The sequence below is a fragment of the Urtica dioica genome, chromosome 11 (genome assembly GCF_054948205.1).
Source record: "Urtica dioica subsp. dioica isolate 48M chromosome 11, U.dioica_male_clone48M_v1_H2, whole genome shotgun sequence".
Lineage (NCBI taxonomy): Eukaryota > Viridiplantae > Streptophyta > Magnoliopsida > Rosales > Urticaceae > Urtica > Urtica dioica.
Genome location: NC_142766.1, coordinates 5,669,111 through 5,741,199, shown reverse-complemented (window position 1 = coordinate 5,741,199; position 72,089 = coordinate 5,669,111). Strand labels below are relative to the sequence as shown.

General features: G+C 38.8%; 3 protein-coding genes and 1 pseudogene across 3 annotated transcripts; 1 reads left to right on the top strand and 3 right to left on the bottom strand.

Annotated features, from left to right (window-relative positions):
* Nucleotides 1-24,427: 24,427 nt before the first annotated feature.
* Nucleotides 24,428-25,048, bottom strand: LOC149380848 (protein phosphatase 2C and cyclic nucleotide-binding/kinase domain-containing protein pseudogene; annotated as a pseudogene).
* Nucleotides 25,049-36,802: 11,754 nt separating this feature from the next.
* Nucleotides 36,803-44,637, top strand: LOC149380847 (uncharacterized). Its single transcript, XM_089601224.1, has 4 exons — nucleotides 36,803-36,946; nucleotides 39,087-39,167; nucleotides 44,023-44,050; nucleotides 44,147-44,637. Exons 1-4 carry the CDS (start codon nucleotides 36,803-36,805, stop codon nucleotides 44,635-44,637), a joined length of 744 nt encoding a protein of 247 aa, XP_089457350.1.
* A 5,401-nt stretch (nucleotides 44,638-50,038) lies between these two features.
* On the bottom strand, nucleotides 50,039-51,510 carry LOC149380846 (secreted RxLR effector protein 161-like). The gene is made up of 2 exons (XM_089601223.1): nucleotides 51,062-51,510; nucleotides 50,039-50,264 (listed from the first exon to the last, which is right to left on the bottom strand). Exons 1-2 carry the CDS (start codon nucleotides 51,508-51,510, stop codon nucleotides 50,039-50,041), a joined length of 675 nt encoding a protein of 224 aa, XP_089457349.1.
* Nucleotides 51,511-66,456: 14,946 nt separating this feature from the next.
* Nucleotides 66,457-68,003, bottom strand: LOC149380845 (lectin/endochitinase 1-like). Its single transcript, XM_089601520.1, has 3 exons — nucleotides 67,292-68,003; nucleotides 67,076-67,223; nucleotides 66,457-66,996 (listed from the first exon to the last, which is right to left on the bottom strand). The coding sequence occupies exons 1-3, from the start codon at nucleotides 67,860-67,862 to the stop codon at nucleotides 66,642-66,644; spliced, it is 1,074 nt and encodes a 357-aa protein (XP_089457646.1). The 5' UTR covers nucleotides 67,863-68,003; the 3' UTR covers nucleotides 66,457-66,641.
* Between the last annotated feature and the right edge of the window lie 4,086 nt (nucleotides 68,004-72,089).

Genomic DNA, 72,089 nt, shown 5'->3' with positions numbered 1-72,089 from the left:
GCAGAATATGTGGCTGCTTGTGAAGCATCCAAAGAGGCTGTATGGCTTAGAAAATTCCTTAAGTATTTGGAAGTTGTTCCAAACGTCGACGAGCCCATGACCCTTTATTGTGATAATGGTGGGGCTGTCGCTAACTCAAAGGAACCTAGAAGCCATAAGCGCTCTAAGCATATTGAGAGGAAATACCATTTGATTCATGAGATCGTGCAGCGCGGAGACGTGGAAGTGAAGAAGATCTCAACGGTGGACAACCTCGCAGATCCATTCACCAAGGCCCTAGCGAACAAGGTCTTCGACCAACATCGTTAGGGATTAGGCATGAAGGACTACACACATCTTCTTTGAGTCAAGTGGGAGTTTGTTGTCAATGGTGCCCACAAGAAGAGTTGTAGTCTTTATTTTGTACATTTGATGTAATAAAGTCTCATGAAGACTCTTGCTTGTAATTGCCTATTCATTTAATAATAAAGTTGAAACGTTCATTCATTCTTTCTTTGTTTGAAGCTTTATGATAAAACCTTAGTCTTTTAGTCCATAAACAAACTTAACAACTTCCGAAGAGACAAATGTAGATTTGCATGAACAAACTCTTCGTAGTTTGCTTAAAACGATATATTCGCAATCTTAGGGTCAAAGGACTATTGACTTCAGTACGATTGTTAGAAGAATCTATGATGTCTGGTTATGAGGCATTGAGAGTTGGAGACTCTATAGTTCTTCTAGGTATCTTCCGAAGGTACTGAATTGACCAGTGCACTTCTAGAGACAAGATAAGAACAAACCATTTAACCTCTTATGTCTCGAAGTCACTATGTATGAATTGCATCATGCTTACCTTAATCCTGAAATGAGACATGCCATTTCACAGCTTAGTATTCTCATTTGAAAAAGTCAGAGTTCGGACTCACTATGTGATTCCGAACAAGGCCTATTGGTGAAGTACTAAGTTGTGAGTCTGTCATGAGTAACTTTGTGAAGTTCTCATAGATATGGAATTCATGTACAAGATTGCTGAAATGCAATGTATGTCACCTCATGCTTTGTTCCTTGGAGTGTGAATAAATGAACTGGCCAGTGTCCAAATTGAGTCCTGACTCTTTTGGATGAAACAATGTGACTTGTTAGCTCCTCATCAATACATTGTTTCTAACTTATTCACAAGCGACAAAGGAGTTGAGGAAATAACAGCTAGAAGGGTAAAATGGTAATTTAGTAAATCCCAACTAGCTGATGACATTCATGAAGGGTAAACATAGATAATATTCGTGGATCCGCTCATCATAATTAGGTTGAATTCTTGAGTAGAAAATAAATTCATTTGAACCGAGAGATTTTCAGTGTCAACTCTTTAGTGGAGTCAGTTGGCATTAAGCTAAACTTGGAAAAGGTTTGTGAACTTTTGAGTCCAAGTGTTTAGCTCAAGCTTTGTTCATTTGGGTCCATGAGGTCACTGTCACGAATCACATCGAGTAGGAATAGTTAAACTGGAAGCTAAGTCAAAACAAGAACGAAAATTGTCAAAAGGGTATTTTTGTCTTTTGAGACATAGGATGAAATGAATGTCAATAAATTTTTTGACATGGTCATTTGATGACAAGTAACACTCGGCCATAATAAGATTAAATGGGCCTTGTGGACTAATTTCATTTCATAAGAATTTTAATGAAAATTCTTAATGGGCCTTTTTCATGTTGTCATGAACAAATGGAAAAGCTTCTAGAAGCCCTTTCTAGAAGGCTATAGGCGCCCAACATACCCAAGGAAAGATAGAATATTTTGTGCATGAATGTATTAAGATGCTTGCCAAAAGAAAAAGAGGAAACAAATTTTCTCCAAGAGGAAAGCATATGGGCGCCCAAGTAGAGTCAAAGGGAAGCTAAATAAAAGAGGAAACAAATCCATGGCTATGCATGGAACCTCTTGGCCGCCCAAATGAAAGGAGAAATAAAGGAATATTTGCTCATGAATATGTGATATTCTATAGAAGAGGAAACTACCTTATTGAAGGTGAGACCTCTCCTATAAATAGGAGCCTCATTCTTCTCATTTCATTCATCCAAAGTTTTAGAGATTTGAGAGACTCTCTCTCTAGACTTGGCCGCCCCTTCCTCTCTCTCTCTCTAGTTTATTTTCGATTTTTTGTTTTGGCACCTAGGTCCTCATTTGACCTAGTGTTTAGCTCTGCGACTTCAAGACTCGTTCTTAAGTCGTAGTGTTTAAAAGTGCCCACTCACTAATTCCTTTTCTCTCGAGTGATTTAGTGATAGAAACTTTCGTGGTTGCTCGAGGTGCCGAGGAAAGAAAGAGGGACGTGCTACGAGGGGAGACGAGCGTTGCAACTTTCTAAGAGCTTCTCAAAGATCAAGCTTCAAGAAAGGTTAGTAAACTTCTTAGCTCATAATAGTTTTTAATTACGTGTACTTGCTCCTTTGTCTAGGTTAGTAAAAAACTGTTTTTACTTGTAAAAGAAAATTTTTAAAATTCCGCCGCTTACCGAAGCGTTAATTATTTTCTTAAACCCTAGATCGATTCCAACCCTCGCTCAGCCTGAGGTAGCTGAGACTTCACTCGAGCAAGCACCTCCTGGAAGAGTCCCATGCGACGAATGAGGTCGTGTAGAATTTTCTCGAGCCGAGCCTTGCTCCTTGAGTCGAGTCACTCTCCTTGAGTCGAACCTCGCTCCTCGAGTCAAGTAATTCTCCTCGAGCCGAGCCTTGCTCCTCGAGTCAAGTCACTCTCCTCGACTCGAGTCTTGCCCCTCGGGTCAAGTCACTCTCCTTGAGTCGAGCCTCGCTCCTCGAGTCGAGTCACCCTCCTCGAGTCGAGCCTTGCTCCTCTTGTTGAGTCATTTTCCTCAAGTCGAGCCTTGCTCTTCGAGTCAAGTCATTCTCCTCGAGTCGAGCCTTGCTCCTCGAGTCTAGTCATTCTCCTCGAGTCGAGCCTTGCTCCTAGAGTCGAGTCATATCCTCGAGTCGAGCCTTGCTCCTCGAGTCGAGTCATTCTCCTCAAGTCGAGCCTTGCTCCTCGAGTCGAGTCATTCTCCTCGACTCGAGCCTTTCTCCTCGAGTCGAGTCATTCTCCTCGAGTCGAGCCTTGCTCCTCGAGTCGAGTCATTCTCCTCGAGTCGAGCCTCGCTCCTCGGGTCGAGTCATTTTCCTCGAGTCGAGCCTACTCCTCGAGTCGAGTTATCCTCCTCGAGTCGAGCCTTACTCCTCGAGTCAAGTCAGTCTCCTCGAGTCGAGCTTTGCTCCTCGAGTCGAGTCATTCTTCTCGAGTCGAGCCTTGCTCCTCGAGTCAAGTCACTCTCCTCGTGTCGAGCCTCGCTCCTCGAGTCGAGTCACTCTCCTTGAGTCGAGCCTTTCTCCTCGAGTCGAGCCTTTCTCCTCGAGTCGAGTCATTCTCCTCGAGTCGAGTCCCGCTCCTTGAGCAAGCACCTGAAACAATTTGAAGAACGGGCTAGCCAAGGCGAAACTATTGCAAAACAAAACAAACAAACAGAGGGAAACTTACCCTCTTGGCGTCAAAAACGCCATGACAGAAGAAGTCTACATCGCTACTCATTACGATGTCCCTTCATGTCTTCAGCAGAGATTATCTGCCCCGGCATTGACAAAAAAGTCAGCCCGAATCGGAGTGACACTGCTCCAAAGGTCTCAATAGAGACTCGCACTCACGCCTGGGGAATAAGGGCCGATCTTCCGAATGCAGACAGAGAAGCGTCACCAAAATTGGAACGGCGGATGCCACGTGAGACTAACTTATGCTTGATGCGTGATCGAACTTTGAACATTGATCCCCGAGCAGTCGAAGCCCTCCGGTGCGACAGAGCCTTCCACCAGATACCACTCCACCTTCTCGAAGCATCGGCCCGCAGCATCAACCTCCGTCTTCGAGACCTCGGAATGAGCACGCGTTTGCGAAACACAAAAGTGCAGTCGCCTTCCAAGCTGGCCGAGATGGACGCCATGATCGTCCCCTAATAGGTCACGATTACATAATCGTCGCCCTGCTAGTCACCATCGAGTCCCAAGAACTCCTCTTGAAAATATCATCAAACAAAACGCCATCGAAAAAAGACTTAGGCGTGACTTCGCCAAAAGATCAACAAGCCGCAAAACGCCAGAACGCCTCTGCACACACGCATGCCCTACTTGCGCGCGTATGTCCCCGCTGCTCCAGGGCTAGAGCGATGGATGCAATCACATCCGCCTCGCCCACGTTGAGCTACGCCTCTCATCCGCTTGGATCCTCATCCACGTGTTGAATACACAATCGTGTTGAGAGAGACGGAAAAGCGAAAGAGAGCACATGCAATTATGAAAATAACCTTTATAATCACAAAGGCTTCACGACGGCGAAGCCCTGAGAAATAAATTTTCCTCAAACAGCCGGCAGAAACAACTAAAAGTTCACCGCCCGGGGCCTCCCGAGCACTGAACTTGGGGGGCTAATGTTGTCGATCGTTTTCGGAAAACCCGGAACGCCAGAAAGACGCGCCGCTCAAGGGCCAATGGTTAGGCCGGAGGTCCTGAAGAGCGGCAAGCCTTCCGTCACGAGTCGACTGGCAAGCCCTCGTGCCAAACTCTTAGCTCCTCAAGTCGAGCCTCGTTCTTTGAGTTGAGTAATTTTCCTTGAGTCGAGCCTTGAGACATTCTCCTCGAGTCAAGCCTCGAGTCGTTCTCCTCGAGTCGAGCCCTCGAATTGTTCTCCTTGATTCGAGCCTCGCTCCTTGGGTCAAGCCTCGAGTCGTTCTACTCGAGTCGATCCTCAAGTCGCTCTCCTCGAGTCGAGCCTTGCTCCTCGAGTTGAGTCACGCTCATCGGGTAGAGACCTTCATATTTCGCATGACAAGCGTGATATCCGAAGACTGCTAAGGCCCACAAGAGTCCGATGAGACGGGCCGTGCACCACGCACCCCTCAAGGAAACCGCGTGCGCAGCACACCGAGCAGCCAGCCATGCACAGCAAGCCACGCGCCGTGCGCCCCATGCGCTGCACATCCCGCGCCGCGCGCCCTTAGTCCCACATGGACAATAAAGGACCCTCTTAAGGCCCTCAAACACTTATAAAAACCCCTATCACTGAGAGGGAAGCCATCTCATTCATTCTCAAGAAACTTGAGACTTCACTCTGCTTCTCTGGATGCCATCCTTGGCCTGAAGCGGGTTATCCTCGATTTCTCGTTCTCAGAGATTCTGAAGCACTCCCGGGGACTCCCGAGTGCCGCTTCTCTCGATCAAACGATTAATCTCGAGCCCACGAGTGCTCTAACGGTTTTTGACTGAAAATCGCCTACGCGTCTAGCACACTAGACGCGTCCACCATTTCTGACAAGAAATCGCCTACGCATCTTGTATTTCCGACTGGAAATTGCCTACGCTTCCGGAATATCCGCCACGACAAAGAACTTTGAGTCGTCCACGTCTATAAAAGAGAGAAAACACACATTCTCTCTTGGGTCACTCGATCCCAGAGTTCTGAGACGTCGCCGAGGACTCCTCCGCGCTCCGTGTCCTCTGTCGAGCAAACCCCCGAGGCTCCGCGCCTCACACTGCGTTACATACGCCCTGAACTACGTTTTGACCTGATCCCACATACGGGTACGTAGGAAGCCGACACATAAGGCACGGTCACTCCTCCTTCTCACCCCCTTCTCTCCTCTGAGGGGTGGGTTGATTGGAGAAAAACTAGCTCGAGACTTTCGAGTTCACACTTTTTGCCCGGGTGCGATCACTTTGTCCGGCCTTGGATCGAACCACCCGAGGTATATAATAGTTATTCATTTTCGTGCGAAAACACCTATCAACTTCCTTCAAGCCATGAAAAGTTCTGATTCTCAAATGTGGATCGATGCCATGAATGAAGAGATGAAATCCGTGAAGGATAATGACGTTTGGGACCTTGTACCATTACCAGAAGGTGCGAAACCCATTGGTTGCAAATGGATATTTAAGACCAAAAGGGATTCGAAAGGTGATATGGAAAGGTACAAAGCTCATCTTGTTGCAAAAGGTTTCACACAGAAAGAAGGCATCGACTATAAAGAGACTTTCTCTTCGGTTTCCATGAAAGACTCTTTTAGAATTATAATGGCATTAGCGGCACATTTTGATCTTGAGTTACATCAGATGGATGTGAAGACTCTGTTCCTCAATGGTGACATCGAGGAAACGATCTATATGGTGCAACCAGAAAATTATGCGTGATTTGGTCTGTAAACTTAAGAAATCCATCTATGGACTCAAACAAGCATCTCGACAATGGTATTTCAAATTTCACCAAGTGATTATTTCGTTCGGTTTTGAGATGAACTTGGTGGATGAATGTATATATCATAGGTTCTGTGGGAGTAAGTGTATTTTTCTAGTTTTATATGTCGATGACATTTTGCTTGCCAGCAACGATATAGGCTTATTGCACGAAACCAAGAGATTTCTAGCTAAGAATTTTGAGATGAAAGATCTTGGTGACGCTTCTTTTGTGTTAGGGATCCAGGTATTCTTGGGCTATTGCAAAAGGGCTATATCGAAAAGGTTCTAAAAAGATATGGCATGCAAGATTGTAAACCAGGCTATACCCCTGTTGCCAAGGGAGACAAGTTTAGTCTCAGTTAGTGCCCTAAGAATGACTTTGAAGAAAATGAAATGCAAAAGATTCCCTATGCTTCGGCTGTAGGAAGTCTGATGTATAAACAGGTTTGCACGCGTCCAGACATCGCGTACATTACATGAATGTTAGGCAGATACTTAAGTAACCCAGGTATGGACCATTTGAAAGCAACTAAATGGGTCATTCAATACTTACAAAGAACAAAATACTACATGCTCACATATCGGAGGTCAGATAAGATCGAGATCATCGGGTATACTGACTCTGATTTTGCCAGAGGCCAAGATAGTATGAAATCTACATCGGGCTACATTTACTTGCTAGCTGGAGGCGCTATCTCCTGGAAGAGTGCTAAACAGTCACTTATAACATCTTTCACTATGGCAGCGGAATTTGTAACGTGTTATAAGGCGTTCAATCAGGGGATATGGTTGCGGAATTTCGTCACTGGGTTGCGCATAGTAGATGGTATTGAAATACCACTCCGGTTGTTTTGTGACAATAAATCTACCATACTATATTCCAACAACAACAAGAGCTCTACGAAATCAAAGCATATCGGCATCAAGTTCTTAGTTGTGAAAGAAAGAATTCAGAGTAGACAGTTGTCTATAGAGCACATCGGTACAAACTCCATGATTGCGGATCGGCTTACTAAGGGACTACCACCCAAAGTGTTTCACGAGCACACTGCTCATATGGGTGTTATTTCATCTCAGGATATTCAGTTCTAGTGGGAGTTTGTTGTTTTGCCATTTTTAGTGCTTTTATGTTATAGACATGTTTGGTTTTATTTATGATTATTGAGGTTTTCTGTAGAAATTAAGTTTTTGGTTTATTTAGACTCTGTTTTTCTAATATAAGGTTTGATCTCACTAAGGTTTAAGGAGGACCAAATGGAAATAGGCATGTTGAGGTCACATAACATGAAATTTCCATACTACACATCCATTTCATGATCCCTGTCGTTCAGTTGTATCGATATACGTGACCAATGATAGGTATAACTACGATAGATGTAGCGAATGCCGCTTTGATCCTATGTCGATATGGTTGATGGACCGGATTGGTTATGAGATACATATTGGTAATGACAGTAAAGTAGAGCTCTTTCGGTTATTTTTGCGATACATAATTATAAGGTTAAACATACAGCCCTAGTGGGAGATTGTTGGATCTTTAATCCAACATGTTGAATCATTAATCCAACGTTGGGCTTATATGTTAAATAATTATGTGTTGTGAACTGTCAATAAGATGACCCGTTAAAAGTGATCTAATTTGGTGTACGGTTATTGAGCTTTAATATATCTAACAAGTTGTGGGCCTTTAATGTGTAGACTCATCATGGGCTTCTATTTAAGTGATGGGTTGAAATAGGAAGCCCACTAGGGTAACCTAGGGTTTCTCTATAAATACGGCTGGTCCCCAGGTCACACGTAACATTCTTGTCATTTCCGATATCCCGTCGTCAGAGTGAGCCAGAGAGAACTGAAGGGACTCTCAGAGAAATACGTGTTGATCTGGAAGACCAACCGCCTATGGATTCTTCAGGTACGCTTCCGCTATTTAGTTTATGATTCTCCAATATTCAACATGATTCGATCATGAATTTGGTGATGGATTTCACCCGTGATATTCGGATCTAACACCCTGGTCAACAGTCTACGTTTTTTTGTGGACTAGTCAACGAGAAGGGGCAAAGGCATGTCCCCAAAAAAATGTAGTTGAGTGGTGGAGATCTTTTTCGATAGTGGTGACAGCTTGCTTTCCATGGGCTTTTGATGCAGCATCGGAAGTTGAATGGGAGTCTTGGGCTGGCAGAGAAGATCTGTTAGGAATTGCAGAAATAGAAAGGGAGTTGGACCTTGACATGTATGGCACAATAAAGCCAAGGCAGCCCAAACCACTCGGCCATATTAAAGAATTTGGGCCTTGAGGATTAATTTCATTTCATAGAATTTTACTTGAAAATTCTTAATGGGCTTTTCTTATGTTGTCATGAACAAATGAAGAAAAATCTAGAAGGCCCTTCTAGAAGCCTTATTTTCGTCAAACCCAAGGAAACTAGAGAGTAAACATGCATGCCATAGTGTGAAAGAGATTATTTTTTCCTTGAAGTATAAAGATACTTGCCAAAAGAAAAGAGGAAACAAATATTCCTCTATAAGGAAGGAAGGCCACACAGCCAAGAGGAAAGGAAAAAAGAGGAAATTAATCCCTTGGGGATTCGCATGAGGTGGACGCATGGAAGAAGGATTGGGTAATTAAGAATTGCTCATGAAGGCCTGAAAAAAGGACGAAACTACTTCTTTTCAAGGTCAACCCTTCTCCTATAAATAGAAGCCTCATTCCTCTCATTTTCTCATCCCACATAAGTTAGAGATTGAGAGCTTGTCTCTCTAGACCTTGTGGCCGCCCCTCTCTTTCTCTCTCTAGTTATCTTTCATTTTTGTTTTGGCGGCTAGGTCCACATTTGACCTAGTGTTTTAGCTCTTCGACTTTTAGACTTGTTCTTGAGTCGTCGTGTTTAAAAGTGCCCACACACTAATTCATTTCTTTCTCGAGTGATTTAGTGATAGAAACTTTCGTGGTTGCTCGAGTTCCCGAGGAAAGAAGAGAGACGTGTTGTGAGGGGAGACGAACGTTGCAACCTTCCAAAGGCTTCTCAACGTTCAAGCTTCTAAAAAGGTTTGTAAATTTATAATGCTCATTTATAGTTTTTATTTACATGTACTTGCTCTTTGTCTAAGTTAGTAAAATCGTTTTACTTGTTTTAAAGAAAATTTTTAAATTCCGCTACTTGCTCGAAGCGTTAAACTTTTTCTTAACCTTATATCAATTCCAACGAATGGTATCAGAGCTATGGTCAAAGATATGCATGTACATGTAATTAAAATTATGATCTTGAAAATCGTTTTCGAAAGTTTACTAATTTTGTGACAAGTTAGAATTGTTTTCTTAGATTTTTTTTTAATTTATTGCTCTTGCCTTTAAATTAAAAATCATGTTGATTTTCTATGAGTTTGGGATGTTATTAAAACACATTAGAATCAGTTCTAAAAATTTTTAATTTTTTATATTAAAAAAACGTGTTTTTAAGTTTTAGAAAATTTCGAGTAAATTTTGTGACTAGTTTTCTTGTTTTACTAGTTTCTTTTATTTGCTTGAATCGTTTTATGCTTGTTATTTCTTTTATATCATATTATTACCATGTTAATCAAACACAAATAAAAGCCTTAACAACTTCCTAAACCATTCCGTTACACTCGATTCTTTTTACGCACTGAAAGACCGAACTTTAATTATTTATGTTTTCTTCGAGCTGGAGTAAAACCCGCAGTAAAAGTGGCATAACTCTCTTCTCAGAATTTGAAATTTAATGATTCTTAAATCAAATTAAAGGTCTGTCTATCCTCTTTCCAATTCCATCAGTTTTGGGTCAAAAGGATATCGGAGCCGCCAGTTATGGCGATTTTACTCCGCGGTGCGCGGCTGTTCCGAAAGTCCAGTTTTTTAGAAATCCGGATTTTCAGCCCCACTACCATGAGTTATAGAACTCTAATGAGAAACTTTTCTTGAGCAAAATTGTTTTTTATAAGATTATAAACATAATGTGAAAGGTTGAAATGTTTTGATTTTTGAAAGTTTAATTGAAATTGAATTTTTACAAAACTAGTTTGAATTTTGAAAAACCGTTTTCGTTTTCAAACTTTAATATATTTTGTCATCCAAATCAAATAAGTTTTCAAAATGTTTTCAAAACTATATCTATATCACACATGCTCAAAATCTATATGCTCTTGAAAATTTGAGTGAGAGGTCTCTTCGTAGACAAGCCGAAAAATGTAATCTCAAACTTTCAAGTGTTCGAGTGAGTTGAAGTTCACACTTCACTCATGCACTTTTCCCGAATAGAAAATAGGAAAAGATCCGAGTATGTACCTTGTGCCTTTATGCACTAACACTACTCTGAACATGAACCTCTAGGATTCTTTTCTAGTTGTCCGCTCTATCGCTCTATAACTAGGAAATCCGTTTCCGAACTTATAAGAGTCGATGTACCAACTCCAAAAACTAAGTGGGAGGGTTATACTCGTTGTTTGTAACCCACGATCCCCAACACTAATGAAATAAGTAATTAACGTGAGACTAAGAGTCACTCTTGTGGCCCTCTCTTAAATGGGAGTACTCCAAGGCGTTTTTGCTTCGATCATTGCTCAATGAGCTACGTCCGAGAGTGAGACGATGAAGACAAGGCCTCCTCTTGGGGGATTGTTTCTTCAAAGTTGATCTTTTTGACTAAGTGGTTGATTGCACACTTAGACTCAATCCCTAGTAATCCTCCCTTGAGGCTCTGCGAAAGGATATGAGTGATCAAACCAATTTAAAAGGTGGCTAGTCAAAATTGGTGTATTGACATCTTGGCTAAGCATTAATGATGTGTCATTTACTTATAAATGGAGATTTTTTGCGGCCTTCTCTTGAGGGAGTAAATTATCGTTTGGTTTATAACACCTTTGGATTTTATCAAGTCTTAAAAGAAACTTAAACCCTAAACCAAAGACTAAATCATAAACTTGTTTCAACTTATATAGGCAATATGTCTCTCAACCATCTCTCAAACATCCTTTCCTCGAACAAACTCGAAAACAAAAATTGCGTAGATTCGAAACGTAACCTCAATATCATCCTTACCATTAACAAGCACAAATGGGTACTCACCACCCCGTGTCCTCCTCAAACGAATGGTGATTCGACTTGAGAGGACAAAGACACCCTGGTGGCCTGGCTCCGATCCGATGAGATTGTGAGGTGCTATATCTTAGCATCAATGAACAATGTGTTACAATAACAACATCGTGAAATCGAGATTGCCGCCAACATGCTCTACAGTCTCCTTGAGAGTTTTGGAGGGTAAAGGCGTCAAGCAAGGCAACAAGCAGTCCGACAGTTTATGAACTGTCGTATGAAGGCTGGGACTCTTGCCAGGGACCATATGATGTTGATCATTAGTTACCTGAATGAGATGGAAATCCTAGGATCTGAGATTGATGGGAAGAATGTCATAGATATGATCTTAGAAACTCTCCCCGCGTCTCTTGATACCTCCAAGATGATCTACTCCATAAACAAGCTAGAGTATACTATTACCAAGCTTATGAAGGAGCTTCACACTGCTGTAGGTCTCACTAAGAGAAAGAGGAATCATGAAGAGGCACGTGCTACTGAGCATAAAGCCTCCACCTCTGGATCGAAGAAGAGACCTTACAAGGCCGAGAAGAAGAACTGTCCTGCCTATCTCAAAGCAAAGGAACATAGTATTGTACTAATTACCGAAGCATGCTTAGTAGCTGCTAATGTATCAGCGTGGATTCTTGACTCCGCTGCTACTAACCATATTTGTTGTTCCTTGAATGGTTTCAAGAAAACCAAAAGCTTAGAGGAAGGCAACTTCTGTTTCAAATGGGGTTATGGGAGCCTAGTGTCTGCGAAGGTTGTGGGATCCGTGACACTGTCTTTTGAAGAACGCACTTTAAACTTGAATAATGTTTATTTTGTTCCTACCTTTGGGAAGAACTTAATATCCGTTGCTCATCTTCTTGAGCAAGATTATTGTTTAAAGTTCATTCAGAATGGAATTCGTATTTCGTTTCCTGATAATTCTTTTGTCACTGATGCATGTATGAAGAGTGCTCTTTTCTACATCTATCCCACGCAGCCTTCTCTTTTAGACACTGAAATAGATAATGATCTAGTTAGGGAGCCAAAGAGGATCAAACTTTCTGAATCCTCTGATCTAATAAAATCAACATATCTCTGGCACTTAAGACTTGGTCATATAAGTCTAGGCAGGATTAAGAGACTTGTGAGGGACGGTCCACTCCAAGCCTCTGCAATAGGTTCACTACCTACTTGTGAATCTTGCATAGAAGGAAAAATGACTAAGCAACCTTTCTCCGATAAGGGTCGAAGAGCCACTGAGTTGCTGGAACGAGTACATTCTGATGTATGTGGTCCGCTCAGTCAACAGGCACGTGGTGGATACGAATACTTCGTTACATTCACTGACGATTATTCAAGATACGATTTTGTCTATTTGCTCAAACACAAATCCGAGACCTTTAACGTATTTAAGGTCTTTAGGGCTTTATTGGAAAAGCAAACTGTCAAAGTGATCAAAACCCTTCGATCCGATCGAGGTGGTGAGTATATGTCTGGAGAGTTCGATGACTTTCTTAAAGAAGAAGGTATCGCTTCTCAGCTCACCGCACCTGGCACACCTCAACAAAACGGAGTGTCAGAGAGAAGAAACCGAACTCTTATGGAGATGGTTAGATCAATGATGAGTTACTCATCACTCCCTCTTTCCTTTTGGGGATATGCCCTCGAAACAGTCGCTTACATTCTGAACCAAGTTCCGTCCAAGACGGTTCCTGGTACTCCTTATGAACGATGGACTGGCCGTAAAGTAAATCTTGGCCGCATCAAAATTTGGGGTTGCCCCGTACTCGTGCTGAGGCAAAAGACTAGCAAGTTGGCTAGTAGGTCAGAATTGTGTCTGTTCGTTGGATATCCAAAGGAAACCAAAGGTTTCACATTCTATAGTCCTAAGGATGATAAGACTTTCGTTAGCACGAATGCTCGTTTCCTTGGGGAGGACTTTATGAAGGATGCAAAACCTAGAAGCAAAATTGTGCTCGAAGAAAAGTTGGGTGAGGAAGCTTCTACCTCATCTATAAGAACTGTTCTTACCCGAACTGAAACACAACCTAACTCTTCAGTATCTCATCAAGTAGTACTTCGACATAGTGGGAGGGCTAGTCAAAAGCCTGACAGGTACATGTCCTATGGAGACTCTGTCGTAGCCGTCTCCGACATGGATGACCCTATTTCCTATAGCCAAGCGATGGCTTGTTATGAATCAAACCTTTGGCTTGACGCCATGAAAGTTGAAATTCACTCGATGTATGTCAACAAAGTCTGAAAACTTGTGGACCTTCCCGAAGGGATTAAACCCATAGGGTGTAAGTAGATATACAAGAAGAAAAGGGGTCTGGATGGGAACGTCGAGACGTTCAAAGCACGACTTGTGGCTAAGGGTTATACCCAACAAGAAGGTTATGAAGAAACCTTCTCGCCAGTCGCGATGCTTAAATCCATCCGCATACTTCTATCCATAGTTACAGCTCTTGACTATGAGATCTGACAAATGGATGTCAAGACTGCCTTCCTGAATGGCAATCTTCACGAGCGCATTTATATGGCTCAACCAGACGGTTTCGTGGATAAAGGTCAAGAGACCAAGGTTTGTGAGTTACTTAAGTCCATTTATGGACTAAAGCAAGCATCTAGGTCATGGAATATTAGATTCGATGAAACTGTGAAAAGCTTCGGCTTTGAACAGTCAATAGATGAGCCTTGTGTTTACAATTTAATACACGAAGGCAAAGTTGTGTTTCTGGTACTATACGTTGATGATATATTCCTCATAGGTAATGATGTGGGTAAGTTATCCGAGGTTAAGGTCTGGCTGGCAAAGCAATTCGATATGAAGGATCTAGAAGAAGCCGCGTACATTTTGGGGATCCAAATCTTTCAAGATGGGAAGAACCGGACTCTATCACTCTCTCAAGCATCTTATATTGATAAGGTGATGGATCGCTTCTCGATGCAAGACTCCAAGAAGGGTCAAACACCCTTTAGACATGGAGTCTCACTCTCTAAGGACCAGTCTCCCAAGACTGCACAAGAGATTGAGGACATGAGAAAAATTCCTTACGCCTTAGCCGTAGGAAGTCTCATGTATGCTATGCTTTGCACTAGACCTGACATCTGTTTCGTAGTTGGCGTAGTTAGCCGTTTCCAATCCAACCCTGGACCCGAGCACTGGATTGCTGTTAAGCATGTTCTTAAGTATCTTCGAAGAACTAGGAACTTGATGCTTAAATACTCAGATACTGACCTGACTATGACGGGATATACCGACTCCGATTTTCAAGTGAATAAGGATTCCACGAAATCCACTTCGGGATCTGTGTTCATCCTTAATGGTGGAGCTGTTGTGTGGAGGAGTATTAAGCAATCTTGCATTGCTGACTCCACAATGGAAGCAGAATATGTGGCTGCTTGTGAAGCATCCAAAGAGTCTGTATGGCTTAGAAAATTCCTTCAGTATTATGAAGTTGTTCCAAACGTCGACGAGCCCATGACCCTTTATTGTGATAATAGTGGGGCTGTCGCTAACTCAAAGGAACCTCGAAGATATAAGCGCTCTAAACATATTGAGAGTAAATACCATTTGATTCGAGAGATCGTGCAGCGCGGAGACGCGGAAGTGAAGAAGATCTCAACGGTGGACAACCTGGCTGATCCATTCACCAAGGCCCTAGCTAACAAGGTCTTCAACCAACATCGAGAGGGATTAGGCATGAAGGACTACACACATCTTTTTTGAGTCAAATGGGAGTTTGTTGTCAATGGTGCCCACAAGAAGAGTTGTAGTCTTTATTTTGTACATTTGATGTAATAAAGTCTCACGAAGACTCCTGCTTGTAATTGCTTATTCATTAATAAAAAGTTGAAACGTTCATTCACTACCAGAAATTTGGCCTCTAACTACTGCCGAACGCCGTAGTCATTTTAAATCGACTACAGTTTACTGACTGTCATCTATTGCACTGGAGTCTTATCTCTTTGATTATGACTCCAGTTTTTGGCCGTAGTGTATCTGTTTTATAAGACTGTAGTTAAAATATATAACTACATTTATTAGATGTAGTCTTACTAGTCTCATCTATAAATACTACAGCGTTATGATGTAGTTATATATAACTCAATTACATAAAAAAAAACACTACAGTTTTAACAAGTAGTCTTAATTGATTTAATTAGACAGACTACGGCGTTTTTGTGTCATCTATTGCACTGGAGTCTTATCTCTTTGCATATGACTCCATTCTTTTCTGTTGAAGACTACATTTTTATAATGTAGTTGTTCAAGTTGAGAGTCAATAAACACTACATCTTTAAAAAGTAGTTATAATCAATTGAGTTAAACAGACTACTGTGTTTTTGTGGCATCTATTGCACTGGAGTCTTATCTCTTTGCCTATGACTCCAGTCTTTTCTCTTGAAGACTACATTTTTTAACTGTAGTTTATATCCATGAAATTCTATTTTAACAATATAGACTACATCTTATTTATGTAGAGCAATTTTTTTAATAAAAATATATATTTAAATAAATATTTATACTAAATTACATTTATAATAAACGAATATCCAAAAAATACCTAATAATAATATCAAAAAATCTCATATTTCATTAAATCAATCATAAATATCATTTACATTTACATGCATAAATTTGGCATTACAAATATTTGGAAAAGATAAATTACTTACAATTTGTTTATGACACTACAAGCAAAGTTTTTTTTTTTTTTTGAAGGAGACCCTACAAGAAAAGTTAATATAGTGAACCCATTGAACCTGCAGGCAAGGGAAAAACACACACCAAAATCACACAAAATCATAAACACCTGAGACATAAGAAAAAGCCACACCATGTACTAACACCCTGAGACATTGTTTAGCTTTGAACCTAACACTAATTAGACACTAACACTAATATTTCACACACACATGATCAAATCAGACTTACTTAACATAACACACACAGAGACTAGGACAAACACTGAGTACTTACAATTTTTCATAGACCCACCGTGGATAGAAAAATAGTTCAAAACACTACCAAGCTTGACTAAGCTCATTTGGACTTGTGATTTAAAGGAATTGGTTAAATATTTATTTTTGTAATGAAACTGAAACAATCAGACCTAATATGAAATAATATTGGCAGTGGATATATCATACAAAGATTCTGAAAAATTCATCGATCATCACAAATCAAGCATCAATTCAGCACCAATAATCAAGAACCCTTTACCCACAAAAACCCCAAATTCATGACACCTAACTCAAGAGAATCACAATCAAACCAAACAAAGGAACGCGAGAAACAAGAACGACGTGAATCATAAACATCTCCATCAAATTTATCCTCAAACCATTCAATTTCCGAAATCAAGCGGAATCAAAAGGAAGCCCTAATTCACGATTAGAAGAGGAGAAAATTACCTCATAAACTCGTGAATAACTGGCGAGAATCCACTTACAGCTCCTTTGCCGTACATCTTCTTATGAGATAAACAAACTTCGATGACTCTCTTCTAATTCTGATCCTGTTCTTTCTCTTTCTCTCAGCCTCTCTCCATCTTTTCTTTCTCAACGTGTTTCAATCTCATGCCCAATCTCTGTCTCGCTGATTCTCTCTTGATCACGCTCAGCTCTCTCTCGATTGTGTAGTTTTTTTTCTTTTCTTTTTCTTTACTTGTGTTAAGGGTCGATCAAAAGAGATGGAATTGTCAAGGAATTTCCTAAAGAAATCCTTTCATTCTCCAGCCTCCTAATTTTCACAACAATTTTTTTTTTTAGAGAATAAACACTTTTAATAAAGAGAAGATATTGATGTACATCTAGCCAGGCAGAAAACTTCCATAAAGATTTAAAAACAAACTATCATCAATATGATCGCCTAAATAAATAACCCCCTTGTCCTTTGGTAAACACTTGAAACAATAATGAAAAAGAAAAGCCAACGTAAAAAAAAAAAAAACCTCAGAAAGGTGCACCAATTTCACTCCTGGTCTCGGTAGGGCTATACAAAGCAGACCTGTTTCTGGGCCTATTCTCCTCCAACTGCTTGACAACCTTGTCCATGGCCGGCCTCACCGCCGGCACCGGAGCACAACAACCCATCGCGAGCTTCAGCGCCTGAATCAGCCATTCCTCCATCGGGCTCCAAATCCCTTTGATCACCTCCGCGTCGAAAACCTCCATCGTCGTCTCCTCCAGAACCGCTACTTGCTTCATTACGATGCAGGACACCGAAATCAGCCAGACGGAGAGGAAGTTCTACTGAGCAAAATTAAAATCAGAATAGATACATCGCATAGTACTATACAAGAGAACAGTATATGAGCGAGAATTGCCCGATGGCGTATGGCATAATCTCATGTTTAGTGGAACTAAAAAGCATCAAAAGGGCAGATATAGTATAAATAATTATTATTCAGTGCGATTAAAGTCAAATAAACAAATCCAGATATAAAACAAATGTACTTGGTAACGATTTAGATGCTGATCAAAATAACTTACAAATACATCCTTCGAAGTTCTACTACCAAAATAACTCTACTACCAAAATAACTTTCTACCAGCCATCTCATATAGATCTGTTCTTTTTTCATACCTTTCAACACTCAAAAACATAAAATACCTTGTCGAGGCCAACGGGACCGAGAGACGATTTGACGATGTTTGCAACGGATTGACAAGCCATAACTGTACGCATACATGGAATAAACTCAGTCCATTTCTTCAATATAATCACTCAAATTCATCATTAAATAACCATGTATACATATATACATATATATATATATATATATAGAGAGAGAGAGAGGTTTGTACCATTTTCGGTGTGAACGTCCTGGATGTGACAATTCTGTTATTTACTATAACTAATGAGATGCACAAAGGATTCCACATCACTTCACTTCTGCTTCTATTGTAACAAAGGATTCCCTTTTATGTGGAAAAGGCCCGTATCAAAAATTCTGATTATACGTATGGACAATTCCTCAATATCTTGTTCATTGGCAACAAAATAGTTTCTTTTCGCGGGGGTAAAAAAAATATGCTTTTTTGGATAGAGATACTGTTTCACCAATCGAGTTACAGGTGTCTAACATATTCATACTTAACGATTTTCCACAAAAAGGTGACGAAAGGTATAACTTGTACAAATCTTTCCATTTTCCAATTCGATCCGATCCATTCGTTCGTAGAGCTATTTACATTTTAATTAAAGCCTAAATTATCGATCCAAAGCAGCATAGGTTTATTATGTATATAAAGAATGAAAAAACACCTAACACAGCTATATATTTACAGATGTGCTTTAGCTTTACTAATATAATTCACAATGTCGTTTCCTATTACATGATATCTACAACATTCTGTGAGTGAAAACAATGAAACATGGCAGCATCTTTTTCTTGAAATTGGAAAGGATTACAACAAAGTACAAAACCAAATTATAAAACTGAAATATCAAAATAATGGTAGCACAAATATGCAGATCTTTTTAACTTGTACATGGATAAAATACCCTACAGAACAGAATTAAGCCGAAATACCTTAGGCAGATGATGTGCCGGTGGCTGTGGAACAAACATTGAAGTTTGCTGAGAGACTTTAGGAACAAATCTTGACTGAGAGCTCTGAGCAACTATTTTTTCTGAGTGGCCGGTGTAGCTTAAGGCATAAAAATGAAGTTGGGAATTTACCAGAGGTGATCCAATCGCAGCGTTAAGGCTGGCCAAGAATCTTCGACGCCATAGCCTGACATACTAGACCCTGAGCCTCGAGACCCTCTCAAAATGGCAAGTGGGTCCGATCCATCTCTCTTGCTCGCCGCAAAACCTAATATTCAAATTCGGATTTCTTCAAAGACTAAAGCAGAGAATGCAAAATTGGTGACAAATCAAATTGAATTTCGACGGAACAGTGAATTTGAAACGAGATTATAGAAGTGAGAGAGAAGAAGAAGTGCGAGAATGCGATAAGCTGACCTCCGTGAGTCGGGGATGGACTTATGTGAAGAAGTAGCGAGAGGAAAGAAATTAGGTTTGAATCTTTCAGAAAAAAATGTCTCGAGCGAGAGAGAGTGTAGCGACGGAAAAGAAGAAGCGCGGCGCCGGAGTTTCCTCGAAGAAGCAACGAGACTAAGAGAATCAGTCCTAAAATCTAGGGTTTATGTTGATTTGAAGATTCGATGGCAAATTTGGAAATCTTTGTATTTCTAGGTTAAGATTTAATGGAGTGAGTGGGGTATTTGAGAGGGGGGAGGTCGGATGTGATAAACTAGGGCTAGTATTATACGCTGAGAGAAGAGACAGAAAGAGAGATTGTGATATACGAAGATGAGATAGTCTATTTCGGTCAACTTTCATCTACCGCCCAAATGAAATCTTAGTGGGGTTTCACGGCGATGAAGAAGGAGAAGAACAAGTACGGAGATATAGAGACGAGGATGGTGTTTCAGACATAGAGAAAGATGAGATATACAAGATGAAAGAGAGAAGGTGTATTTTCTTATACATAGTCAATTTGCGTTTCAAAAAAAAAGAATTATACATAGTCAATTTTAATCCATTTTCATCTACTGCTCAAACAAATTTTTTGTGAGAAATTTCCCACCCACACTCAAATAGTAAAATTTTGTTAATTTTTTATATTTTAAGTATTACAACTCCTTTTTTACTTTTGACTGTAGTGTAAATGTGCCAAAATTTTGTGGGAAATTTCCCTCCATTTAAAAATGATGAAATTTTGATCATTTTTAATTTTTTGAGTATTACCACTACTTTTTTATATTAGCTGTAGAGAAAAATAGACCATTATCTACAGCTTTATATTCGACTGGAGTCTAATATAGACCTAAAAAAAGGTGACCGTAGTCTGTATTCAAAGACTCCATTATAAGGCTAAACTGGAGTTAAAAAATAAAAAAAAACTGTAGTTGTATCCCATATTTCTGGTAGTGATTCATTCTTCCTTATCTGTTTGAAGCTTTATGATAAAACATTATTCTTTAGTCCATAAACAAACTTAACAACTTACGAAGAGACAAATGTAGATTTGCATGAACTAACTCTTCGTAGTTTGCTTAAAATGATATATTCGTAATCTAAGGGTCAAAGGACTATTGACCTCAGTACGATTGTTAGGAGAATCTATGATGTCTGGTTATGGGGCATTGAGAGTTGGAGACTCTATAGTTCTTCTATGCATCTTCCGAAGGTATTGAATTGACCAGTGCACTTCTAGAGACAAAATAAGAACAAACCATTTAACCTCTTATGTCTCGAAGTCACTACGTATGAATTGCATCATGCTTACCTTAATATTGAAATGAGACATACCATTTCACAGCTTACGTATTCTCATTTCAGAAAGTCAGAGTTCGGACTCACTATGTGATTCTGAACAGGACCTATTGGTGAAGTACTAAGTTGTGAAGATGTCATGATCGTAACTTTGTGAAGTTCTCATAGATATGGAATTCGTGTACAAGATTGCTGATATGCAATGTATATCACCTCATGCTTTGTTCCTTGGAATGTGAATAAATGAACTGGCCAGTGTCCAAATTGAGTCTTGTCTCTTTTGGATGAAACAATGTGACTTGTTAGCTCCTCATCAATACATTGTTTCTAACTTATTCACAAGCGACAAAGGAGTTGAGGAAATAACAGCTAGAAGGGTAAAATAGTAATTTTGTAAATCCCGACTAGCTGATGATATTCATGAAGGGTAAACGTAGATAATATTCAGTGGATCCACTCATTACAATTAGGTTGAATTCTTGAGTAGAAAATAAATTCATTTGAACCGAGAGATTTTCAGTGTCAACTCTTTAGTGGAGTCAGTTGGCATTAAGCTAAACTTGGAAAAGGTTTGTGAACTTTTGAGTCCAAGTATTTAGCTGAAGCTTTGTTCATTTGGATCCATGAGGTCACTATCACAAATCATATCGAGTAGGAATAGTTAAACTAGAAGCTAAGTCAAAACAAGAACGAGACCAGTTTTACGAAAATTGTCGAAAGTAATTTTGTCTTTTTGGATATGGATGAAATGAATGTCAATAAATTTTTTGACATTGTCATATGATGATAAATGATTTAAAAACCACTCGGCCATATTAAAGAAGTTGGGCCTTGAGGATTAATTTCATTTCATAGAATTTTACTTGAAAATTCTTAATGGGCTTTTCTTATGTTGTCATGAACAAATGAAGAAAAATCTAGAAGCCTTATTTTCGTCCAACCCAAGGAAAATAGAGAGTAAATTTCGTGCATGCCATAGTGTGAAAGATATTATTTTGGCCTTGAAGTATAAAGATACTTGCCAAAAGAAAAGAGGAAACAAATATTCCTCTATAAGGAAGGAAGGCCACACGGCCAAGAGGAAAGGAAAAAAGAGGAAATTAATCCCTTGGGGATTCGCATGAGGTGGACGCATGGAAGAAGGATTGGGTAATTAAGAATTGCTCATGAAGGCTTGAAAAAAGGAGGAAACTACTTCTTTTCAAGGCCAACCCTTCTCATATAAATAGAAGCCTCATTCCTTTCATTTTCTCATCCCACATAAGTTAGAGATTGAGAGCTTCTCTCTCTAGACCTTGTGGCCGCCCCTCTCTTTCTCTCTCTAGTTATCTTTCGTTTTAGTTTTGGCGTCTAGGTCCACATTTGACCTAGTGTTTTAGCTCTTCGACTTTAAGACTTGTTCTTGAGTCGTCGTGTTTAAAAGTGCCCATACACTAATTCCTTTCTTTCTCGAGTGATTTAGTGATAGAAACTTTCGTGGTTGCTCGAGTTCCCGAGGATAGAAGAGAGACGTGCTGTGAGGGAAGACGAACGTTGCAACCTTCCAAAGGCTTCTCAACGTTCAAGCTTCTAAAAAGGTTAGTAAATTTTTAATGCTCATTTATAGTTTTTATTTACATGTACTTGCTCTTTGTCTAAGTTAGTAAAATCGTTTTATTTGTTTTAAAGAAAATTTTTAAATTCCGCAGCTTGCTCGAAGCGTTAAACTTTTTCTTAACCCTAGATCAATTCCAACAGAAATTTGGGGATTCAATCCTGGTGGAGACGCGAGCGTCACACGGTCCAAAGATTGACGCTGAAAATCCGGGAGGTCGCGATCGTCGTCGCTCGAGAATCTCGGCGGATTGACGCTCAAGCTGCACTGATTGCGGCGTTGAGAGTGGACTCCAGAGGCGGAGAATTTTCCAGATTCAAGAATCGACGGTGAGTAAGGTCTTGATGACAAAGAAGAGGGTTTCAGCGCCGGAAAATCATCGAAGCAAGAGATTCGAAAGTTTTCCGCTCTGAGCCAAGGACCGAGAACATGGTGAGGAAGCCGCAATGAGTCGACGATGGCAATCGCTAGAGCAGAGCACGCGGCAGAGTCATGGCCGAGAAATCCACATCAAAAGCAAAAATTAGGTAACTTTTGGCGACTGGTATGTAATGTCCAGGGCTGATTGGTTTTTAGAGATCAATTTTTAATTTAAGCCTAGCGATATCTAGCAAAACAGAGCAGAAGGAGTTGTTCTACTTGAAGTCAATGATGTTGCCGCTCGTACTGGCAAGTTTGGTGGGGTTCTTCTCGGTGCGGGCTTTGAGCGAGTTGCCGTAGACGCGAGCCCAGAGGGTGATGCACTACTACAAAAAAAAGGCGTTTAGAAGCGACAAAAGTTGCTTCTAACCTAACGTCGTTGTTTTGTGAAAAACTAAAAAAAATTGGAGGAGAAAACAATGAGCCAAAAATTTCAGGCGATTAGAAGCGACTTTAGAAGCGACAAGTCGCTTCTAATTGTTATCATACCACAAAACGTCATCGTGTTTGTTAACATCTGAAAATTTTGGAGGAGACAACAAGAAAATTAAAATTTTGAGAGATTAGAAGCGGCATGTCGCTTCTAATCGGCGGGAAAATATTAGAAGCGACAAGTCGCTTATAAAGGTCAAATGTCGCTTCTAATGCTATGTGTCCCTTCTAAAAGTCATTTTTGTAGTAGTGATGGAGAAGAAAGTACAATCTTTCCAGCACTCTGAATCAGTCCATGGTTCAAGGAGAAGAACACCGCCATTGAAGCACCACGAGCCTTTCTCAATGAGCTTAGCACATTGTCTTGTGTCAGAGAATTCGAATCAGATGAAAAACACGCCATCGGATTTGTCGAGCAGTTTCGATTTCCAGTTGATTTCACCCCACCAGCTCGAGAGGATGAAGAGGATGAATTTGAGAGTGCTGATACGTGGGCTAGGACTTTCCCTACGGCGGTAGAGGAGTGAGGAGAAGGAAGACAGCCGAGTCCACCATCACGGACATTGTCATCCAAATCTTCCTCGTTCATTGGTTTCCTGGTGAAACTGCTGCACACGACGGTGATGGCAGATCAAATGTATATATGTGTAGTTAGTATTAGCTAATTTGAATAATGTAATGCTAAAATAAATAAATAGATTGATAGATATATAATCATATAAAAACACCATTTTTGTCATATATCCAATCTTTGTTAAATATTTACGATATTATATTTACAAGGTCAAAACAATTAACTAGTCTATGTTAGTTTTCCCTCTCACATGCCTCAAATTTTATTAATTAAATTAAATTAAGTAACTATGATCATATAAGAATAATTTGTTGCAACTAGTCAATACTCTAGCTTTTTTTTAAGATTTTGGCAAAAATTTCATTTTCTAAGAAAGTAGCCCACCAGGTCCGCGGTGAATTAATTAACAAAAGAGTAAATTTAATTTACTCTTTAAGTTAATTTAATGAATTAATTCCTTTTTACCCCTGGACTCGTACATCGATTTCATTTCACCCCCTGGACTCGGGATTGTTGCAGAACTAATCTCAGAACTTAGATACGTGTTACAACTTGCCACTTCCGTCAGTATTTGGACGTTAAATTTAACTTTTTAATGGCGTGGCAATATTTTAAATACTTTTAATATTTAAATATTATTATCAGATTAAATAATTCAATATTTCTCTCTCTCTCTCTCTCTCTCTCTCTCTCTCTCTCTATCTCTCTCTCTTTTCTTCTTTTTCTTCTTTTCTTCTCTGCAATCAAAACCAACAATCAAAACATCACAAAACCAACCTAAATCCATAAAAACATCACAAAAATCCGAAAGCCCCAAATTCCAACATATATTAATTCTTTTCTCAGTTGCGTGTTCGTGGCCAGGAAAGCCGCGTGGCAAGCCTCCACGGCGTCGACCTGGAATTTTGGGTCTCGGAGCAGATTCTTGCAGAGCTTCCGCTTCACGAACTGCGACCACTCGGTCCCGAACTCGCCGTGGCCGTCGAAGACCCCGAAGAAGTGGTCGTCGGGGTTGGTCCCGAACGGTGTGTGGATACAAAAGCTATCTTGGTTGGCTTTGTCGAGCGCGTCGGGGTAATAGCCTCTCTGGGAGAGGTACGAGCACTGCAATTCGTACCTCGCAGAGGGGATTTTCACCGTCCTCGACCCGTCCGGAGGCAAGAACTGCGACGAAACCCTAGAGAGCCTCGTGATTCCCACCTCGGAGTCTCTGTTCTGCCCCAGCTTATTCAGGCGGTCCCTGCCCTCGCCGGCATCGCAATCGGGAGATTCCGGCGAGAACACGGCGATCTCCGTCGACTCCGCTGCCGTATGCCTCGGATACTGTCCATTCTTCACTCGCGAGTCTCTCGGAGTACAGACCTCGACGATGCAAACCCTAAAGAACACACAGCCCATTCTCACTGTCACTACCACTACCACTATCACTCACTGGACGTGAATCCAAGCCGAGTCGAATCTCGATTCATGAGCGAACCAAGCATGGAATTCCCTCGGAAAACAATTCAATGGAAGTTTTTTTTTTTTATTTACTCTGAAGACTGATACGAAAGAAAGAAATAGTGTGAGTGTTTTTTCTTTTTTGGGGTCAAATTTCACTGAACAAAAAAAATACTAATAAAGAAAAAAAGATAATTAATTCGAGAAAATACTGACGGAAGTGGCAAGTTGTAACACGTGTCTAAGTTCTGAGATTAGTTCTGCAACAATCCCGAGTCCAGGGGGTGAAATGAAATCGAGGTACGAGTCCAGGGGGTAAAAATTGAATTAATTCTAATTTAATTTACTTTTTAGTTAATTAGTTTACTGCGGACCTGGTGAGTTATTGGGCCACTGACCTAATTGCTTCCCAATATAAATCAAATCAATCTAGGAAATGAATGATAAACATGCAATAACTACCATTGTTTATGTTGATTATTGTTTTATTTTCTCGTTTCAAATTATTCTTGCTTTCCACGTTTTCTTCTTCTTTAATTTCATAAATATTTTGTTCATAAACGCTATTAAATACTATCATTTAATTTATCATGTTTATTAACTATAAATTCCGGCTATTTGCTAATTTGTCAAAAAAAAAAAAAAAAAAAAAATTCAAACTAAGTCTCTTGAAATATGCGAATTTTATTTTAGTCAACATTTTTCTATACTTAGTTTTTGCGCGAACATAACACACAAATCAGCAAGTCAAAAGTCAAATATTTTTTATTTTCGTAAATATTTGATTTGTTTCCATAATAGTATGAAACAGTTATCCTATTTTATTTAACCACTATTATCCTTAGCGTCATGGGTTTAACGGTTGACTTTGAGTTGTTCTCTTTTATTCTTTACTCGCGGATTCTGGACTTTAGCACAATGGCTTGTTGGTATGTAAGATAATCAAATTTTTTCCATGTTCTAAAAATTTAATTTTCTTATGTTTTTTTTCTAGTAATAAGCGTACATTGAATAATCGGTAATGATTATTTGTAGCATTCTGGGTTTCTCTAGGTTTTTAAGGTTTTTTTTATTTTTTTATTTTTATTTTTTATATTGAAGTGCTTTTGACATAATGTTTTTAGACTAAAAAGGGTTTCAAAATTTTCCATTCAACCTGAGGCTGAAAAAAAGCTTCTTTGGTTAATTTCACTACTACAAATTTGGTTTTCTGATGCGCATGACTATCAGGTGCGACTAGTCGCACCTAAAAATCGCACCTAAATGACTTTCAGGTGAGACTAGTCGCACCAGATTATCAACCCGAAGTATAAAAAATTTCGCTTAAAATTATTTTTGCTTTTGAGTATCAGGTGTGACTAGTCGCATCTGCTAGTAAAAAACACTATCCGATGCGACAAAGTCGCACCTGATAGTTTTAAATTTTAAGCGGGCCAATTCTCCCCCTTATTTTTACATTCAGCATTGACGTGGCATTCTGGGTTAATTTTTTTTTAGAAATTATCTGACGCGACTAGTCGCACCTGATAAGTTATTGGGTGCGACTAGTCGCATCGAATAGACCTTTCGGGTGCGACAATGTCGCACCTGAAAATTTAGGTTTTCTATAAAATAAAATCGTCTGCACTTCATCTTCCTCATTTCACTCTGCCATTTCAAAAAAATAAAAACCCTCTCTCCAGTTCTGCAACTCTGCCGCGCTCCACACCCTCCGCCGGGCTCCGCCGCTTCTCTCTCTCTCTTCTCCTTCTTGCTTGCGCTCGGCCAGCAGCTCCTCCACCAAGCCGCGCGCGTGCCACCTCCGCCGCACTCCACCGCGGTAGCTCCGCCGTGCTCTGCCGTCTTCTCCGCCCCTCAACCGGTATTTCTCTCTCTCACTCCATCTCTGCCTCGCTCCCTCTCTGCCTCGCTCTATCTCTCAGTGTTTGAACTCACAGCCTCGTCGTCTCGTGCCTCCGGACGTCGCCGTGCGCTCAGCCCCGGCCCCGCTGCCTCCGAGTCCCAGCCACCGAGCCATTGTCCCCGAGTCCCAGCCTCCGAGCCGCTGTCCCCAAGTCCCCGGCCGGCCGTCCTAGGTTAGTGTATATATTAGTTTTTTTTATAATCATATATTAGTTAGTTAGCTAGGTTAGTTAGGTTGATAAATATATATTAGTGTATAAATATATATTAGTGTATATATTAGTTAGTTAGGTTAGTGTATATATAATATGTTAGTTAATATTGTTAGGTTAGTTAATTAATGTGAAATATGTAAGTTAATAATAATGTGTAACTTAATTATTATTAGTTTGATAATTAATTTAACATGTTTAGTAATTTGATTAAGTTTAATAATTCTATTAGTTTAGGTTAAAAGTTTAAATTGATTGTAAATTAGTTAGTATTAATATGATAATTTCACATGTTTAATAATGTGATTAGTTTATATTAGGTTAAAATTAAGTTTTAATTGTTTTTTGACATGTTTTTTGACTTTTAATTAATTTAGATTAATTGTAAGTAAAATATTATTACCTAGAAATTGTAATTAGTTTAATAATTACATTTATGTTGCTTCGTTTATAATTAGTTAATTAATTTGTGATAAGTTTGTGTAGTTGATTTAACATGTAATTAATGAAATTGTAATTTAAATAAGAAAAATAGTTTTGTGACATGCTTTGATAGTTTGTGGCATGTTTTGTGATATTTTGTTTATTTCGGTTTTTCATTTATAAATGTTGTGATCGAACCACAGAGGTTCGGTTTAAGGCTGAGCTAATTTATAGGATAGTTCTGGCTGGTTTGTGTATGTTTTTAAATAATTTTGCAGGTTTTTGGTTTGTCAGTATAATAGGGGAAACTCTGCAGAAATTTCGGTAGAGTTTCGAATTAATTAGTCTAAAAACTCCCAACTTATTCAATCCGAGCTCAAAATAACATAGAATTCATAATCTCTCTTTCATTTTGTTCTCCGTCGTCCTTTATCAATAACTCTTCCAAACTTTCATTTCTCGCTCTCATTCAGCGAAATGTCCAATCCAAGTAGAGATTGGATCACAGAGAATAATCGGGTGACATTGCAGTACAAATTCGGTGTTAACGAGTTTATTCGCGCGGCAAGAAGATTCCCTAACGAAAAAGCCAAATATCGGTGTCCTTGCAAACCTTGCAACAACGTGAGATAGCACGACATCGGGGTTGTCAGGAATCATTTGCTGAACAAGGGATTTACCCCAGGCTACACAAAATGGTATCATCACGGCGAGCTCGAGCGTGTCGTCCTTCCTCATGAAGAAGATTCCATCGGAGGAACAGATCAGAGAGGAATATGAGGATTGCACGGTGCTGTGGAGGATATCAGGGATCACGAGGATTTCGACGATGCTACGGAGCCGACCCAGAGCGAGGTATGTGCAGAGGAGCAAGTGGAAGACGTCTTCGCCGAGTTGGAAGCAGAATTGTACCCTGGACGTCTTCTTTGTCCTTCTTGGTTTCGTTGATGCACCTCAAAGTCATGAACCATTGGACGAACAAGTCGTTCACAGAACTCTTGCAGCTCTTGAAGAAGTCTCATCCAACTGGTAATCGAATTCCGGAGAAGCATTACGAGGCAAAGGCGAAGCTGAAGCGTTTTGGTATGGGATACGAGATGATCGATGCGTGTATTAACGACTATGTCCTATTTCGAAAAGATCTCGCGGAATCCGACGTGTGCCCAGTATGCAACGAGAGCAGATGGAAGCCAATTGGGAAAATGATACCGCAAAAGATTCTGCGATATTTTCCCCTGAAAGATCGATTGAAGCGGTTGTACGCGTCTCGACACACGTCGCTTCTGATGCAGTGGCATGAAAGAGATCGCGTCAGGGAAGTTGGTGTTCTACGACATCCTGCAGATGGTACGACGTGGAAAAACCTAGACGAGAGATACCCAGGTTTTGCTGCAGAGCCTCGAAACGTGCGGCTTGGACTAACTGCGGATGGATTCAATCCGTTCGGAGAAATGAGTCTATCGTACAGCATGTGGCCTGTGGTACTAACTGCGTATAACTTGCCGCCTTGGTTGTGCATGAAGAAAGAGTACTTGATGCTGACGCTTTTGATCCTGGGGCCTCACTCACCAGGAAAGGACATGGACGTGTCTGACGAGCTCTATTCGCTCTATTCGCTTTCTAGTGGTTCTGACGTGTCTGACTAGCTCTATTCGCTTTCTATCGGTTCCCTTCAAGTCGCCTATCAATATCCGAGCTGCTTTGTAAATGGCGTGAAGTTCATCACTCGTCGTCGCGATAATCAACGAGTCACTCAAAATATCGGTGTATGTGTGCTTGTGGATGATTTCACTTACTATGGTCAAATGGAAGACGTCATCATCATGAACTATAGGCATAACTGTAGTGTTGTATTGTTCAAATGCATTTGGTACGGTGACAAGTATCATGAAAACCGACTAGTGCACACCGATAAGACTACTGGAGAAACGAGTGCTTATACTGCGAAACAGTGGTTTAAAGGAGAGCCGTACGTACTCGCGACTCAAGTCAAACAAGTTTTTTACATTAAAGATCTTGTCAAAGGCGGCGACTGGGAAATCGTCCAGGAATGCAATCATCGAGGGATTTGGGACATTCCTGAAGTTGACCCCTCCAACTCAGCCTCGATCCCATTGACTATAGAGTTGTCAAACATCGAGTGTTTGAATCATCAACACGAAACCGATGAAGCTGAGTTAGTGACTGTCGTTGACGATGATGAAGAAGACGATGAGGAAAATGAGAGACGGGTCGTTTTTTAGGGAGAAGATGTTGATGTCGATATAGAAGATGATATTAACATTATAGGCATAGATGACGATGAATGAGTAATATCTTTTTTGTATGTTTATTTACTATAGTATGTAACCACGGTTTTCCTCCGCCATATGTGAGGTTTGTTAATAATAAAATCCGTGGTGCCGTCCACGTTTTTTTTAAGCAGAAAACTAATATATATTTACTAACATTGTTCACATCTTACAGGATGTCAGATGCAGGTGGAGATGAGTCTCCACTACACCGTTCAGGAGCAGGTGGAGATGAGTCTCCGCTAGAGACACCGGGTTCCCAAGGTCCTAAGAAAACAAGGGGACCAACAACCGGCTCTACTTCGGCAAAAGCAGCGCTTGGGGTACCCGATGCGAAAGTTGTTAGGTATGACCCAATCAACCAAACCTTCTACCAGGATGTAAGGAAAACAATAAAAAAAAAAAAAAGGTATGAGTATTCAACAACCGTGTCGGCGCTTTAGTGAAAGTCCATATCCCGGTCACACTTCGTGATTGGAACGAAGTGACGCCCCAGATGTTGGGCAATATTCTGAGCACACTTCATTCCGAGTACACTTTCGTGTACAAGGATGATGAGACCGAGGAGCTGCTTCCGACAGATTGCTTTCGTCATCAGATTGACCAGACTATCATTCGCGATGCAAAGCGAATGAGGCGCAACCAAAAGTCTAGATTATCAGGGACTTTCTTAGGCAAATGTTGTGGGCAAATAAATGTCGCCAAGAAAGAAATCCCAAAAGGATATCAAAAAGACGATTGGGAGAAGGTGATAGAGGAGTTTGCAACTGACGATTGGAAGGTAATGTATAATTCAAAAAAATTATGTTATCTTCTATGAAATTGAATTATAACGCAATTTAATATGTGCAGAAAAAGTCTACTCGCAACAGGGACTATTCAAAGAACAAGAAAACGAAGTCCACACAAGGGTCGATTTCTTTCTTGGTTCATCGACATTTGAACGTAAGTTTATTCTAATTTTGTAATATTTTTTTTGCAATAAATACATTACTCATATTTTCATAAGAACTGCAGAGTAGGGAAAATGGGACTTTGGCCTCGGCGTTAAACACGTGGGAGAAAAAACATCAAGATGATCAAGGCAATTGGACGACAGATTGGGCGCAACAAGCATTTGTAAGTTACTTGTGTTAATTACTTAATAATCAAGTTTCGATAATCTTAATAATTTTTTTAACATATGTTTGAAGGCGCGAATTATTACTCAACTCGAGGATATTCAGCGACAAGCAGCGGAGTCAGGCCAAACGTTTGACATAGACCAGACGGAGCAGTACGCGATGGATACTGTTCTCGGGTAACGTGGAGATTGGTATGTCGAGATAGGTCCCTCGATCCCGAGATCCTCGTATCTATTGGCTCAGGCTCAGGACGACAACTCGTCATCAGGTTCTTCATCGAGGCGCGTTCCAGATCCAGTGGTTAGCGAGCTACAAGCAGCTTTGGCCGCACAACAGGCCGCAATGGAAGAGATGAGGCGTGAGCAACGACCTCAAGGCGTTTCAGCGACAGTTCTTTGCCTACACACAGCAGCATCCGTCTCCCATGCAGACATCCCCCGCGATGATGCACCCTGGGACGACGCCGCCATCAGCTTCAATGCCGAATGTTCAGACGCCGCCATCCTTTTCAATGCCGAATGCTCAGGCGCCACCACCAGCTTCAATACCGAATGTTCAGACGCCAGATTCGGTAGAATTTCAGCGACATCGTTTGAGCGGCAGCGTACGAGGAAGATCTGACGGAAGAGGAGGCCGTGCATTCAAGAATTGGAAGACTTCGAGTGAAAAAGGGAAACAAAAGGAATAGATTGTAATTTTTTTCATTTATTGAACGTAAATTATCAAATTTTATGAATTTAATATTATAATTTCTATTAAATTATTTATATAATTATTCTAATTAATATTATATAATTATTATTATTAAAACTATTTAATTAATTTAACAAAAAAATATTGATTCTAATAGAATTTTTTATAGGCTGATTCTATTAGAATCAGCATTTTTAAAAAAAAAAACTACAGACAATCAGATGCGACTAGTCGCATCTGATACTTTCGCGGGAAAAGTATCCGATGCGACTAGTCGCATCTAATTGTACTGTAACCCGCCAAAATATTATGCGGGGAATTACTATCAGGTGCGACTAGTCGCATCTGATACATTTCCCGCGAAAGTATTAGATGCGACTAGTCGCATCTGATACTATATATCCCGCTTTAATATCTTATTTTGGAGTATATTTATGTGCGACTTTTCGTGCGAGAAGTCGCACCTAAACTGTCGCACCTGATAGTGATGACTCTAAAATCATCAGGTGCGGACTTTCAGATGCGACTTTTTCGCATCTAAAGTCGCACCTGATGACACTTTCAGGTGCGACTGTGGTGCTTTTAGGTGTGACTTTTGTCGCACGTGATGCTATATTTTGTACTAGTGGTTGTGTCTCCATGCGTGATTAATCTACCGTTGTTGCTCTTTCAATTAATTAGTTTGTTCTCAGCCTTTTAAGATCTTATGAATGGGAACACTTTTATTAATTGTTCACGACTGTTTCGGGCTAACATCAAAGAGTATACACGGTTTGATCCAAGGCCGAACCTTAAGGTCGCGTGTAAGCAAAGGTATAGTTCTCTTACGGAAATTCCGACCTCGTTGGTGCCGGTTTAAGTAATGCAAGAGATAAAATAAACGATAAACTTAAAGGGACAATAAAAGATTTTTCTTATGCACTCTCCTATGCTCAATATTAGTATTTTAGATGACTAGTCTCATCTCATCTCAAAACTTTAGTATTTTAGAGAGAGGTAAATATTTGACTCTGTTAAAGTAGAGTATTTTGTAGGTAAGAGAAAATTTACCTTCTCTCTGTGGTGGGGTGTCTGTTTATATAAATTGAGAATGAGACTTGGTGAGAAAACACCATAAATGAGAGTAAGTAGGTTAATGAGAATGTGCACCGCCCGAGGCAATGTGAGAAGATGGGTTATAAGCTCGTGGACCACGGGAGGGACCTCTGTTGTCAATGGTGCCCACAAGAAGAGTAGTAGTGTCTATTTATGTACATTTGATGTCATATAGTCTTACGAAGACTCTTGCTTGTAATTGCCTATTCATTCATTAATAAAGTTGAAACGTTCATTCAATCTTGCTTGTCTGAAGCTTTATGATAAAACCATAGTCTTTTAGTCCATAAACAAACTTAACAACTTACGAAGAGACAAATGTAGATTTGCATGAACAAACTCTTCGTAGTTTGCTTAAAACGATATATTCGCAATTTTAGGGTCAAAGGACTATTGACCTCAGTATGATTGTTAGAAGAATCTATGATGTCTGGTTATGAGGCATTGAGAGTTGGAGACTCTATAGTTCTTCTAGGTATCTTCCGAAGGTACTGAATTGACCAGTGCACTTCTAGAGACAATATAAGAACAAACCATTTAACCTCTTATGTCTCGAAGTCACTATGTATGAATTGCATCATGCTTACCTTAATCCTGAAATGAGACATGTCATTTCACACCTTAGTATTCTCATTTGAGAAAGTCAAATTTCGGACTCACTATGTGATTCCGAACAAGGCCTATTGGTGAGGTACTAAGTTGTGAGTCTGTCATGAGTAACTTTGTGAAGTTCTCATAGATATGGAATTCATGTACAAGATTGCTGAAATGCAATGTATGTCACCTCATGCTTTGTTGCTTGGAGTGTGAATAAATGAACTGGCCAGTGTCCAAATTGAGTCCTGACTCTTTTGGATGAAACAATGTGACTTGTTAGCTCCTCGTCAATACATTGTTTCTAACTTATTCACAAGCGACAAAGGAGTTGAGGAAATAACAGCTAGAAGGGTAAAATGGTAATTTAGTAAATCCCGACTAGCTGATGACATTCATGAAGGGTAGCATAGATAATATTCAGTGGATCCGCTCATTATAATTAGGTCGAATTCTTGAGTAGAAAACAAATTCATTTGAACCGAGAGATTTTCAGTGTCAGCTCTTTAGTGGAGTCAGCTGGCATTAAGCTAAACTTGGAAAAGGTTTGTGAACTTTTGAGTCCAAGTGTTTAGCTAAAGCTTTGTTCATTTGGGTCCATGAGGTCACTGTCACGAATCACATCGATAGGAATAGTTAAACTGGAAGCTAAGTCAAAACAAGAACGAAAATGACTAAAAGGGTATTTTTGTCTTTTGAGACAAAGGATGAAATGAATGTCAATAAATTTTTTGACAAGTTCATTTGATGACTTAATGTCACTCGGCCATAATATGATTAATTGGGCCTTGTGGATTAATTTCATTTCATAAGAATTTTATTGAAAATTCTTAATGGGCCTTTTTCATGTTGTCATGAACAAAATGGAAAAGCTTCTAGAAGCCCCTTCTAGAAGGTGATAGGCGCCCATAATACCCATAGGAAGAGAGAATTTTTTGTGCATAAATGTATCAAGATACTTGCCAAAAGAAAAAGAGGAAACAAATTTCCCCTAAGAGGAAACATGGTGGGCGCCCAAATGTGGTCAAGAGAGAAGCAAACAAAAGAGGAAACAAATCCAAGGACTTACTTGTTTTGTCTTGGACGTGCACCTCTTTGAAGGAAAAGGGAAATTGGCTCATGAATATGTGATATTCTATAGAAGAGGAAACTACCTTATTGAAGGTGAGACCTCTCCTATAAATAGGAGCCTCATTCCACACTTTTCATTCATGCAAAGTTTTAGAGATTGAGAGCTTCTCTCTCTAGACTTGGCCGCCCCTTCCTCTCTCTCTCTCTCTAGTTTATATTTTCGATTATTTCTTGTCTTGGCACCTAGGTCCTCACTCGACCTAGTGTTTAGCTCTGCGACTTCGAGACTCGTTCTCAAGTCGTAGTGTTTAAAAGTGCCCACTCACTGATTCCTTCTTTTCGAGTGATTTAGTGATAGAAACTTTCGTGGTTGCTCGAGGTGCCGAGGAAAGAAAGAGAGACGTGCTGCGAGGGGAGACGAGCGTTGCAACTTTCCAAAAGCTTCTACAAGGTTCAAGCTTCAAGAAAGGTTAGTAACTTTAATAGCTCATATTAGTTTTTATTTACATGCACATGCTCTTGTCTAGGTTAGTAAAAACTAGTTTTACTTATAAAAGAAAATTTTTAAAATTCCGCCGCTTAACGAAGCGTTAAACTTTTTCTCAAACCCTAGATCGATTCCAACAACCTCGACATCCTTAATGAGGAAAAGGCGTGACCTTGGTGTCTCCCCAAGGAGGTATGGAGCAAGAGATCTCAAGTGTCGGGACCATGCGCGGGGCAAAGCCCCCACATGACGCTGAGGTCCAAAACGAGTCGTTGTTTCCCTTATGTCCAATTTATTTTCAATAAATATTTCTGATGGTTTGTGATTATATGCGATGAAATTCAATACTTTCTTCAATGATAGAAAAATTGATTTTTTTAAAAAATTAATTCCGCGTGTGTTTCGTCAGAGGTCATAGGAAATTATTGGAGATCTTTGGAGGTTGTCGGAAGAGTGAGAATCAAGAGAGTTAGAGAGATAGAGAAGTGAAAAAATTGTTTAGAAACGATATTTTTTTTCAAATATGTGATAAAAGTATAGTTTTAGGTAGTGGGCACATAACACACTCGAGCTTGATATTTTACTACTTAGTAGGTTTACAAATTAAAATTTATCTTTCTAATATATAATAGTGATTGTTGAGTTTGGAACCTCAAACGGTCTTTCAATAGACCTTCAAAAGGGGCTCAGGTGCTTCATCAGAGTGAGGACTAGGCGCGTGATCATCACGTTGTGTTGCACATGCCTGATCTGGCACTTCAGTATTATTCTTCGAGGAGGTTCAAAGGATTTATCAACAGAATAATAAGATGAATCAAATGGATTAGTGTTTACCTCAAACACTAGATCTTCAGAAAAGTCATCATAGGAAATAAGAATTTTGGAGAGTTCTCTAGATGTCGCTCAACAATGCAACATCGACAATAACATTCAATGTAGTATCATCCACCAGCCTTCTTTCCAGCCTCTGACTATATGCTAGACTCTGGTTGCAGCCTGGGAATTTTGTGGGCACGTGTGGTCACCATGGTGCCCTAATTATCTGAGAAAGCAACATAAGAATTTCAATCCCACCTTCGGCTATAATGACACTGACACTGACAGTGATGAAGGAGAATATCACACAAATCATTTTGTTGCCTTCACGTATAAATGTCTGAACTCATCTGAGCCTAATGTCTCTGGTATTTCTGAACCCACCTACTCTACATGTTCTTTATTTAATGTTGGTTAATCTGAGTATTAGACAATGATGAGTTGAGTGATAAGACCCTTTTAGGATGCCTACCAAATTCTCTATGTTAAATGAGGAGAGGAATTCAAAATATTTTAAACTCATAGCGAGAGGATCGCAAATATCATTACTGAGAAGACCAACCTCTTGAAAGTCATCAAAGACTTGAAGAAGCAGATATCTGAAACTCGGAAGTAGAGAATTGAGACTATTCTCGTGAAGAAAACTAATCTCTTGGAAATCAATGCATATTTGAAGAAACAGGTTGCTAAACTTACTACTGAACTTGGTTGTATGACTAAATATGTTCGCATGTTGAATTCAAGTAATGCAAATCTAAATGATATCATGAAGGTTGGACAACCATCCACCAGTCACATAGGGTTGAGATATGTTTTCTCCTCAAAGTCTTCTCTAAAGACGGTGTTTGTTCCCCCTCAGAAGCCTGAAACGATTATATCCAGAAGATGTCCCACACATTTCTACACCATCGTTAAAACAAACTGCACGACATGACCACAAAACCAAGTGGGATGTCACTATTATGGGAAGAAAGGTTATATTTTATCTTACTTCTATAGATTGTATGGAAGATATCTTGCGAGAAAGCCACATGTATAGACACATTCCTCAGGAAGCTTATACTCAGAGGCACACTACTTGCTTGAAGATTGACCCACAAGTGAAGACCATCAATATCCCTCCTATGGTGGTTAATAGGGAGTGGAGAGTACGTGATGTAGCAGGAGGTGGTGAAAAGGATAAACAACCACAACCGTTGATTTGCGCACGAATACCAGTCAATGATTCTCCCTAAAACTTGGTGATTCGATAGATTTTGAATGCCAAGTTAAGGGCATCTTGATCAAAATCCCCCTTAGAACAAATGAGGTTACAGATATTTATAGTACTCTGAAATTTAATTACAACCTCAAAACGAAAACCAATAGAGGAAAATAAAGCCATAATAAAATATGAGAATTAAACAACATTAAAGCTAAATATTTGAAATTAAGGAAAACTGTTAAAAAGAGTAAAGTTCTGATTCGAGGCCTTTAATGATGGAATTTGGCCGAATTCGTGACCCCTTAATGCATATCTTTGTGTCTTTTTTATTGGGCATCTTTCACTAGAAATTCAATAGGCCCATGTTAATTTACGACTCTACTATCCCAAACTGCCATAAATTAAAGACCATTTTGACATACATCATTCTCCTCGGGTTTGACAGAATTCGTCTTTGAATTTGGTGCATCTTCAAGTGGTGTGGAAATAGGATAATGGTCTTGATGAACTATAGAGATTGAAATGCCACCTCAAACTAAAAGGAGACATTAATAAAGTCTTCATGGGCTCCATCAACTTGATCAATCGTTGCAATGAGAGCTATCTTCTTCTTCTTCTTCTTCTTCTTCTTCTTCTTCTTCTTCTTGGAAATAATATCCATGTCTTGGAAATAATTTCCATTTCGTCGCCACATTCCTCGAATATTAGACTACTCCATGACATGGAAATAATTTCCATTTCATCGTCACTTTTAATCGAATATTGGACCACCTAACGGCTCAAAATATACTTTTCTTCTTCGATGCCAATAATTTCGAACTCGTGTGACATCGGGTCGTCGTCAACGAATCCAACAAAAATCTGTATGATTCACAATCGTCTTCGGCTCTCATACCAACTGATGTAGTAAGAGGTGGTGGAAAGGGTAAACAACGATGACCGTTGCTTCGTGCACGAATACCAGTCAATGATTCTTCTTAAAACATAATTCGATAAACTATGAATACCAGGTCAAGGGTGTCTGAGACTCGTTGATTCACAAAGAATACCGTAAACAAGAAATTTGGAGGGAACTCTCTCTTTGGGGATTTTTTCCTCATTAATCGTAGGAGGTTACTGATATTTATAGTACTCTGAAATTTAATTACAACCTAAAAAACGAAAACAATTCACTACCACAAAAACGTTTATCAACAATAACATTTGGATGTAGTCTTTAAGCTATGACTACAGTTTTCTTTCTGGCATATATCGCACTGGAGTCTTTTCACTTAACATTAGACTTTAGTTTTCCTTTTTGTAGTTTGTTTTCACTTATAAAACCATAGTGAAAATATATTACTTACGTACGATGTTTACTTGTAGTATATACAAATCTTATGTATAAAAACTCTAGTGTTATGAGGTAGTTTTATGTTGTTTAATTAATATATACTATACGACTATATATTTATACTATAGTAATACAGATTTTTTCTTTTCATATAAATAGGATTTATCAAATAAAAATACACGTTATATTTGATCTAAATAATACAAAATGATAATAACTATAACTATCCATCACAATATCATCACACGAAAGACATAGATTGCAATTCACTATAAAATAAAAATAAAAAAATAAAAAATAAAAAAATGCTTAGTTTGACCTTTGAAGGTCCAATCGCGTCTTCACGTTGCTGAACTAGGACATTGTCTCAACTACCCGGATTGCTGCTATAACAGACCTCGAACACACAACTCAAGAGGCCTACATTCCGCCATCCTTGACACCACATCAAAACTGACCGAGCCAGCAGTAGCCGCACCAAGATACTTATCTGGCCTAAATAAATTAAAATAAAGAACAAGAAGCACATAACACAATTTGTACAGTTAGCGGTAAAAAAAAAAAAATATAACAAACTTCACAAAATACATGTTAAGAGTAAGACTATCTCAGAACTAAGTACAAGTCTTGACAAAACCTATTTCGAATGGCATAATTTCGGGCTATCATAATTTCTGGCTATCATAATTTCTTGGCCACCTCTTGAAAGTCACATATCCATCTATTGTATTTCTGTACTTTTATATCACAGTTGATACAAAATATATCGGGGCATATCATCTACCTCAGCGATGCTCTCGGCATTCATGAGCAACTCCAGGATGAACTTGGGGTACTTCATATAGTTTATCCTAACGGGCTATCATTTAAATAGGCCCACATATATTTTTACTTGGCAATTAAAGAAGTGGCAATCGCATGTGATAGATTGTTTTTTAAACTAATTACAATAATAGTATTTTTAAGGTTTTTATCGAGAAAATAATAATTAATTTTCAAGTTACAAATAACCATTTTTCTTGATGTTGACAGATTGATTTGAAATATTTTTTTTTTGCTGTTTTAGATTCTTGTTAATTTTTTGACAATTTACAATTTCATTGACAAGGAAAACTATCTCAAATAACCATTTATACCTTCAAAACACCATTTTGGTAAGGATTTAAAACAACTTTTTTTCTTTTTTGAAATGTTGCAATTTATTAATACTATTCTTGTAACTTTCAAAAGGTAAAATTTTAGGAAAAATACCTAAAAAAATAGGAAAATAGGTCTCATATTTATGTGTGAATATTACCTAATAATATTTGTTTTGGAACTAATTACAAAAATAACGAATATAGAGTTCTTAATATGAATATAACTTTTCAATACATAATTGGTTTAATTTTTTTTTTTTTTACTGTTTTGGACTACATTTAACCTTTATTTATGGTTTCGAATCCCGCAGGCTGCATAAACACCAGATCCGCTAAAATTAATTAACTAAAAAGTAAATTAAATTTACAGCGAGTCTGGTGGGTTATTTTTTCAGTAAAATAAAATTTTGGCTAGAATCTAAAAATAAACTAGGGAAATAGCTAGTTACAATAAATTCTTGTGTATTTAATTATGGTGTGTGTTTGAATAACGCTAAATATATATATATATATATATATATATATATATATAATAGGAAGTATAAAATAAAAACATGTTATAATTTAAAATGATAACATTCTATTGTTTATCTTTAGGTTTTAATAGTGTGTATTTATTGTTGTCGATCGTTTTCAGAAATATTAAATTCCTTATGACTTACAAGGAATTCCATATCAAAAGACCAAACAAGGCCCACAAAGAAGCCCGATCCGGGCCCACAAAGGCTAAAAATGTTCATTCGAGACAACCCCACAGAGAAAGGCCAGAAAAATGAAGAAAATATCAAAAAGCTCTATTGCGCACCATGCCTGACATTCGGCGAGCCGCGCCACACACATGGCGCGACGCGCCTTGCCTTCACCCAATCGACGCTTATGGCTCTTTTCAGCCCTCCAATCACTATAAATACCCCTCTCCTCGTAAGGAAAAACGTACACAATTCTCTCTCAACACAATCACTTGATTTCAGAGTCGTGAAACGCTGCCCCGAACCCTCCGCACATACTTTAACTCTGAACGAGCCTGATTCTCTCAAATATTCTCAAAGAGTAACAGCACCCGTCGGAGCACGCGCCAGAGGTAACTCATGACTTTCGAGTTTCTACAAACCCGGCTCGGGCGCGGCCACTTGGTCCGGCCTTGGGTCGAACCGCCCGAAATCTTCGACGTTGTCCGATTTTCAGCTACAACATTTATATTATAATCACTTACCTTCTAATCGTTGGGAATTATTTTATTAACAGACAACTCTTTAATCAATTGTTGTTGGACCAACGGAAAGAAAAAAAAAATACGGATTCCTTAAATCATTTTGGCTTTAGGAAAATAATTTAGATTTTTTGTTTTATCAAGTCACAGCCCGATCATGTTTTCAGAAAGGTGATCGGCGTGACCCATTGCTAAGTCAGGCCTCAAATTTTGAAACTTCAAAAGTTTACCCCTAATTTTGAATAATTTTTAGCTTAAAATTATATGTTTTTTTACGCAACCTCTACAAAGTTTGAGAATTTTTTATGTTTTGTTATTTATTTTTGTCAAATTTACGACTGTGGATTATGAATGGTCTGGCTCCGCCATTTAATCATTTCAACTGTTGTTTTTTTTTTATTATTTTTTTATTCTATAAACAATTAATGATTCCGGCATTCAAAATCGTAGAAACTGTAAAGATGGAAATGATAAACCTGGCCCATATTGTTTGGAGTTATCAAGTGCTCGTCCGAAGACTCAACCTGACATGTTTCACTTGATTATTTTCATATGAAAATGCAACAATGAGTTGGTGAGGAGGACAAATGGTAGTGAAAAAAACGTGGGAACAGTAAGTAGGAAAAAAAAACTTGTATATTTAATTTAAGACACCAAATAAGCCATTGTCAATTAAGGCTATTGCTACTTATCCAAATTTTCGTTAACCTTGTTATTGAAAAATAACCATATGAGAGATATTTTTAACATATATTGTTTTTGGGAACTGCTTTTGTAGGCAGAGATGTTGTTAATCTTTTGTTTTGGCCACCACGAGCAAAGGTAGGGTACATCAGATAAAGAAAATGAAGAAAAAATTGTACGCAATTCCTCAAATATTTTGGCTTTAGAAAAACAGTAATTCATATTTTTCTTTTGCTGTTGCTGCCCGTCATGTTAAATTGCGCAGATTTTCAGAAAGATGTTTTATAGTTCAACAGTCAATTGAAGATTTAAATCATATTGATGTAAAATGAAAATGATAAACCTGGCCCATCTTTTTTGCAATTGGGACATTAAAATCATAACCTTACCTAGCGATCGTATCCGAAGATTCTAACATACACGTTCACGTTATTATTTTTCCTATTAAAAAGAAACAGTAGGTCAGTGCGTGACGAGGAAAAATGGTATTTACCATAAAATTAAAATAAGAAGAAAGCAAATACGTGTGTCTAAGAGAAAGAATTAGCCTACGATAAAAATAAGGGCTCTCAAGATTGATAGATTTTTTTTTTTTTGGGTACTTCTTTGACATGATTTTTTTAGACTATAAGGGGTTTCAAAATTTTCCATTCAACCTAAAGACGAAAAAACGCTTCTTTAGTTAAGTCTCCAGGCTTGATTAATCTACCATTGTTGCTCTTTCAATTCGTCAATTGTTATGGGTTGGAACACTTTTATTAATTGTTAACAACTGTTCTGGGCTAACATAAAAGAGCATATACACAGTTCGACCCAGAGCCGAACTTTAAGGTCGCGTGTAAGCTAAGGTATATTTCTCTTATGGAAATTCCGACCTTGTTGGTGCCGGTTTAAGTAATGCAAGAGATCGGGTGTCGGGACCATGCGCGGGGCAAAGTCCCCAAACGACGTTGAGGTTCTAAAGGAGTTGTTTCCATTAATTCCAATTTATTTGCGATTAATATTTCCGGTGGTTTGTGATTATATGCGATGAAATTCAATACTCTCTCCAATGATATATTAAAAAATTAAAATCGTATCTTTTTAAATTAATTTCGCATCTGATCGTCGAAGATCATAGGAAATCATTGGAGATCTTTGGAGGTTGTCGGAAGAGTGAGAACCAAAGAGTTAGAGAGATAAAGAAGTGAGAAAATTGTTTAAAAACGCTATTTTTGTCAACTACGTGACAAAAGTATAGTTTTAGGTAGTGGACACATAATACAAAAAATTGGCTACGTAAGCCACATAACCTATAGCAATTTTAATTTAGCCAACATTTAGTAAATAATCTGTAAATATCCAAGTTGGCATCATATTAATTATGGATTTTTTTACAGCTTTGCCCTTATAATATTCGGCTTTGTAACTGTAATTTAGGCAGTTTTTTTTTAATTTGAATCAAATATTTTAAACTGAATAGGTAAGTATTAACTGCAATTTCAAATTTTGGACGAGAATCTTTGAATAATTTTTGCGCATGTTTTTAGGTGATTAGTTTCTAATTTCGTTACTTAACATTAACTTACAATCTAGAAAAAAAAATTCCATTTATTGATAATCTTTTTGGCCGATAGTCTCTCATATATTTTGGCCGTCAATTGTAATTCAAATTTTACAGTTTCAGCGTGTTGTTCATAATTTCAGAAGATTGAAAGTTCAAAACTGTTTCTCCTAGAATTCATAATCGTCCATACACCATAGATGATTGTTCGTCATTTTCTCTAATTGATTCAGGTATGTGTTTCTCTTTCAATTATGCAGTATTATTAATCATGTTTGTCACTCTAATTTTTTCTTTTTTTTAGTGAAATTATTTGAGCAACAATGCCATGAATCAACGAAAGCATTATTGCCTTATTGTAGTCAAGAAGATTATGCGGCAGAAATATTGTATTGTATGATGAACCCGATTTGAGGAATTTTCCTATGAATTTTGAAATTAATGTCAATAACGTATTTAGACGCAAAAATATACTTCAAACCGCTATTTGTATGACGGCTGTTCGCAACAATTTTGAATTCAAGGTATTTAGAACAAGTAAAACACGTTATAGCATTGGTTGTTCGAATCTTCAATGTTCTTCGAAGTTAAATGCGTCAGTTTGCAAGAAATCTAGATTGTGGGTCATAAGGTCATATGTTAAAGATCATACTTGCTATGGACAATCAATTGTTCACAAGAATAAACACGCATCATCTGTTCTTATTAGCAAATGTGTCAAAGATGATTTCAGGGGTACATTGACAAATCAAATTACGCCCACCGGTGTTGCTGAAATAATGAGGACACGATTTAATGTGGAGGTAACAATATTATAGTGCATGGAAGGGTCGTAAAGAAGCTCTGAGGGATCTTCGTGGTGATTTTGAAGAGTCATATAGTCATTTACCAATAGTTGGTGAAATGATCAGATCGAAAAACCCAGGTTATTATTTTATTTTTTTTAATTTTCACCGACTTGTTAATTTATATTTTCAGCTTATTTACAATACAATAAATCTGTAAATATTATATACATTTACACTATATTTACAGTTTAATATTTGTTATTTACTACATTCTTTGTAAATTAAGGATTTATTTACCCAATACATACCTTGCCCTTTTGTAGGTTCGTATACTGTGTCCGAGACCCGATGGTACTTTTAGGTATTTCTTCCTTGCATTTGGTGCTTCGGTACAAGGATTCTAATTTTTCCGTCCGGTAATATCCGTTGATGTTACATTCTTGAAAGGAAAACCTCATGGTACCTTACTATTGGCTACTGCTCAAGATGGTGACAATCATTTGTTTCCATTAGCCTTTAGTCTTGTGGATTCTGAAAATGACAAATCTTGGTCTTGGTTTATGATGCATATTCGAGATGTGTATGGTGTTAGAAAAGAGTTGGTGTTTGTTTCGGATAGGCACAAGTCAATTCAGAAGGCGGTCAACACTGTGTTTCCAGGAGCGAAATTTGCTATATGCATGCAACATCTTTGGGGTAATGTGAAGGCCAATTTTGGTAAAACCTACATTCAGCCTCTTTTTTATAGATGTGCTAAAGCGTATTCAATAAGAGAGTTTGAATATTGGCTCAATATACTCTCCAACAACAAAGTAAAAATTAAAAAGTATCTTCTCAAAGCTAATCCAGAGCTTTGGGCTTGGGGCAAATTTCCTGGGAAGAGGTTTAATGTAATGACCACAAACATTTCCGAGTGTTTGAATGCTGTTTTGCGATAAGCTAGAGGGTGGCCGGTTGCATGTCTTGTTTTGAGTTATAGAATTCTAATTCAAAATTGGATCAACAAGAAGAGGGAGTTAATTCCAAAGATGCATTCAGGTCGTACAGGAACTGGGCTCAAGATGCTTTTTGATTCGTATGAGGCTGCTCGATCTATGAATGTAAGTTATATAATATCCCAGCTTCTGTTAATAGAATCATTATTTACAACCTATTTACATTGAAATAACAGAATGTTTATTTACACGCCAATCGCAGGTTAATGCCATTAATGACAATGAGTTTGAAGTTGTTGATGGTGCAATTCGCCGAGTTGTTGATGTTTCTCTTAGGACATGCACATGTTGTTATTGGCAGCTTGAAGATTTTCCATGCTCTCATGCGTGTGCAGCTTTATATCGAAAAAATTTACGTCCTATTGATTTTGTACCATCATATTATACCCAGGAATACTTACAGCCACATATGAGAAAGATGCGTTTCCAATTTCTCATGAAGGTGATTGGGAGCTCCCTATCGACGCTCAAGTTATTAAGCCTCATATTCATAAACGTCAAGATGGGAGACCGAAAGAGAAGTGGTATCGATCGAAGCATGAAAAATTCCACCTGTACAGTCATCGTTGTGGCAAATGTGGCCAGATTAGGCATAACAAACGGGGTTGCCAAATTTAGTTGGATCTTGTTATGTTTTTCAATATTTTATGGCTTTAAGTGAATTTGACTCTTGTTTTAAGTTTTTCGGTGATGTCTTTATTATTTGTAAACCGTTTTAACGTTTATCAGTGTTATGCATCTTGATTAGACTTGAGTCCTTATGTTTTTAGAATTTTTGTTATGATCTATCTAATGTCGTTAATAAATATTTTATTTACTGGTTACACATTAATTTACTGATATTAATAAGGCATTCCCCATTTGACGCATTATCTCATGTAAATTAAATTAATTTACATATATCGTGTTAATAGACAAATATTTTACACGGTGTTATGTTCTATACAGTTTCTATGGACCGAGCAGAAAATCATAATTCAACCACCAAAATATAGTATTTACTTACATAATAATGAGGGGTGCAACCACAATAACAACCAAAATGATTGTCATATGCAATTAACCATTCATGATTTAGCACGCAGTTATCCATAATAGCTATGGTATCCAAAATAGATATTAGGAATTGGTAATACTAGAGTTTCAGGAAATCGCAGATAATCTAAATTCCTATATCAAAAAACAGTCTGTTGCTGGGTTCGTTTGCGAGGTTATCCTCTTCGTCGCCTTCATGTTCTTTGGTAGGTACCTCGTCTTCGTTCCTTTTAGTTTTATTCTCGGTAACGTATGGAGAGGATGTAAACACTGACTTCTTACATGTCCATTTCGGACGATGTATGACGGGCTGTGGAATTGACACCTTTCTTGATATCTTTTTTGGAAGTGTATAATCAACTGCCACTTTATCAACTACCTGTGCATTTACAATTTTATTGGCATTACGATTAACTAATAACAATTTAATCTCCTCAACATTAACTGTCACTGCTTAAATTGGTTTAATCTTACATGTGGGATGCTTACGCCAACATCAGTGGCTTGTTGATTCCCAACTAGTACAGCTGTTGGCTGCTTGGGAAGCAGATTGCCTGGTTGTTCAGTCGTCATGGTTGGTTTGGGCACTGGTTTGCCGTTCTTTCTCGAGCGTTTGTATACTTGATTGTATAGAACTTCAGGCTCGGCCACCTTCTCATGAACAACCTGTGGAAGTTGTTCAAATTCGTACTTGTTAGGAATGCTATTCAACACATCATTTACAGTAATAACCCAATCATCTTGCAGCTTCTGCGAATCGTCCTGTGACAAGTCATGGTTAGTCTTAACATAATTACACTATTTTTACATGTAGTCTACTACAAACTTACCAGACTATAACGTGCTACCTTTTCCATTCCAAGCAGTGGTGAAATATCCTGCGAAGTAGTTATGTAAATATGATGTGTTACTAATGTCACTAGTTCATTTTTTTCTAATTTCAAGAATGTTTATACTATGTACCATGGAAATAAAATCAGGGATTGTTGTCTCCACCCTTGAAGTTCTTTTCGGAGCATCTGTAAATAGGATACCATTTTCATTAGTGTCAAACACTTCTAGATTTGTAGTTCATTACTTAATAATGCTTATATTAATAACATACCATGTTTGTTAATGTCACTTCTGTGGGCTTCGGTTTTGTTACTTTCTTCATACCTTGAACCTGTAAATAGATTGCGACATAACGACATTGTAATTCATATTAACTACTTCAAATACATTTGTTTACCTATTTTTTTGTAGGGACTTGGACAGGGGTAGTATCGATAGGTGGATCGATAGGTGTAGTATCCTGTTAAACAAATTTGTATACGTAGTTAAACATTTTAAGTTCATTTTGATGGTAAATACTTATTTACAAAGCAGTAAATAGCTTACATGAACAACTATTGGTGAGGGTCGTGATTCTTCACCTTTTTTAGTTTGTATTGAACTCCCCGAGCCCTGGAAATTAATTGTTAGTTGTGGAATAAATTGTAAAAAATAAACAAAGTCATACCATTTCTTTTCTTGTTTGCTTTGGTGTTGCTTCATCGTAATCCTTTTGGATGTACACTTGAAATACATCCAATAGGGCATCGTACTTCTCATATGCCTCGTCCACACGCTGCTTTAGCATTTCTATTGTTTGGAGAGCGTTATCCAACTTCATATGGACGTCATCAGTAGATTGACTAGGCGTTTCACTTTCCAAACCTCTTGAACTGCTAGCAACGCCTTTGCCTTTGTCAAATGGTTTGGGGATCGGCTCCGAACTTACAGCGTCTACTCGTTCAATGAACCATTCTGCTTGCTCATCTTCAGTAGCATTTACTTGACAAATGCGAAGCTAAAACAAAGACAGGCATTATTTACAACCATATATTTGCATATTTATAGACTACCATACTTACTATTATATATGTAATCTATTTACCTCATCATTGTCGAAGATGTGTTGTTGCAGCTCGTCGTATTTGGGGCTGTAATTGAAATGCCACTTGAGGAGTCGGGGTATGCTCAATTCTGTTGTCCGGGATGTGAACCCTTGGGCTTCAAATTCGGGAATGACTTCATATGCCCATGCAAACAATGGATGTAAGAACCCATCAATATTGAATCATGTTATTTCCGCTATGTAGTTTTTTTTATTTCTTCAGCGAATGGCATAAGGCGTTGTAGCTAACCGTGCCCCATGGATAGCTTTTGAACAATTCCGTGTCAAAGGAAATTTTTAAGTGGTCATCGGGAATCTTTGCTTGGCGTTCCCTAGGCAGTATCATTGTCTCTAATATTACTAGGTTCACTAGCGCCACTCGTTCCTCGTCACTTCCTCCAAATTTCCCATTGATGATGCCAAGCAAGTACTGTGCTCGTTGAGTACCACTCACTTTGAAGTACTCATCCTTCAAAGGATTATCCGAACATAGCTGATCTTGTGTGCGGGGTACTCGATCGCAATTCAACCCTGTAAATACACATTATTAACAACAGTAAATAAAATATTAATTTCATACAATAGCATCTTCAAGTGTTAATTACAAGATATGAAAATATGAACCTGATATTATTTCAAAGTTGTACATATTGAAGACCAATATGTTCCCGCTTATATTAAAATGGAGCTCATCTACATTCCCGGACTCAACTTGACTGAGCACAAGTAAATGCGCCAGCTTCTTGGGGTACACCTCCCCTTGTACATGTTGAAGATGAGCAAAGGGACATCGATTAAACAACTCCATTTGGTATTCGGTTTCTAGGACCGACATGAGGTTGTTAATGATGTTGAACGATGAATGAACTATAATTCTTTGTTTTAAATCTCAGTTCTATCGTTCAACAATCATGTCCCCAATCTACACACAATAATAATGCAGTAAAATAAGAATCATTAATAGCCTTATTTATGTAACAATGGTTTAATACATTTTTATATAACACCTTATTTACAAAACTTATTTACATCTTAACACCCTTATTTACATAACAGTTTTATTTACAAAACAATAATCTGTACAATTTACATAAACAATACTACAATACATAACAGCTTCAGTTACAAAACAATCATGGCTCCAATTTACAAAAACAATACTGCAATAAATAAGAATCACCAACAACTTTATTTACATAACTTCTATTTACAACTTATTTACATAACAGCTTTATTTACAAAACAATCACGGTTCCAATCTACATAAATAATTATGCAATAAATAAGATTAACCAACAGCCTTACTTACATAACTTCTATTTAAAAATTATTTACATAACACCTTATTTACATCCTAACAGCCTTGTTTATAATTCAGCCTTATTTACAAATCAATCGGTCCCAATGTTCAAAAACAATTATATTGCAGTAAATTAAATATTCTCGACAATTCAGCCTTATTCACCATATTTTCGACAATTATACCAGTAATTGTATATATTAATCACATTAACTTATCACAACATACCTTCGGCGCTTTGACTTTTTTTCAAGTGGACTTCATCTCTTTATCTGGTCTCATTTCGGGATTGACCTTCTTCTTCGAGGGAGATTTTTTCGCCATTGCTCGTTATTTTTGTAAATAATGTCGGTCTGCAAAACAAAACCACACTATGTAAATAATCTTAAAACTTGAAGACCGAAATGGCCCTTTCTTACCGTTTCTTCGCCGTCTGGGTTCGAATCACTGTTCTTCACTCACATCATCTACATTAAAAGTAGGGTTATATAGCTAAATGGCCACATTAATTATAACCAATTTGGATTTGGCCACCATTTGGTTAATTTTGTGTAAATGGCCAATCTAATTTATTTACACGCTTAAAAATACCATATAACCCCTTACCTGTTCCCGCCCAAAACGTAAATGAAAAAAAAAAACAATTAATTCGGGATATTGATAATAACTGTCCCTTTTTAATCGAGGAACATAATAAACTCGGTCATTAATGACATTCGCACAATCTTCCTCTGCAAACGTTTCTGTCTCTGCAAATCTTTCCTACTCCACGCTGCTGGAGTCGCTGGACGCCGTCAACGCCGGCCCCGACGCCGCCCAGAAGATCGAGCGCTGCCTCGTCCTCGGCGCCGCCTCCCGCCGCCCCCTCGCGCCCTGGCGCAGCCTCGTCTCTGCAGCCGGCTTCGCTCGTCCTCTCTTGGCACCGCAAAGACCTCCTCTCACTCTCCGCTCGCTGCTGATCCACAATCCATGATTCCACAGCAACAACAAAAAAATGTAGTGTTCTTTTTTTTTTTTTATAATTTCTTCTTCTTAATTTTAATTATGATTATAATCCGATGATTTTTAATTTTAGACCTGGATTGGAGCTTTCAGATCTGAGCCCTAGACATTGGCTTCGAGATCGGAACGTCCTGGATCACGGCGGATCTGTGGCCTTTGGTCTCGAACGTGAGGAACGGCGCCGGAACCATTCCGAGGCCGAGCGCACCAGATTGGCACACAAGATCGAGCGCACCAGATCGAGCGCACCAGATCGGCACACAAGATCGCTGCTCTCGCTCCGCTCTTCCTCGCGATGTAAATTGTAAACTGATTCTGTAAATGTAAATTGATGTTAATGGACAATAAATATAAAATTTATTTACAGGTTATTTGTATTGTAAATAAGCTGACAAATCAATTAACGTGAAAATTTCCATTTACACGTCCAGAATTTCAGTGAATCATTACCATTAATGCCGATATACACAGCCCAAAACACACGTCCAACATAACTAAAATGCAATAACTGCTTTCCAAAAAAAGTTTATTCCGAAAATAAAAACCATTTAATACATTTCAAATTTCAAATTAAAACTGCCTCAATTTAAAAATGAATGCGCAATTAATAAGGGCAATTCAGTAACAAAAAAACAGTTAATTTCTTGCCACGTAGGCGCAATGGCCATTTACAAAAAATTAACCAAACGTTGGCTAAAACACAATTGCCACTGTTTTTAAGGCTTATCTGGCCAATTTTTTGTTAAAAGTATGCCTCTAAAATAGCCAATTAGGTCCTTAATTAGAGTTTCAACATCTCACTGCTATTTCCCCACAAATACACATCAATACAAAAAAAAAAAAAAAACTATACCTTGTTGACGTGAAGAATTGAATATAAATTTTGTGCATATGTCAACTATTTCCCAATTAGTGGTTACATGCTTCAAAACAATAATCTTCTTCTCCGCAAGCTCTTAAATAAAAGGATTTCAAGCTCTTGAACAAAATGATGTCTGATGTCAGTACACTTGGTCCTGGAATGTTGAACGTGATTCATATATATACTTATCGCACCCATGTTATCGCACTAAAGAGTCATAACATCTTGTTGTACACCATACACTTCTAACATTTGCTTGATCCAGATTACATGTGTACAACTACTTCTAATGACAATGCACTCAACTTCAAGAGTGGATAATGATATGTTCTTAAGTTTCTTGCTAAACCACAACAAGATATTATTCCTGAGAAAGAAGCAACCTCCTGAAGTGCTCTTCCAATCTTCAGCATTGCCTGCCAAGTAAGCATCACGAAATCCAAACAGATTTGAGCTTGTATCATCGGTGAACCAGATACTATAGTCAGTTGTTGCACTCATATACTTGAATGTTCTCTTCATGTAAGTTGGAATATGACTATCTTCTCCCCTATATAACGCACATAGTCCTACAAAGTAGGTAATATCATGTCTACTAGCAGTCAAGTATAACAAGCTTCCCATCATGCTCATATACAAGGTCTGATCAACCAGCGCACCATCTTCATCTTCGCTGATTGATAAGGGCGATTCACTCATACTTATCAATGCTTTTCAAGAATGAATCGAGACTTATTCTTGAGGTTTTTGATGTATTTTGTAGTTTTTAGTGTCATTTCATGTATAGGGGAGAAAGAGAAGGTTCTAGCGCAAACATGAGCAAACCCAAAGCTAAACGAAGAAAGTTACGGCCCTCAATAGTTAAAGGTCAAAGCTAGAGAAAAGTCAAAGCTAGAGACCAGGCCATGCGACGCGACCAGAAGCTTAGGAGGGACATGACGCATACACTAGTGAACGCGTTGGGTATGCGATACAAAGTTACTTTGAGGCTCACGTGACGGACACATACGCGAAAACGCGATGCGCAGAACCGGACGCAATGCGTACAAGGTCTCATGTGTCGAGTATGAGCACGAAATCAGATTTTTAAAGAGCTCATTTTTTAGTTAATCTTGACCATTGGATCACATCTAAGGGCCCATAATGCTTCGAAAATACCTATTAAAGCACTAAATAAACTTTGTTAGGGTTAGTTTTCATGATCTCACATTAGACTTTGTTTTGGATAGGAGACGTGAGCAAAGTGAGGCTTTGGAGAATAAACCATTCCAGCTTTTGAAGAAGAAGAAGAAGAAGAAGAAGAAGAAGAAGAAGAAGAAGAAGAAGAAGAAGAAGAAGAAGAAGAATGAGAGAGCAAGTGACAAACCTCTCCAACCTATTCCTCACCACCATCTTCTCCATAGTTTTATCCTTTTATCACTCTACTAGACAAATGATATTTGGTGGCACTTGAAAGGTGGCGCTTATTAAAATGACCGCCATGTATGTTTACTTTTTAGTGTCAATTATATTTAAACTGCCATTAAAGATTTTGGACATAAAATTATGGCGGTTGTGATTTAAACGCTTCCTAATCTTATAAATGAAAGCGGTTATGACCACCAATAAAATTGTTTGTTTTTTTTATTTCATTTATTGTTCTATCATTCTGTTACAATAGAAAAATAGGGATATTAAGTTATGGACGGGATAAATACAAAATACATTTTTCATTATAAAAATAATATAACAACCACAATTCCTAATAATAATAATAATAATAATAATAATAATAAATTAAACTTTTCTCCCGCCTTTTCTTTCTAAAATTTTAGAACTTCCTGATTGTTGAACGTGGGTACAAATACGTTTTCCACTTAATTTATTTTTCCTCTTTTTTCGAAAGTGGTTGCCATGAAATTATAACTACTAAACTTAAAAAAAGAAAACTCCCAATCATCTCAAGGTCACAACACCTCCTAACACCCAGGTAAAACAAAAATGATCAAATAACACCCGGGTTTGTGCGTATCAAAAGCTCTTTTGAAGAGAGGAAGACAAAATTGGTTACATACTTCAAAGGTAGGAAATCATCTGGTATACAATCCAAATCGTGTCTTAATATATTCCATTTACTTTTTTTTTTACTTTGCTTTTGCACATATTTTATACACACACATACGCGCGCGCGCGCACACACACACACATATATATATATATATATATATATATATATATCGATTATGAAACCCAATATTGTTGTTTTCTCTTTCTGACATTTTGTTATATACTTCGTGTTTGCAATTACAGGTCATTATCGTTAACTGGAGAATGATGTTATTACTATGATATTATGGATATATACGATTGTCAAACTGAACAGATGGTTAAATTTGGATGTGTTTTGGTATGCGTATATCATGTAAATCACTGGCCGCTTCACTCCGACGAGGTTACCAACCTTATTGAGCATCAACACAATCAGGAGGAAACCTTATGACCCAATGAATAAATAAAGATATAACTTAAATAAATATTAATGAATATTTTATGTTTAGCCATAATAATAAATAAACAATTAATTATCTAATAAATATAAATTAAATATCAAATTATAAATATCCATCAAATATAAATTAATTTATAATTACGTTTTTTTTCTTTTTTTACTTTTAATGGCAGTCTTTTCTCAACCGCCACTTAAAATTAGACCGCCACTAAAGACTAAATGAGTTTTAGTAGCATTCACATAGATAGCACTTTTTTAGTGCCATCTTTTGTTTTTAGTAGCATAAAAAATCTGCCACTAAACATCATTTCCCTTTTGTCATTACTTTGCTTGAACTCCATTTTTTTATCTTTACCATTCACTACTACAAATGATGGATTATACAACCCACTTTCTACAACGCTTAACATAAGCGTTGTAGAAACTAGGGATTCTACAATGCTTAACATAAGCGTTGTAGAAACTTAGTGTTTCTACAACGCTTATGACTAAGCGTTGTAGAATCCAGGTGTTTCTACAACGCTTTTGGATAAGCGTTGTAGAATCTGGGTGATTCTACAACGCTTTTGTAAAGCGTTGTAGAAGAACTTAAATTTCAGATTTCCCACAACGTTAACACTATCCGTTGTAGAACCGTCGCCGCGGCACCATGTGATTTTCGCCGCGGCGAAAACTTTCTACAACGCAAGTTCAAAGCGTTGTAGAAGGATGGACCTCGCCGCGGCACGATTTAAACCACGCCGCGGCGAAGCATTCTACAACGCTTTTTATAAGCGTTGTAGAATAAAGTCGCCGCGGCGATGGTCATCTCTTGCCGCGGCGAGATTATGTCGCCGCGGCTGGAAATATACTCCGCCGCTGCGAGAAGGATACCGTGGCCTAGCAGTTTTTTATGAAACTGCCTCGCCGCGGCGATGAAGGACTCCCGCCGCGGCGAGAGGATCCTACAACGGTTATAAAATCCGTTGTAGGATCCTCTCGCCGCGGCGAAGACATATTCTCGCCGCGGCGAGGTTTTTAGGTTTTCACTATATAAACCCATTTTCAGTTTTTTTTCTCATTCTCCTCAAAATACAAACGCGAGACAAACTATTTCGGCCGAGTCTGTCTTCATTTTCTCTTCCAAATTCCCTCGCCGCCCCGATTTCTCGCCGTCGCCTTGTCCTCGCCGCCATTCTCGCTCGCCACATCCTCGCCGCCATTCTCGCTCGCCACGTCCTCGCCGCCCAACTCTCTCGCGCCTCTCTCTCTCTCACCGCCTCTCACTCTCTTTTTAAAGGTATGATTTTCTAAGTTTTTAAGGTGGTTATTGATTTAATTTCATGTTGTTGATATGGATTTCGTGTTTTTGAATATGGATTTCATGTTATTTCCCCGAGTTGCATGTTGTGGTTATTGATTTAACAAAATTAGGGTTATTGATTTAAGGCGGTTATTGATTTAACAAAATTAGGGTTTTTTATTTTATTATAAATGAATTTGAGTTAGAATTTGTGTTAGAATGAATTTGAGTTAGAATTTGTGTTAGAATGAATTTGAGTTAGAATTTGTGTTAGAATTTGTGTTAGAATGAATTAGAGTTAGAATTTGTGTTAGAATGAATTTGAGTTAGAATTTGTGTTAGAATGGAATTGTTTATGAATTTGATATTGTTATGTTTAAATGAAGTTGGAATTGATATAGAATTTGTGATTGTTGTGACATTGTTAGTATTTAAAATGGTTATGTTGATTGTAGATGTCGAGATTGAATATTTTATGATTATGCTTTGTGAAGGTGAAAAATGGTTCGAACAAAAAATCCAGCGGGCGCCACGGCTCCGAGCACTTCCAAAGGTCCTAGTAAAAGTAAAAGTAAGCGAGCTCGTCAACCGTCCCCTGAAGCAGATTATAACACAAGTATCTTCACCAGCAAGGCCGCGGAGGATCGTTACGACAAAATCTCGTCGCGCAGTGTGATCCCTGAGCGGGGATTCAATGTGAGCTCTAACACCGATATAGGAGTGTCAATCCGCAACAGTATTCTTGGTCATGACTGGGTGAAGTATTGTGCCGTTCCCGAGTTCGAGGCGAACTTAAACTTCGTGTACGAATTCTACGCAAACTTACCAGATCACAATGGAGATGTTGTGACGGTCCGAGGTAGACCGGTCGATGTGAGCGTCGAAGCGATCAACGATTTGCTTGGGACCCCAGATGTGCCTTTCAAGAATGAAGGCTATCGGGAATGGTTGAGAACTTGCAGCCACGAGGAGATGGCGAGGTTGTTGTGCATTCCAGGAGAGGATTGGGTCCTTGAAAAAGGGAAAAGGGTACTCAAGCGTGACCAACTCACCAGGATTGCTAAAGCTTGGATTTACTTTGTTTGCGCTCGCCTCTATCCGATCAAGCACTTCACCACTCTTGACGAGGGTCGTATCCAGGTGTTGTTCTGCATCATAAAAGGTCATTCTATCAACGTCGGTCGATTCATCTACAATTGGATGAAGAGTCTAGACTATACTAATGAACGACACGGTTTGCCATATCCGTCGATCATTACCGGCCTTTGTACAAATGCGGGGGTAGGACGCTCGAAAAGGGATACGATCAAGGGTCCTATGGGGCCTATTACGAATAACATCATCGATCGCTACAAGATTAGGGAAGAACCACAAGTGGAGGAAGAGGAGGAGGAAGGGGAAGAGGGACCACCAGTCAACGAGCCTCGATTGTTCTTACCAGCACCTCCGGTAGTCGACCCCGCCACCATCGACTACATAGCTCAATGCTCCAACTATCTCGTCGGCGGGTTCCAACACACGCAACAGTACATGCACCAACAAGCGGAGTATGGCGCCTCTCACATCAACCAACTGAACGATCTCTACTCTCGGTGGGACATCAACCAAGAGAACCAGGTGTTATTTCCTCCATATCCTCAATACTCCGATTATCCGTACCCACCACCACAGTGGCCACCGCATATGGCACCTCCTCAATATCCGGCGCACTCACCACCACCACCACCACCGAATGACGACTAAACCAACAACACCAACTTTAAATTTTAAATTTAAGACTCGTTTGGTTTGTTCAAGCTTCATTTTAAATTTAAATTAAGACTCGCATGGTTTGTTTATGTTTAAGACTCGTGTTTTAGTTAATGTGTGTTTGAGAATTGATTAATATTTAAAAATTGTGAAATCTGAATGTGTGATGGTTTTTTATTTGAATGATAATTTTTCTGTTGAAAACCAGGTTTAAAATGGGAAAGAAAAAATGTGTAGGCTGAGGTGATTCTATTCTAATCTCGCCGCGGCGACTTAGAAATTTCGCCGCGGCGTATAACGTTCGCCGCGGCGAGGAATTCTACAACGCTTTTCAAAGCGTTGTAGAAAGTCTTCGCCGCGGCGAGAAACATACCGAGAGCATGCATATTTGAAAACATAACCTTGCCGCGGCGACATGATTTTCTCGCCGTGGCAAGTTTATCTCGCCGCGGCGACATAATTACATAGTCGCCGCGGCGAGAGATTCTACAACGCTTTTCATGGCGTTGTAGAAATTCTTCGCCGCGGCGAAAACTAAACATCGCCGCGGCGAGAAACTTACCGAGAGCATGCATTTTTGAAAACATAATCTCGCCGCGGCGGCATAGTTTTCTCGCTGCGGCGACAACATGTCGCCGCGGCGCAAATACAACATAGCCGCGGCGAGAAACTTACCGAGAGCCTTCATATTTGAGAACATATCCTCGCCGCGGCGACATAATTTTCTCGCCGTGGTAAGTTTCTCTCGCCGCGGCGAAACTACATAATCGCCGCGGCGAGATGTCCTACAACGCTTATTAAGCGTTGTAGAAACTTGTCGCCGCGGCGGACAACACACATAGCCGCGGCAAGAGTCTAGAAATGATATTGTAAATTTAAACACTATAGAAATGTTGTCCATAAGAGAATAACATAAAACGCCAATAATAACGGACAGTCAACGTACATCAAGGCTTGGAACGCTCCGAGACAAACCGGAAACACGGAATGCGGGTATTTTGTTATTTCGTATATGCGCGATATAGTCGTAGGAGGTGTAGGAAAATTAGAAAGTAAGAAAAACTATACAAAAGAGGATTTAGAGAGAGTTAGGGAAGAATGGGTAACTTATGTACAAACATTTATTAATTGTGATGATTAGTTAGTTTTTATATTCAATTTTGGATTGGTTTTAGATGTAAATATTTCTTTTGAATGTTTTGAAGATGTATAAATTATTTTTTGGATTGAAGTTTTCAGGTGCCATATTTTTTAAACCGGGTTTAGTACATGTAAAAAATGATTTCAGGTTCAAAATAAAGTCTTCGCCGCGGCGACTTAGAAATTTCGCCGCGGCGTATAACGTTCGCCGCGGCGAAAAATAAGAGTCGCCGCGGCAAAAAAGATACCGAGAGCACATTATTCATGCATCAAAAACTCACCGCAGCGATGTTTTAGTTTCGCCGCGGCGATATACACCTCGCCGCGGCGAAACTAAAACGTCGCCGCGGCGGGTTTTTTAAAAAAAATTCAGAAAACTTCTACAACGGATAAAATTCCGTTGTAGAATACTCTCGCCGCGGCGCAGAACCTAAGTCGCCGCGGCGTGAATCTCGCCGCGGCGAAGTATAATTATAGCCGCGGCGAAAACATTCTACAATGGTCGCCGCGGCACAAAAGTCGCAGCGGCGACGTATTATTTCCGCCGCGGCGACATGATTCTACAACGGATTGAAGATCCGTTGTAGAATTTCTCGCCGCGGCGAGAAATATACTTCGCCGCGGCGAGATGTTTGAAAACATTTAAAAATTGCACAATGGATTCAAACCGTTGTAGAAGCTTCTACAACACTTAAATATCCGTTGTAGAAGCTTAGTTTCTACAACGGATCATTAAGCGTTGTAGAAAGCTGTTGGATTCTACAACGGATTTTTAAGCGTTGTAGAAGCTTCTACAACGCAGGATTCTACAACACTTAATAAGCGTTGTAGAAACATTCTACAACTGTTTTTAAGCGTTGTAGAATCCTAGTTTTGTAGTAGTGATTTTAGCTTGAATCTTTTATAGTTGAATTGAGATAACTTTAGTTGATCTTGATTGAGACTTTTGATTTCTTGTTGAATTGGATTTGATTATTGTTCATTGAATGAATATGTCTCTCTATGTGTTTATGCTTGTGCTCATCTCTATATTGATTTGTTTATTGATAATCATGAGTGGCTAAACACATAGAAGAGGTGTGATTTAATTTGGTTAGTATATTAGTCTAGGTTTGTGCTTGAATGTGATTTGTTTGTGGTGATCAAGAGAAATTAAGGTGGTTAATATCATTGCTTTGCTTGACGAGCTAGGTTATGAATCTCTAGACCTCTTTAGGCACCGAGAGTTGGTCATCGAGAGTGCTCAACCCATTCTCTCATCCGCCTACCCAGATCTATAGAAAGACTAGGGAGTTTGTGAAATTGTTTGAATTCTCGTAGCAAATAAAATTTTTGTTTTAATAGAACCCGTGTAAGTTTGTCAACCAATTATGCTCATTTCTACTCGAGAAAGTTTAATGGGTATTCAAGACGGAATAATACTAGGTTTACCCAAATACTAACCGTTGCTAGAATCCTTAAAACCGACCGAATCGAAGAACTCAATGAAGTCACGCCCCTTCACTCTCCATATAATTTGTCAAGTCTTTATTTTATTGCTTTTGTTCAATTTTTTATTTTAATTAGTGTTAAATAAAAAAAAACCATCATCAGAACCCACTCCTTTTGCATTTTCTCAACTCATTTAGATTTCTTAGTTAATTAATATCGAAATATAGACAAGTTCCTCGTGGAATCGATACTCGTGCTTAAGCACGCTTTATTACTTAACGACATGTACGCTTGCATCGTGTGAGTATTTTTCTAGTTAAGAAAATCTCTCATCACTGATCTTCATATATGTGGTAGCATGAGTTATCTTGTGGCAGAGTTATGTAGTGGCTAGCTTTCTTGAGATCAAACTTCTTTAGCGAATTTTGGAAATGTGTTTTATTAATGTTTCATTTCAAATTTCAATATTGTTTTTCATTTGATCAAGTAGTCATCACGAAAAAAAAAACCCTATTATTGTTCTCACTCGCATTTTTTTTTTCAAAATGGAAGTCAAACTCGAACATCGCGGTTATTAACAAAAGCAATCAATTAAACTCACCAAGGAGAGACCACTCCTTCCCCCTTTGAACTCCAATTTGAAAGAAAATTTTTACAAATTAGTATGGAAAACAATAAAGCCATGGCCTGTATGTTGGGCTTAGTTCACTAGATGATAATTCTTCTATCCCAGACTCTAAAATGCCACCATTAGGATCTAGTATGGTGATCTTGAAGAATATAACTTTGACTTTGTGGAAAAACTCGTAAAATTTCATCTCTCATTGTATAAATGATAACAGCTCATTCTCTAGGAATTGAACTCCTATGTTAATCCCTGTTGAATATGTTTCTTTGAATGTACCTCATGTTGCTTTTGGAGTTTCCACCTTTTAAATGTGCTCGAGTAGCTCTTTCTCAATTGTGGCCTTGATTGCAAAAATCGTCTTACCAACTTTAAATCTTTATTTGAATTAATAAGGGATCTTCACCATCTTTCAGTTACTTTATCTAGCTTCCGTCAATAAAATCCCAAAGGTAGCATGTGTTTTAATTTTAATAACTAAGTTTCTTAAAACTGCTAACAGATCGAAGATCATATCCCATTGTATAATTGATAACAATTTATTCTCTTTGAACTCATCATTCCTTCGTGAAAATAGTGCTTTGAATGTATCACAGTCTATTTTGGAGTTTTTGTCTTTCAAATGTACTCGAGTAGCTCCACCTCGGTTGTGGTCTTGAACGTAAAAATAGCCTTGTCAACTGTGATTTTCCTACTTCCCTCTATTTTTGTAAGGCATGTACATTATCTTTCAACCTCTACAGGTGCTATGTCTCCCTTCCAACAACGGAAAACATAAAGTTTTGGGTATTGAGATATGACATGCATGCATGTGTTGTAAATTTGATTATTAAGCTTCATAAAACTACTAATCGATAGCAGGTAATGTGTGTGTTTGACTAACAAGTTTTATAGTTGATTACTAACAAGCTTATAAATTCTTAATGAACTACTATAGTAATTTGGAAGTAGTCTCCAATCGGCCTTGATTTGATACTAGATTGTTAAACAAAAATACACGAGTAATTACTTTATTAACTTAAAATAATTAAAACGAGAGATATACTATGTCAAACTCTCACTCACGCATTAGAGATGTGTTTCTTTCTAAGGACAGATTCTCACAATAACACGTAGCAATTGGACTATAGACTCGTATTAGCCACTCACTATTTTTTCTACTACTCTATGAGCTATTGAACCAAGTATCAAACACATAGAACAAGTTAGATATTTAAAGTTGATCTTTAGGAGCTTTTGTATGCTCTTATCAATCTAAGGAAACTTCTTTATGTTTCTAGAAATTAAGTTGCTCATCACATTTCAATAACCTTCACCTTGCCATTACTGCTAACGAATGTCACCTCACGCCGTACCAAAAGTCTCACCGTTGCTTTTGGCCTCTCCTCCTAGAATCCTACAACTCGAAGTCCACTTTTAGATCTCTTCCATGGATCCAAATTCTCGAGTACAAGCAACCGGAACTACCCTTTCTACATAGAGAATCCAAGAAGAGAGAAATCAAATTGTTGAAAATAAGAAGTTCATGAGTCCCAATGTCATCTCGGTAGTTATATTATCAGCTTGGAAGTTGCATTTTTTCTCTTTCCCATATTTTTGTATATTTCCTATATTGTCTTTATATTTCCAATGCACAAATGTATTTTTTATTCTTTTACTCAATGTATAAATAAAGATTCTCCTCTCATATCTAATACAACAACGAGAATACATTCTCAGAGTTCAGAACTCTCTCTCTTATCTTCCAATTTTCTCTCTCATATTCTACATGGTATCAGAGCTCAAAAATTCAAGCACCATGAAAACCTTCGAAAACTCTTTTGCCATCAATATCATTTCATCTTCCGCTCAAATAATACCCACGCAGTCAAGTACCGATCAATTTTCTCATCATGTCATGAGTCACAAAATCAATGGCCACAACTTTCTCTAGTGGTCACAATCGGTACTCATGTTTGTCTTCTGGTGAATCAAGGATGACTACCTCATCAGCATGGAAAAAGCTACGAAATGCGAAGATCCGACATACATGGTTGGAAGGCTGAAAACAGCATGGTGATATATTGGCTCATAATGCAATGAATTTCGAAATCGGGGAAACATCCCTCCTCTACTCCACATTGGCAAATAACCAGGAGTCTGCTAGAGAAATATTTTCCAACTTAGAAGATGCGTTTGAGCTATTTGAGACTGAGAGCTTTCTCCACGACTTACGTCAAGGAGAGATGTACGTCACTCAGTACTTCAGCTCGCTTACGCATCTATGGCAAAAACATCGATCTCTACTAACACCACCAGTGAACTTGCCCTAAAGACGCAAATCTCTATCGCAGAATTATGGAGACCAAACGTGTGTTCAATCTGTTATCCGGACTCAACAAGGACTTGGATGAAGTCAAAGATTAGATTCTCAATACGAAACCACTGCCATCTCTCCGGGAAGCCTTCTCTGTAGTTCGGACACGAAAAAAGTAGGAAAGAAATCATGCTTGGAGAAAATAAATCCAATATGAGCTCAGTCTCCTCAGCTTTCATCACCTATGACGAAAGCCTAGCAGCTCATGCTTCCGCATACAACAATCCATGTAAAGCTAGACCCTACTACGACCATTGCAGATGACCTGGTGTACTCGAGAATCATGCTGGAAACTCCACGAGGAACAACCAAACTTGAAGACAGCTCGTGATACCAAAGTTTCAAACTCAAATGAAAATTTGGTATCCACCACCTTAGCTGCATCGACTTCTACCTCGGGTGTTTCTCCATTCAATAATGACCAACTCGTAATTCCCAAGCAACTCATCGAACAACTCTTCTCGAGCCCTCCATGTAAGCTCAAAAAATCCATCTACATGGATTGTCGACTCAGGGGCCTCAGACCACATGAATGGTAATCAAAATATGTTCACCAAATATTCAATGTGTGATAGGACATATCAGTCATGATTGCCAACGAATCCAAATCCAAGGTTGTTGGCATAGGAATAATGGTCATTTTTTAGTACTTAAAGCTGGATTCAATGTTTTTTTGTTCCTCAATTACACTACAACTTACATTATGTGCACATGCTTAAGAAGGATTCTCGGTGTCGAGTCGTATTTGATGAAAGTTCATGTGTGTTTCAGGACCAAGATTCAGAGAGAAAGATTGGTAATACCGAACTGAGTGCCAGATGCTACACTCTCAAGACCAATCCATCCAATTTTTCCCGTCTATGTCAAATGACCCAATCTCCATCTCCACACAAAGAAGTCATGCTTAATCATCTAAGCTTAGGACATCTGAGCTTTATGTATCTCAAAATAATATTTCCTTTTCTATTTATCAATAAAGACATCAATTCTATTTAGTGTGATATGTGTGAGTTCGCTAAACATGCTCGTAGCTCGTATTATCCTAATCCATATAAATCATCTCGTCCTTTTCTAACAATACATAGTGATATTTGGGAACCCTAAAAAATCCAAACATTACTAGAGCTCGGTGATTTTTGCTCTTTGTAGATGACCATGCGAGACTAAGCTGGGTATACCTAATGAAATACAAGTCTGGAATTACTGAGCTATTCAAATCTTTCAACAAGATCATCCGAACTCAGTTCCACACTTTCATTCAGATCGTTCACACTGATAATGCACGAGATTACTTCAACTCGGAGCTCGGTCCATTTTTCAAAGCCCAAAGCATGGTTTATTTCAGCTCGTGTCTTCATACTCATCAACAAAATGGGATAGCTAAGCGAAAAAACCGACATCTCCTTGAGGTCGCCCGAGCCATCATGCTCTCCTTAAATGTCCCATCTTATTTTTTGGGAGAAGCAAGTCTCACACCCAATCGAATGTCAACTTGGGTCCTTAACTTCAGAATTCCAGCTCGTGTCCTCCTTGATAAATACCTTCAAACACGACTCATATCCACACCCCCACCAAAAGTGTTTGGTTGTTTCGTTTTTACCCACACATATAATCAAGGGAAACTCGAGCCAAAATCAATGAAGTGTATCTTCATCGGTTACTCAAACACTCATAAGTGATATAAGTGTTATGAACCTACATCCAACAAATTCATAGTGTTCATGGATGTCACCTTCCACGAGCTAAGTCCTTACTTTCCCAATTATGGTCATCAGGGGAAGAGCAATTATGACTTGCCGAATTGGCTGATCATTAATCCGGATTTTAGATCGATCTCGGCTCTGAGCTCCGGCCCAGTAATCCTAAACACTGCTCCCGTGTCTAGCCTTACAAATCCAATCTCCTTCCGAGTTCACCTAAAACAAATCCGAGCTTGGAACACTCAAACTCCAACTCGGACGTTCCTTGTGGCCCTAACCTCACCTAGAGTCAGGCACAAGCTCGTATCTATGAAGTCTCACTCGTCCTGGACACCAAAAACAGTTAACAAGGTAACATATTGTCTCCCTCATACTTACCCATTGCCTTGATAAAACCTACTTTGTCATGTGGTCCATACAAGGTTGAAGATTATGTGTACTACGGAATTCTCTCAACGAGCTATCAAGTCAATATGACAAAAGTAGACCAAGAAGAAGTGCCAAACTCCACCAAAGAAGCTCTCCAGATTCCAGCTTGGCGAGCTGTAACTCATGCATAAATTCAAGCTCTCGAACAAAATGGCACTTGGTAGATCACCAAGCTGCTACCCCGAAAACAAGTTGTCGAATGCAGATGGTTGTTCAAAACTCGTCTCGGCACTAAAGGGTACACCCATGATTATGGCATTTATTATTAAAAAAACATTTGCAACAGTTGTGAAAGTCAACACCATCAGAGTTCTTCTCTCTCTGGCTGCAAACTTAGATTGACCTTTTCTCCAAATCGATGTGAAGAATGCTTTCTTAAATGGTAAGCTGGAAGAAGAAGTTTACATGCAAATTCCACCGGGCTTCGAAAATGATCAAGTTGCCAACAAAAACTATAAACTTAAGAAGTCCTTATACGGACTGAAGAAGTCTTCTCGAGCTTGGTTTAGAAAGTTCACTCACGTAATCAAACGATGCAACTACTCACAAAGTCAAGTTGTTCATACACTACTCTCGAAGATCTCAGCCAGAGGTAAACATTCCATCCTGAGTGCATATGTTGATGACACAGTCATAACTAGAGACGATCTCGAAGAAATATCAAGATTGAAGCAAATCATGTCATCCGAGTTTGAAGTCAAGGATCTTGGAAGCTTGCAATATTTCCTAGAAAATGAGGTAGCTCGTTTTGAGAAAGGTACCTCTCAGCAGAAATACGCTCTCGATCTCCTCAAAGAAACACGCATGCTTGACTGCAAACCATCCGATACTCCCATGGATCCGAACATCAAACGCGCAGCTCGGACCAACAAAGAAAGATTCCAGCAACTTGTGAAAAAACTCATCTATCTCACTCACACCCGACCTGACATCGGATTCTCAGTGAGCATGGTTAGCAAATTCATAAATAACCCCTCGAAGGCTCACATAGAAGCCATCACGAGAATTCTTTACTATCTCAAGTCTGCCCAAGGAACTGGTCTTTGGTTCAAAAATAAAAATAATCGAGGAGTTGAACTTTTCACTAGTACGGATCGGGCGGGATCAATATCAGATCGAAAATCGACATCTTGTATGTGTACCTATGTTTGGAGAAATCTCGTCACCTGGCAGAGCAAGAAACAAACCGTGGCTGTCTGAAGGAGTGCACAAGCCGAGCTCAGATCATTGGCTAGTGAAGTGTACGAAGGGTTATGGTTAAGACGGCTAATGGACGATCTCAAAATCAAGTGTGAAGGTCCAACCAAGCTTCTATGTGACAACCAAACGGCTCTAAGTATTGCAAAGAATCCAGTTCATCATGACAGGACTAAGCACATTGAGATCGATAGTCACTTCATCAGTGAAAAGATAGAGTAGAAGATTATCAAAATGGAGTACATTCCAACTCGGCACAAAGTGTCCGACATTCTCACCATGTCACTCCATCGGGCTAGCTTCTCCGAGCTATGTAGCAAGCTTGATCTTCTCAACATGTACAATCAAGCTTGGGTGGAGTGTTGAAAATAAGAAGTTCATAAGTCTCAATGTCATCTTGGTAGTTGCATTATCACTTTGGAAGTTGCATTTTTTCTCTTTATCTTGTTTTTGTATATTTCTTAGATTGTCTTTATATTTTTGATGCACAAATGTATTTGTTTATTCTTTTCCTCTATGTATAAATAGAGGTTCTCCTTTCATATCTAATACAAAGAGAATACATTTTCAGGGTTCGGAACTCTCTTTCTTCTCGTCCGATTCTCTCTCTCAAATTCTGTAGAAACGCATGTAAATATCGATAAATTATGATGTTTCATGATCTAGATAGTTAAAGTGATGCAGCAGACCTATGGATAAGCAAATCATTACCGGTTATGAATAGATAAATGATTGAAAAATAGACCATTATCCATTATAGCCAGTTAATTATATGTTACTATTTGACTACTGTAAATAAGTAATTGAAAGACAATCCTAGATTTACTAATTCAGTATTCTTTCGCATTGTCAGCATAGATATTGTTTCCGTTCCTTGCACAATTTAGCTTTGCCACAGCCCATGACTATTTTTTTTCCTTCTATTTGCACATTTGAGATTTTTAGGTGCATAAACTTTATATGAGAAAGCTTATAGCTCTTACATAATCGTAAGAAAATGAGTTCATAAGATAAAAACTATGGACATATACTAGCAAATAATATAACGTGGCTCTTTCATTCCATATTTATTAACACAATTGCTCATTAACTATATAGAGTGTTAGTTGGTATTCTTGGCACACACAGACGTACACATAAAAGAGACACTCTAAAGAGTATACCCATTAGTCTAATAGAAAGCTTATTATGAGAAAGCTAGCAGGTTCTTTTGCGATCGAAAGAAAGCGAATTCACACAAAGAAAACGTTTTAGCAAATAAAATTAAGTGGCTCATTCATTGATTTGATATTATTTAACATTGTGCTCAACAGCTCTATATAGTGTTAGCACACGGACGAGCACACAGAAGGGAGAACTCTAAAGAGTATCCCCATTTGTTTGACAGAATGATAAGAGAAAGCCAGTTGCCAGTAGTAGAGAGAAGTCTCTGATTATGCCACCACAGGCATTTGGATGTGTGAGGAAAGTGTGTTCTCGAACCAGAGCTTCAAGTCATGTCCGTAGCTAACTCCCATGAGATCGCAGTACCTCTTGTAGAACCCGACGCTTGATGCATCGCTTATCCGATGTCCCAAAGCGCAGCTGATTATGTTGCCGATGACGCCAGTGTTTGAGATTTTGCCAGCGTTGAGGACAACGTCATGGCACGAAGGCTTGTTGTCATGTTTGGTCATCCACAACCAGATGGCCGTCTTGAAGGACACAATTGGGTCTGTCGCGACCAACTCGGGCTTCGTTATCAGATCCACGCCAAGTGCTTGACCAGCAACGCCGTAGTTGAAGTTGCTGAAATCAAAACATTGATCCTTGTCTTATATAACTATTTAAAGAGCCAATTCTTAGGAGATATAGATAAAATAGTAACTGAGCGAGTTGGATGGCTCCACGTGGGGTGTATTTCTTGCCGGCAGCGCAAGGCCATTGGGAGGATGTGCAAAAGTCAGTGTCATAAGCAGTGGTGTTGATATGGCAGAGCCCCCATCTGAACGGGTTTTCCAAGTCCGACCTTTTCTCTACAATCAATCAAGACGGGTACTTGTTAATTAACAGTGAAAGAAGAGCGTTGATATAATATTAATACCTGAAGTAGCGTGGGAGACGTGGGCGAGGAAGGCAGCGATCTCCCTCTTACGCGTCCCCACATCGCCGGTGGTTGCGAAAGCCGGGAAGGACTCAGCTGCGACGAGGAAGGCGTGGTAGCTGTAGAACCCCTGGCTGGGGCACTGTTTCCGAAGGGGAAACATTTCTTCAAAGAGAGCCTCGGTGACGACATCCCTGAGGGACTTGGCGGTGGCGTTGGATAGGAGGGCGGGGGCAGAGTAACCGCGGCCGCATCGGTACTGGCAGTTGGCGCCGGAGCAGTAGTCGGGGCCGCTGCACCGCCCATTGATGCTGCAGCAGCGAAACCTGTGGCAGGGGGGGTTCCCGAGAGCGGGGCCGCACCGGCCATCGGGCCGCTCTCCGCTCCAGCAGTCTAACTGGCAGGTGCTGTCGCCGCAGAACTCGGCATCGTGGTCGCCGCAGTAGCCCCAAATGCTGCAGCACTCGAAGTTGGGGCACCTTGATCCGCCAACTTGGCTTCCACACCTCGACCGCGCCGACACCGCCAAAGCCGACGCTAGGATCACAAAAACAGTAGTAGTTACCTTCATTTCTCTCGCACTCTTTTCTTCTAATATCTCTTGTTTTTTAAGTTTTGAGTTGTGGAAGCAATGCTAGGAACTTCATGCTCATTTATAGCGAGTTTTCAGTAGTGAATAATTATTTACCTCAGTGAGTGATTATGGATGCTCACGGAATATAATCATTCAGATGTTTTTGTCCTGTCATAGTCATAATACTTGGACGAGACAATACGTATATACCAAAGCGCAGGCCAGGATCAAAAAAGCTGTAGCACAGTGGTTCATTTGTTTTAAACTTTTAATATTCAGCTCAGAGACATCGCAGAAGAGTCCCCGGTTTGAATCCCAGCCAGCACGAATTTTTTTTGCAAAAAGGCAAATTAAAAAGACACAAAGTCCCGCCTGGTCCCAAGAGCCACTCGCCCAGCATTTCCTGCCCGTGGGAATTCTAGCCTATTTGGGCTCAATTCTTCTCGCCCAGAACAGTTGGTATCCCCCCAACTCCATTTCGTCTCGCCAAGTTGCAATTTTGCTCGCCCAAGAGCATTTCCTACTCACCCAAAATGAAGTTGTGCTCGCCCATGACACACTCAAACACTAATGAAAAACTCTTTAAAAAAAATAGCAAAGATGTATTTTGGGTGATTTTTAGAGTTATTTGAGCAGTAATTCAAAAGTTTTCAAAAACTGGAACTTGACGAAAACAACGAAGTTGGACACCGAGGCGCGGACATGGCGCAGTGATAGTTGTCCACGGCGTGGTGAAAGTTGACCACTGTGCAACAATCTTGAATTGGCCATAAATTCTTGCTCCGATTTCTAATTTTTTAAATAAATATATGTTGAAAATCTAAGAGAAAGATTTATTCAATTCTGGAAAGCTAAGAGAAAGATTTATTCAATTTTGGAACTAGAAATTCTAAGATCTTTAATTTCAAATCTCAAATCATGCTAACACCATATTTCTTGTTTCACTGTAAAGTTTGCCCAAAAATAAAAAATCTTTGAATCACTCCAACTCCAACATGACTTTATCACATTTGAGAAATTTCATTAATTGGACCTAAAAATTAATAAAATATTAAGATTAGACCTCTTACTTTAAAAATATCTAAACATGGATTTTTGTCCCTATTTCGCACAAAAAATACTCTTTTGACCATCGTGACATACAATGACGTACGATGCCGTACGATGTCATACGATGCCTTATAATGCTATATGATCAAAATGTATTTTTATCCTAAATAAGGACAAAAATTTATTTTTAGATATTTTTGAAAGAAGATGTCTAATCTTGATATTTTCTTAACTTTTAGGTTCACATAATTAAATTTCTCTTTTCAACACCGACTTGTGCTTTGTTTACACACTTCTTTATATTGTGATTCCTTTAATATAAGAACAATTTGGCCCAAGTCTATTTGGGAACTGCTTTTGTAGGCAGAGAAATTGTTAAACTTTTGTTTTGGCCACCACATGCAAAGTAAGGGTGCATCAGATAAAAAAAAAATGAAAAGACATAATATACGGATTGCTTTATTATTGTGGCATAGGAAAATAATTCAGATTTCTCTTTTGCTATCATTGCCGGTCACGTTGCATTGGGTACGAGGATGACACTTTTTCAGAAAGGTGAGGTATACCATTTAACCATGCCACTGTTGGTTTTATTTTTTTAGTTCAATAGGCAATCTAAGATTCCGGGATTAAAAATAATAGCGAATGAAAAGATGCAAATGATAAACATGGCCCATCTTGTTTGGAGTTACTCGTCCGAGAATCAACCTGACACGTTTCACGCGATTACTTTTCCTATGAAAATCAACAGTGGGTTGTTGAGGAGGACAAATTAATAGTAGTGAAAAAAACGTGGGAATACCATAAAATAGTTTTTTTTTTTTTAACCATGCGAGGTATTTTCAGTCAAATAGTTTTTAACACATCAACTCTATGACCTTACCCTATAATTTGTTATTTTCATATTACAAACTTTATGTAATATTTTTTTTTTAATAGTACGAATTTTCCATTAAAAAGGTAAAAAAAACTCATCAATACATCGTACCCATCACAACTCTAAATGCCTTTGTCGCTCTCTCGATCGCTAAAATCTCTCACACTCTTTCTCTCAACTTTTTCTCACACACTCCGTCTCTTCATTTTCTCTCTGTCTCTCTCTCGGCAAGAAAAAACTAGAAACCCAAATCTCTCCGTCGCTCCCTCGGTCACTAAAATATCTCATTATCTTTCTCTCAACTTTGCGATTCTGAGTCTGTTCTAAAAAAAATCTATAAAAAACCTAAAACAAAGCATTACTATGACGAGGGAGTCGAAAGTCAAACCAAGCAAAGCTGAAGCTTCTGCGCCAAAGGTTGTCCAACAAAATCCTAGGTCAGCTTTGAAAGTGACCCAAAAGCCCAATCGTCTCTCAAGAGAAAGGAAGCAGAGCCAGTCACTTCTCGAGCGGAGACAAAGAAAGAAGCCCAATACTCTAGTGGAGACTCGGATGACAACGCCAACCCCGATTGCCAAAAAGATAGGTATCATATTTCCGTTTCTTGCTTCATATTCCTTCTGCTCGATTTTAGGAATGTGAAAATTAGGGCTTGGGTTTTCATTGTTCAGATGTGGGATTTCTGAAACAAAGCTTGATTATTTTAATCCGATGATGATTGGGTTGCCTTGATTTTGTTTGATTTCATGGTCTGAATTGGCATATAGAAAAGAGTTTTAAGTTGTGATTCTGTATGTATCTCTGTTTGTTAGTGTTTTTAACCAGTTATTCTTCTTCCAAGCTTTAAGAATTTGACAATGAACATGTATGAACTCATGATTATCAATATATTGATAAAGAATAAAAAAATTGGGCATGATAAGTTTGCTGATTGGGTATTTGTTAGCATTTTTCTTGCTTCAAATTCTTTGCTTCAAATTCGTGGATGTGGAGATTGAGATGGACGAATAGTAGATTTTGGTCACGAAGTGATTGATTTCGTGACAAAAAAGTCACGGACCCAACTACTATGTGACCTATGTGTCACATAATCCACGAGTTCGTGACACATCGGTCACGAAATCAATGAGTTCATGACCGTAGTGTCACCAAATCAATCAGTTGTGTCACATGGGTTATGTAATTGACTTATATACTCATTCAGTTTACTTACTTGCCATTGTTATACTTATTATGTCCTTGACCTATATTTGTAGGGGCGGAAAATGTGTGTATCTGAAAGGAAACGTAGAAGGTTTCGGGTTCAACTTCCACAAGGCGTTGGACACTTTTCTAGCGTTGTTACGCGACTGCAACGTCAAGATCCAATCCCTCTTTTCCCAATCCTATTTTGGGCAGCTGTGGGGCAACCGAAAATAGTCCGATCATCGACGATAATCAGTTATTTGGTGTTGAGGACTGGGAGCTTCAATAGGGAACCGAAAGATGGACTCTTGATCGAGATAGGAGACGAGGTTCAAGAGTTTTCGAATAAAGACTTCCAGGAGATCACATTCCTCAAAGTCGTTGATGGCTATGAGGAGTTCAAGTTGGCAGGGGTTCTTTATGGTGACAGCCTCTTCAAAAAAAAAATTCGGGAAAGTACCAAGTCAATCCTTGGGGCCAAGCAAGGACTGCCCGATAAAAGTTCAGATAAATTACCTGAAAATCTACTTTCTTGTGAATATCCTCATGGCGAACAACGTCAAAATCGGGTCCCCGTGCTTAGAGCTGATTTAAGAGGTGGAGGAATCAGACACATTCAGTCGCGATCCTTAGGGAATTGTGTTATGGAACTATCTCATTGGCAAAGTCCGAAAGTTTGTGGAGAAGGTTGGGGAGCCATCGGAGCAAGGTAAAAAGAAAATGAAGCTCCATATCATCGGATTCGTGGAACAGATTCGGGTTTGAACGTATGAGTGTTTGCCCTTTCTGCCGAACATGGGAGTTTTCAGAGAGTCTCCACCACAGCTCGGCCATGAATGCGTCGGTGGAAGTCTAGTGGAATTGTTCAGGAGGCCTCTATCAGAGTAATCAACTTCAAGGAAGTAAGATATTTGTAAGATAATTCAGAAGTAATATTCATGACTAATTTTTTTTGTCTCCTATATAGGTTGAATTCCACAAGCTTGGCGAGACTTCTTCGGTAGCCACGACTTCTAAGACACTAGCCCTAGAGGACAAACGCCGGGAGAAGAAGCAATAAAAAAAGACGTCCCTCAAGAGGAAACACAACCACAAACCACAATCACATGAGA

Bases quoted from the DNA above. Each gene is read 5' to 3' on its own strand.
- LOC149380847 (XM_089601224.1), top strand. From the start codon at position 36,803: ATGGAAGATATCTTGCGAGAAAGCCACATGTATAGACACATTCCTCAG. The intron at 39,168-44,022 runs GTACTTCATATA...GCCCTTTTGTAG, and splicing joins AACTCCAGGATGAACTTGGG to GTTCGTATACTGTGTCCGAG. The intron at 44,051-44,146 runs GTACTTTTAGGT...CATTCTTGAAAG, and splicing joins ACTGTGTCCGAGACCCGATG to GAAAACCTCATGGTACCTTA.
- LOC149380846 (XM_089601223.1), bottom strand. From the start codon at position 51,510: ATGAGTGAATCGCCCTTATCAATCAGCGAAGATGAAGATGGTGCGCTG. The intron at 50,265-51,061 runs GTTAGAAGTGTA...TTACATTTACAG, and splicing joins GTAATCTGGATCAAGCAAAT to AATCAGTTTACAATTTACAT.
- LOC149380845 (XM_089601520.1), bottom strand. From the start codon at position 67,862: ATGAAGGTAACTACTACTGTTTTTGTGATCCTAGCGTCGGCTTTGGCG. The intron at 67,224-67,291 runs GTATTAATATTA...GATTGATTGTAG, and splicing joins CGTCTCCCACGCTACTTCAG to AGAAAAGGTCGGACTTGGAA. The intron at 66,997-67,075 runs GTTACTATTTTA...TTTTGATTTCAG, and splicing joins GGAGCCATCCAACTCGCTCA to CAACTTCAACTACGGCGTTG.